Consider the following 55772-nt stretch of genomic DNA (forward strand, 5'->3'; position numbering starts at 1 on the left):
AGACAGACAGACGGACATGGCTAAATCGACTCCGCTATCTATAAGGATCCAGAATATATATACTTTATAGGGTCGGAAAATTATATTATAGAAATTACAAACGGAATGACAAACTTATATATACCCTTCTCACAAAGGTGAAGGGTATAAAAACGGAATTGAGGAAAACAAAATAAAGAGAAAGTTAGTTAATACCACGATTAATTGTTTTGTTTGGAACTTCAGCCAAGATGTAAATAAAATTGTTCAAATTATATGTCCGAAGTGTTTACCAAAGGCATGTAGAACTATTAAGCTGAGGCCCCACGTTGGGCGCCATTAAATTTATGTAACGATTCACGCGATGTGCCCTATCCTTTAGAAGACCTGCGCTACCTATTATTCCGACCGTGCTCAGGGTTTGAGGTGGTGTTCTTGTCTCCATCAGGATAGGCTAAGAACCGCACATTTATTTAAAAAGGTAGCTTTAAAATATTAACTAAATTAAACCAAAAAAATAAGGAAAGTTTGAATTTAAAGATCTCGAGAAGATGGTGGCATTTCTTCTCATTCTAGACCCTCCCAACCTTACTATCTTTAAAAAAATCAATCTGCAAGATAGCCCTATAATGATTCCCTATCTACATGTTTAACTAACCTTTCGTGGAATTAAAATTAATTTAGATTGTCATTATTTCAATACAATAATTAAACAAGTTTATTATAAAAATTATAAACTGAACCTATTTATAACATTTATATTTAACATTAATAAATATTATTAGTTAACTTTTGTAACTTTGGTTGTGCAGTGTAATTTGTATGTTTTATTTTTAAGTATTCTAAATTGAGATATTCAACAATAAAAAAATTTAAGTTTACTTTCAAATGTTGTTAACATAATAATTTAATGTTAACATAATTTAACATTAACAAAAAAATCCAATTCAATTTAGAACACTTATATTCATAGAGAATTTAAATGAATACTAAACACAATTTAAAACTTACCAAACATAATCCAACGATGACAACAGGCCTGATGTGATGCTGAATTAGGGTTTATTATTTAATTTTGAATTTTAAATTCTCATATTTTTATAGATTTTTAAGTGTATTTATGTATGTATGTTAGTGTATATGTGTGTAGGGTGTATAAAATGTTAGTGTATAAGTGTTATTACAAGTTTTAAGTTAATTTAAGTTATGATTAAGTTTAATTTTAGATAAAGTTAAGTTGAAATTAAGTTAAAATTAAGTTAGATTATTATCAAAAATTAGATAAAATTTAAGAAAATTTAAGTTTTTCGTTAAATTATATGTAATTAAGTTAGAAAAGTTTAAGTAATTTAAGATAAAATTAGGTTTAAGATAATTTAATTAGATTTTATGTTAAATTATATAAAATTTAAGATAGTTTTTTAGATAAAGATGATAGTTTTAGTAGCTTTAAGTTAAAATTAGCTTTAGTTTAGCGGTTTATTAAACCAAACTAGTTTTAGAGGCTTCTCAAAATTAGAATTAGATTTAATTTAAGTTTAGATTTAGCGCTTAAGTAACTTTAAGTAGGTTTTGGTGATTAAATTAGATTAGATTTTTAAGCTTAAGTAGGTTTTAAGTTAGATAATTAGTTGTAGGTTATTTTAAGTTTAATTATTGATGAATTTAGCAAGATGCTGAGGATTGGCGAGGATTTACAAAACTTCTTAAATTATCTTCAATTGATGGCAAAATTTAATTAAAATGTTTCTGATAATTCTTGAGGATTTATTATCTCGATTTGCTAATCTTTGTTTATTAATCTTGATGTTCAGTGACCAAAATGGCGTCCGTTATTTTGTAGAAAAATCTTCTCTTTCTATTAATTTTTTTTTTTCTCGATGCCGCTTATTTCCAAATAAGTTCAATTATAGTAATTAGCAAAATCTCTTATTTAATATAACGGAAATTGTTTGAAAAAATTTCGTTTCCGTTTTATATGTATGTATGTATAATATGAAAATTTTATTTTCAAATAAAAAAAAAATGAAGTACAAATTTTTCAATACATACAAAAGTTTGTATAAAATTGTTATTGGAAAATTTTTAAGTATTTGAAACCCAATAAACAATTTGAAAACCCATAGCCCTCACACCCTTTGCCAACAAACTCGACACGCTTGCGTGCTCACCCTTAAGTAAAAGTCTCCATCTAAACCGGCACTAAGATTTTTTTGTAGGGTGGGCAGCTCGTGACGAGTTTCACTAGTTTTAGATGGAGACTTTTATGTCTTTTGCTTACAAACTCGTCATGCTTGAGAACCACCATCAAAAAAAATAAGCTGCAAGTTAAATACCACGCTTCATTTTGATGTTATTTTTAATGTTTTTGAAGCATACTAATGTTTTAATGATCAACATTTTAGGTTTTTGTATTTTTTTATATATATTACTCTTTTATTGCTGGCTAAATATACTTCATTTCAATATATTTTTATTCTTCACAAGACGAAATGCAACACTGATAACTGCCGACGCGACTAAAGTTGCTGAACTTTTCGCGGCAGATGCGTTACAAACCGCATTGTGTAACTGATTTAAGCTTGTGTACATCCTCCTATCAACTTAACCTAAGCTGGAGGTCCGCACCACGCGTGCTACACTTTTTCGCATTCTACGCGGCTGTCAAAAAAGTAGAATCAATGTTGTTGTGTGCTACAAGTTACACGCACAAAGGCGTAAGATACATTGACACGTAGAATGCTTAAAGTAAAGCTACTTTCTACTTTTGTAAGCGTCATAAGCTGCACACGAATATGTCAGGTGATTTTGACAATTTATATTTTATTTTGAATGTGTATTTATCAATTTTAAATAAAAAGCGCGAAGTTCTTTATAAATAAAGCAAAAATTGACGCTTAAGGGGCGTAGCATGTAACTTGATGCGTAGGATGCAAAGAAGGTATGAAAAGCACGAAATGCTTTGCCGCGTAAGGTGGAAGTACAAAACATGCGTTATACGTGGCAACGCGTTATAGGCTTCTGTCAAAAAACTTTTTCCCCCTGGGCTTTTCTCAATTTTCTTTTAAACGCCCTTCGTAAAATCTTGAATGTTTACATTGAGACTTTTAAGGCATGCCTGCTTTTTGAAATTATGAGTGCAAGAGTTGCCATTTTTTATAATTCTTAATTTATTGTTTTAAATATTTTAGAAATGAATAAATCTATTTCTTTTATGTTAGTTATATAAAATATTGTTTTAATTATTTAAGTTAATATTTACATAAAAAAATTTATGAAAAAATACTAAAATACTATAAAATACATATTTTTGCTACTATTAGCTGTATGTTTTAGTTCTTCTTATAGTTATTTATTTTTTATTAAAGATATAATAACATTTTAATACTCATAACATTTGAAAAAAATAAATTATTTTTAAATTAATTGAAATATGTAAAAAATTAAATTATTGCAAATGGCAACACTAATTCATGTGTGAGAGTAGTCGCAGACGATTTTTACGCTGTGAGAGCAGAATAGAAATAAAGTAACTAGCAAAATCACGAACATGAAGGAAAAGCCAAGTCGAAAAAAACCCTCAAATTACGATTCGTGCGTGTCTTGCTACTTCCCTTTCTTCTTTCCCCTCTTTATCATACCCGTTAATAACCCCGTGTCTATATTAGACAAATATTTATTATGCTAAACGTCAAATTGTTATCATAATAAAAAATTAGCAGGTACAGACGGCATTTATTAGCGTTATAACGACGTTATGACAGTGTTGTCTAAACAATTGTTTAGACAACGTTGTCTTGAAAACAAACGTCATTTTATTGTAAAATTTGTTTAGAAATTTGTTTTTGCGCAATTAAAATTGATTTTTAACATAAGTTTTAGTGAAATTAGTGTTTATTTACAAAATTTGCATTTAATTTTAATTGTTTTTATAAAATATAGCATTATTTCCATAAAATTATCTGTGAGTTGTCGTGATAAAATCAGCGTTTTGTTACCCCTATGTATTAACATAAACAAAAAACTGACAATTTTTCTGCCGACGTTTTGTCAAGTGCCGTGATAAATATTTGTCTAATATAGACACGGGCTAAAACAACCTTTTGATAAAACAGCAAACCCTAACAGCTGTTTTTGATTGTTGTGTGGTGAGCAGAGATACAAGCCGATGGGAAATGAATGGCGGCGGCGGCGCAACCATTTTGGGTCGGCGGCGGCGGCTTATTACAGAAAATATCGGCGGCGGCTAAATTGTCGGCTTAATTTAATATTTTCTTTAGAAATTGACCTTATAAGGTTTATTATATTGGAAAATCTTTGTATAATAGTCTGTTACATAGAAACCTGTCTATATAAGTTTTTTTCTGCAAAAAATGGACATTTATAGTAGTTTTCACTATTTTAATATTAGCACAATATTGTGTGGCAACTCTTTTCAATTTGCCATAAGAATTTAAAATAGTGGCATCTCCATTCAATTTGGTGAAATTATGTTCTGAAATACATGTGTGATTCTAATCTTTATCAGCGGCTACGTTTAAGCCACCTTAGCTTTAGAGCCGAAAGAAGGCGGCGGCGGCGCGGCTTTCAAAATATTACCGGCGGCCGGCCACCGCCGATTTGAGCCGTCTCGGCTTGTATCTCTGCAAGCGGCTTGACAAACATACCAATATTTTACGTTTGTGCAATCCTGTTGTGTAGTGTATGAGTGTGTTTCGTGTTTGTACAAATGCTTGCTGTTTGTTTGTACAAAAATTAAAAAATTTTGAATTTTACACAAATATATTGAATTTGTGTCAAGCCATTTGTATGGTTTATACTCAATAATAAAAAATTTTTCAACAAATTTTCATTTCTAAGAAAAATTGACATCAGTATCTTTAAAAGTCCACAAAAAACGTGAAAAAATCGGTGTTTGTACGAGCAATGTTTGTGTAATGTGTGTGCGAATGAATAAAATATGTTTGATAAGCCGCTTGTCACAGGGTATAAAGAGGCGTCACGAGCAAAAAACTATTTCCCTCTCTTTCGCACAAAACGAATTCAATAATTTTTTTTAGCTGTATTTTATATACCTCTTCTCACCAAACAATTTCAAAATCAAACAAAAGCTGATTTTAGACTTTTTTAAATGTCAAAAGTGACACCTCTGTATACTTTGTGCGCTTGTGTAGTCTATTTGGGCCTTTAGTACCCCAACATTTTTTTCAGACCAAGTCGGCAACGGAATTTTGTCTCATTTTGGTGTTTGAAAACGTATTATAAAAATAATAGTGGGTTAACACTGGAAAACAATAATTTAAAAAACGGTAACGACTTGGCTTTGGTTCATTTCAATAGCGTTGTTTTAGCAGCAACGGTATCAGAGCTAAAAGGATATGGTGGCAGTAACGATAGCATATGTTTTATTTAAAAAATAAACACATGAGTATATTTACATAATGGTAAAATAATAATAATTTTAACTTTTTTAAAAGACCAAGCCGAAATTTAGCCGCCGCCGAATTTTTTTCGAATGAGCTATCGCCGCCGACTATAAATTGCCCATTAGCCGCCGCCGAAAATTTTGGCTCGGCTTGTTTCTCTGATTTGAAGCGGGAAATTTAATTTGCATTTTGACATTTTATAAAAGAAAGAAAACAATGTAAATTAATATAAATTTACTTTTGAAGAAAAGATATTCGTTGCACAAAATTTAATTCACAAATAAATAAAAATGATGAGCAAAACGCAGAGTAATAATGAAAATGGAATACAAAGTATGTATTGAACAGGAAAGTATCATACACACAATAAATAAATAAATAAATTTTTAGATATGAGACAACTAACTAATAAAAATGGCGACTCATGCAGGAAGCATCAGATAAAGAAGCAAGTTTTCGGTGAAATTAAAAATGTTATTCATAATCAGGGTAATGCTACGCCTTTAAAGCAAGATGCTCTAATAAATAAGTGCTCGTCCTCCAAGTATTTGGCCAATAACAATGTTCAAAGTAAACGGTACATCAAAAATGAATCTAAAAGCACAACTAACTATAAATATCAAAAGGCAAACTTTTTATGGAACAACGTACTTGACGAAAATTTTCTTGATTATTTTGATTTTAGAGGACAATGCTGTTCAAAACCTTATAAAAGTAAGTAACATGTACATTAGAGGATGTAAAAAATATAGATTTTGCTCAGATGGAAAATAAGATTTGGTCAGAATTTTAAGAATATACAATTTTAACGGCACAATTTCTTAAGAATTTAAAAAAAGTCCTATTATTTATCCAATTTTACACTTTAATCGAAATCCGGCACGGGTTCTCGTTATCAGGTTTGACTAAAATTTAACACCAGTTAAGACACTAATAATAAACTAATCTGGGAAAAATCTAAATTTTTTGTACAACTCTAATGTACATACATATGTATGTATGTATGTATGACAAAATTATCTGCATGGATTTGTATTTCTTTTGTTTTAAAATTGCGACAAGATTACACTATGTGACACTCTGAAACACTCATTACCAGTGAGTGGATCATTTTACCATTTTTAGAATATGATTTTTGATAAAGTCTGGGTCAAAAATTATCGTAAATCCTAAAAAAATTAAAAAAATATAAAAATTTGTATTTAGATCTAAATATTCTACACATTTCCGTAAAAAAGGAACAAAGGAAACTCTTTTCAAAACAGTTGAAAAATATTAAATCGGTTAAGAAAAAATTTGAGATATCATTTTTTTTTTGGTCAGTCTTGCCAACAAAAAGCGTTTTTTTTTAATATCTTCCGATTTTTAGGTTATATTGGAGATTCTAAAAATGGTACTGTAATCTACTCTACTAGACCTACCAACTTCACTAGGTGTCGCGATGAGTGTATTGATTTTTTTGTAATTTTGTCACACCGTGTTATTAATGATGAATTTTTCCACGTGATCTGAAAAATGTCACTAAAACCAAAGCAACTGATGTATTTACATAGAGCATTGGCACACGTTCAATATGTCCCAGCCAAAAAAGTGTAGAAAAAGATGTAGAATTTTCATCACAACTAGTAATCCGAAGTGCTTCAAATTCGGGTGTAAAACCTATGAATTTTGTGTCATTGGAGGGATGTTGTTCATTTTTGGCAACTTTGAACTACATCTGATCTTATTTTTAGAAGCAGTAAAAATCCGATATTTGGATGTCAAAAATAAAACACATTCTCTTAATGACACGCTTATGTAAATTTCACTACTCTTTCACCAAATCTTGATGTACTTCAAATATGTTATTTGTAATGACGTTTCCACATCTCTTTCCTCACTTTTAACTGGGGTTTCATTTGTAAGGAAATATTTGGTTTATAAAAGTGAAAAATATGTAATCGCATTTTAAGATGTGATTAAGATGTAGTTTGTAAAGTATGACATCAATTATTTTTTGCTGGGGTGTTAATCAATTTAGATCACGACACATTTTAATTGATTGATGAAAACTTCGGGTATGCTACACGTTCAATATTTATTATTTCAGTGTGGCCTCCGGTAGGTTAGTGGTTAGTGTTCTAGTCTGGTAGACCGGAGGTGGTGGGTTCGATTCCCACCTGAGGCACTGGTTAAGGAGCGCACAACAGGCCCTATAGAGGCCTAGGTGTATTTTTTCGGATCTGATGTATATACATCCTCCTTTCAAACTAACTAACTAACTATTACTTCAGTAGCCAGCCAAAAAAGTGTGGAAAATGATGTAGTATTTTCATCACAACTAGTAACCCGAAGTGCTTCAAATTCTGGTGAAAAACATATGCATTTTACAATAGCGTGTCATTGGAGGGATATTTCATAGAAGCAGTAAAAATCCGACATTGGGATGTCAAAAATAAACCACATTCTTTCAATGCCACTCTTATGTAAATTTCACTGGTTTTTCACCAAAACTTGATGTACTTCAAATATGTTTGTAATGTCTTTTCTACATCTATTTCCTCATTTTTAACTGGATTTTCATTTGTAAGGAAATATATGGTTTATAAAAGCGAGAAATATGTAATAGCATTTTTGGATGTGATTAAGATTTTGTTTGTAAAGTATGATCAATTATTTTTTGCTGGGAACTAGTAACCCGAAGTGCATCAAATTCTAGTGGAAAACCAATGAATTTTACATTAGAGTGTCATTGGAGGGATGTTTTTAATTTTTGACAAGTTTGTACTACACCTAATCTTATTTTTAGAAGCAGTAAAAATCCGATATTTCGATGTCAAAAATAAACCACATTCTCTCAATAATACCCTTATGTAAATTTCATTACATAAAAAAGTCTTATTTTTAGAGGCACTAAAAATCCGGCATTTAGATGTCAAAAATTAACCAAATTTTTCCACTTTTTAACATTGAAAAGCTCAAAAAGACTGAAAATATAATGAATAATATTCATTCTTCAAGATTTCTTTTTGATAATTGAATAACCACACAGTTTGAAGAAGTAGTTTAATAGGATTCCGTTTTAATATATATATAAAATAAAGAACACATTGGTCCCCAAAAAAACCAAATTACAAACAACAGTTTGACACATTTCTTCCAATTGTATTCAAGCGCAGCAAAAAAGTGTGGAAAAATATGTAGTATTTTCATCACAACTAGTAACCCGAGATGCTTCAAATTCGGGTGAAAAACTATGAATTTTACATTAGCGTGTCATTGGAGTGATGTTGTTCATTTTTGGACTACATCTAATCTTATTTTTAAAAGCAGTAAAAATCCAATATTTGGATGTCAAAAATAAACCGCACTCTTTTAATGACACGCTTATGTAAATTTCATTGGTTTTTAATCTGAATTTGATGTATTTCGAATATGTTATTTGTAGTGAATTTTCTATTACTCTTTCCTCACTTTTCATTTGTAACGAAATACTTGGTTTATAAAAGCGAAAAATATGTAATCGTATTTTTAGATGTGATTAAGATGTTGTTTGTAAAGTATGACATCAATTATTTTTTGCTGGGTGGCTTATAAACTGTCCAGTGTTGTCATAGAATTAAAAATTGTTACTAGTTTTTTAAACGACAAAAATGCTTTCGTTTCATGGTATCCAAAGTTATAGGTTGTATGTCCCGATTTAGAATTTATTGCTTATTGAATAAAAAACTGTAACATAGAATTTCATGTGATTAATATATTTTTGCCGTTTTCAAACTATATCAACGATTTATTTTCAAAATTGTGAAACAGGCATTAAAAATTAAAAATAAAATGTATGAAAAAAACTAAAAATAAAGTTTTGAAATAAAGTTTTAAACTCATCAAAATATGTACTAAAAGTGTAAAATGTGCTTTAAAAACTCGAATGAAAGCCTTAAGTATGCTATTAAAGTCAAATAATGCAAAATTATGATATTTATTTATTTATTTATTTATTCAAACAAAGTAATATAAAAGCCTTCATAGGCCAATTAAACTATATTACAGAGGCAAATCCTGAATAGCATACATATAAAAAAAAATGATAATACTATTTATAAATATATACATATGAATGATATTAAAAATATAAAATCAAAATCTTAAAAATAAAATAATATGCAAAGGTAACAATTACTTATTGAAGTGAAACAAATGGCTCCCCTGCCAATCTAAATAACAAAAATTATAAAAGCAAAGTAAATTTGCCTCCCATAAGTGGTAATGAGTCATAAAATTAAAAGTGTATTACTCAATATATGTAGATGCTAGGAAAGAGTAATCATTATCTGATTAAATGCTTATGATTAAGTTAATAGTTTTAGTACAGTGTACTAGTACCGTCCCTGAAATTGAATTATTAGTCATGTCAGTTTTTAAAATACTAATACGTACATATGTACATATGTCTTCACAAAAGAGTTAGGGGGTTATTTCGTAAATCCCCTGCGTTGAACGCATCACCTACACTTCACATTCAAAAGTGAACGCTTTATCAAAAAAAGGAAATTTTACAAATCACTTCGTTATTGCGTTGGGTTATCACCTTTAACGACTGAATTGTGTCTTGGATTTAAATTATTAATCGCATATACAAACCAATTATCATAATCACAAACCCTTATATAATATAAAAATATATTTTTGACATATATTTTAGTCCAAATGTACTGGAAAAAATGGTTAATTTGAACAAGACCAGTTTTTCCGCTATTTAAGCATTAAACTGTATTGAAACAAGTAAAATACATTGTGGTTGATGGTATTACTGTTAGACATATGATTTGACATAAAACATTTCTGAAGGAAGCTTTTTCTACATACGTAGCTACTCGATCGCGTATTAGGTGAAATCTGGATTCCAACTTTATTGATACGTTGGAGCACCGTCGCCGAGTTCTATCGATATTACAATGGAATGACTTTAGCTATGTATATATATGAAGATTGTGTAATGTGGTCCACTCGTCATTCAGCTACAAAATCTGGATAAAATTCGTATATGGATATAAGTGCTCTAATTTCAGAGAAGCGAGTTCCATTGTAATATCAATAGAAATACGTACCAATTTGCCTCCTTTCCCGTACGAGGTCGAGTAGCTCCAATACCACAACTTTTCCATAAAGATATCTGTTACATGTACATAAGAGTGTACATTTCCACTTAAAAAGTTTATTTTATTAATTTATTCAATAAAATTTTAAAGCGAACGCCTGAATAAATTAGGCGTTCGATTTGGAGTTTCAAGTGTGTATTTTTCAGGTGATGCGTTTTATAAAATATAATTTTCTATACATTTTTCACAAATAACGAAGCTTGTGCACGTGTTTTAACGCAAACAATCACTTGTCATAATGAAGTGTTTTACAAAATACAAATTTAAAAATTGATAGGTGAAGTGAGGCGTAGGGATTTACGAAATTAGGCCCTTATACTGCTACACCTACAAAAATAACAAAGAAGAACATTGGTCGCCATATTCAATTACAATACTTCAAATTTATTATACAACAAAAAATAAACCCTGACCACCATATTTAAATACATCAACCCGCATGTTTAGTGAAAAAAAGAATTTTATAGGAATAAATAATAGTGCTAAAATATACAATAATTATGGGTAAAATATACAAAAATATGCACTAACAAATCAATGCCAAAATTCTTAAATTGGTCTGAAACGTATAAATTTTCTTATGATCGATCAGGACTTTGTTAGACGGCGATATGGCTTTTGTCCTAGGGGACTTCAACGCCCATCATCAGCTCTGGCACTCTTGTTTAGGGGAAGCCCAGAGAGGTGCGCTGCTGGCGGAACAGATTGACGAGTTCACCTTCTGCATCCTGAATGATGATGCCCCCAAACGGATTATGGGTACCTGCACTAGCTCGCCCGACATCAACATAGCGAGTGTTGGTCTGATCAACTACGCAACATGGCGAGCCGTAGTTTCTCTGGGATCAGACCACTTACCCATAATCGTTTGTACCATTGCAATCACGCACAAATTGCGAAGTAGAAACAAGGTCCTAAAAGCGCTAGCAGGATCAGTCCTCGTATACGGCAGCTTTGAACGACATTCATTTGAACGACGCCATAAATTCGGCAGTCGCAGGATACCGCATGAATGTCGTACTTGGAGGTCGCCCACCGCCCATAGCAGACACGGAAGAAAACCTGCTGTGAAAAACAAGAGTAGTTCTGTCACAACTAAGATGGAGCAACAGGCTCAATGCCTACTGGTCACTTATAGACCGTGCCGTCCCCTACTAATGTCCTGCATGTGGTCAGGGTCCTCATGACAACCACCACATATTCAACTGCTCAGCCAACCCTACTTCACTCTGTCCAATGGATTTATTTACGCATCCAATTGAAGTAGCCCTATTTTTGGGCCTGGACATTGATGTAGAACCCCCAACTAGATATTTGTATAGTTTAATCTGTTGCAACAACTTAATTACTTTGGAACCCGTTGTCCGATTATAACAAAAGAGGTCTCGCTTTACAGGACTCCGATTACTCATTATTGGAATTTCAGAAAAAAATTTTAGGTCCTTCTCAAGGACCTTAAAAAGAAAAATGTCCTTTATCTTTGCATATCCCGAAATATTGTATTTTTTTTTTATTTTTTTTTATTAAAACAAGTAGAAAAGTATAGTCGGACATGGCCGACCATATGATACCCTACACCATTGAGTATGTTATAAATGTGGATTATTTTTAATAATAAGTTGTTTACCTTAATTCCGAAATATTTTAACAATTTGTTGAAAAAAGTGATTTTCTAAACGAGGGTTATATGGGTGCAAGGGTAAATATGGGCCTATCCTTATAAATTTTGGTACATGGCTTTACGTTTACATTAGAGTTATGTATGCTGGATTTCATCGTGATACTAGTGTTTATAACCAGTTTTCGAAAAGAAACAATACCTTATTCGTACGGTAATTTTAATGATCACATACTCTTCGTTTTTTTATACCCTTCACCTTTGTGAGAAGGGTATATATAAGTTTGTCATTCCGTTTGTAAATTCCAAAATATAATTTTCCGACCCTATAAAGTATATGAATCCTTATAGATGGCGGAGTCGATTAAGTCATGTCCGTCTATCTGTCTGTATGTCTGTTGAAATCAGTTTTCTGAAGACCCCAGATATCTTCGGGATCCAAATCTTCAATAATTCTATCAGACATGCTTTCGAGAAGTTTCCTATTTAAAGACAGCAAAATCCGTCCTTGGTGTATTCAGTTTCGTATGTTTGGATGGCTGTGTATTTCGTTGCCTTGTGTATATTGTTTTTGTTTCTTGTTGTATTCAGTTTAGTATGTTTGGATGTCTATTGGTTTCATTGCGTTGTGTATTTTGTTTTTGCTTTTTTGTGTATTTCGTTTCGTAGGTTTGGATGTCTGTTGGTTTTACTGCCTTGTGTATTTTATTTATTTGAGTGTTTATTGCGTTTAGCGTTGTTGTTGTTTATTTTGATTTGCTATTGATATAATAATGATATAAGGCCTAACTATAATATGCTTAAACAAACTGAAGTCAGCTTAAGCAACTGTGCGAACACATATAAAATGTATGTGACAAACTATAATGTACTTAAGAGAGTTTCGTCAAGTTTCGTCAAATTTTATTTGCTTAAGCAAAGAGCGATGCTGACAGCACATTACGTACGTAATCAATTGTTTGTTTATTATACACAAAGAAAATAAAGAAAAAAATGGAAAGCTACAAGAAAATGAATTTATTTCAATAAAATATTTTGAAATATGTATTTTTTATATTACGTGTGTCACATAAATGTGCAAATAGAGCTAAATTGTTTTGAATGCCCGTAGGTACATTATAGCCACCTAAAAGTTTCCTCGGATTTTCTTAAGCATTTGAGAGACTTTTCGTTCGATTTTGACATTACCTTAAGCAAGCTTATGCACATTATAGTTGGGCCTATAGTCGGGAAAATGAAAATAAATTTAAATTTTATAAAATTGATATTTTTTAAATACACTATGGTGAAGGGTATATAAGATTCGGCACAGCCGAATATAGCACTCTTGTTAGAGTATGTGGTCATGTACATCAACAATATACACTACCTATCGGTTTCGTGTTGCGTACACAAACAAAACGAATAAGGTTCGGCACTTCGTACACTAACTCTACTCGATTCGTTTGCCTAGTGTGCGCTATGTTTCCGGTATTTTTAGCGTGGGTTTTAGAGAATTTTTAGCGTACTTTTTAGTGCTCTTTTACCGTACACGTAGTGTACACTCTTTTACCGTTCACGTAGTGTACACTCTTTTACCGTACACGTAGAGGATATTTATAGAGATCATGTGCGTTATTATGTGGGAAATGTGTGAAGTATTTTTTTGTTTCGTACATTTATAGCCACGATCGGCAACTCCTATGCACTGTGTATTTTGACCGTTACTAAATTTACACAGATACTCACACGCATAGAAAACACAATTCAGTCTCATATGAGCTGTCATTGAAAGAGGTTCTGTTGTCGCTCGTTTCTTGCTTTTGCAATGAAAATGAACTAAAATATATTAATGCAGGGATGGATAATTCTAATTATTGTTGTACATTTTTAGCATCTACACTACATATTATGCAGTTTTTAGAATTATAAACTTTTTTAAATGTTTTTTCTTGCAACTAAAGTAGCAAATTACAATAATTTACGAATATATACATGTAATTATGTTAAATCTTTACCCTTAATAGGTATATATTTTATTAAAAACTTAGTTAAAAAGCTCATATTTCTATTTCACTACTACTCTTAAACTAATAAAAATATTAGTTTTGTTTTAGATTAATATTATTTGTAAATTTCAGTTTTCCAAGCATGCCTTGTTGTGAAGATGAGACTACAACTATTTCTCATTTCTTGTTTTTTTCGCTCTTACACTTATACAAGTGCAAAATGTGGTGTACTCATACAAACTGATTTAGTTTTATTTGCATGTTTAGAAATATGTATGTACATGTTCCTTTATTTGTTTTGATTAATATTTATCCATATATTTATTTTTATAATATTTGATTTTATTAAAAAGGTTGTATATTATCATTTTATTCAATATATGTTATAAAATATTATATTTTAATTTTTTTTTAAATTTATAAATATTTAATTATTCTGAAATATGCCGTTTCTTGAATTTATTTATTGATATAAATTGTATTACGGAAACATCTTCCTTCTGGGAAGGAAATAAAATTGAAGTAAATATCATAGGAATACGGCTATAAAACTATCACATGTCTAAATCTGCTTCATATTTAGAACAAAATAAGGTATATTTGAATCAGAACAGTAACTAACATATTACATTCAAAAAATTTATAACACGTGTCCTTTTATAAAAATAATAAATTCGTGGAAATAATTTTATTTTTAATATTTCTTGAAATAACTTTTTACACATTGTAAATTTTCAATTGGAAAATTTTATGCCCCTATTATGGTTTACAACTCAACTCTTCTTTAGTTGAAAATTTGCTCTTTGGTATTATCGATAACAACTTAAAATTTGCACTTCAAATTTATTACAAATTTTGGAAAAACTTACAACTTATCAAAAGCAGTTGTAACAAATTACAATTCAATTGTTTAGAATAAATTTTTAAAATAAAACAAAGTAAAGTTTTTTTTAAATTTTCTTAAATTTCATTAATTACTGATTTTAATCGAATTTACAATAAAAAGATGTTCAATACTTTTGTCATTTACGAAAACCACAAATTCATAAACTTTTCACTTAATTTTATGACAAAAAAGCACTTTTTAGGTTGGCAACATCAAAACAATTACAACTGAAATTGGTTGTAATTCATAATACCAAAAATAAGTTAAGTTGTTCTAAAATTAAGTTGTTTCAATTTTAAACCATAATAGGGGCATTAATTAACCTTCTACCTGTTTTTTTAAGAAAACTAATTCATAAAGAATACAGGTAGGATAATGTCCAACTTGAATGGAAATAATGATGTTTAAATTCATATTAAAAATATTTTTATCTTCCGAGAAAAATGTGTGTAAATGTTAAATGACTATTTCGCGAATTTTTGGATTTTCTTGGAAATTGTGTAAAATTTAGTCATAGAAGCTTCATATTTCGCTTTGGTACTTGTTGATGGCGATTCTTCATCTATCACACACTGGTTAACGACTTCTTTTCTATAAAAAAATATAGAAAAAGTTAACAGTAATTAACATATTTTCACAAAATTAATTAAGTTTGATTATGCATTTATCCATAAATAATAATTATTTTTAATTACTTACCTTTAATTGAATTTATTCTTTTATGTTTTCTTTGTGCTCTGAATCCAAGAAAATTTTAATTCGGGGATCCAGATATATAGCTGCATTAAATAGGTCAATGTCAAACAGTTTACTTTTTCTCTTATTTATAGAATTTATAAGTAATTCCGGCATTTGACCCGCTGGTAAATTTTCGAATTCGAATTCGAATAATATATCCATTATAATAATGTATACAACTGCACAGTTTGTAGTTTATTTGTAGAATTATAAATGGGTTGAAATACTTGTGTAAATTCTTTCGCAAGATTCCATTCATCAGGACTCAGATGTACACTCAAATTTTCAATGCTTGGTGGATCTATAACATCTTTTATTTCCAACAGCCTTTTAATCATACCAAATGTTGAATTCCATCTCGTTATGCAGTCTATCATTGGTTTTTTGCTGTTCATATTTTTTTTTAAATATTGGCATACGTTTGACTTCTCAATTTTTTTATTACAGATCTGCAGGTTTCCAGTTTTGTTTTAATCTCAGGTGTTTTTACGACATCTTGCACACAACGTTGGAGTGTATGTATGTGCTCCGCAGCGAATACAAGTTATATTGAAGGATGAAAACTGAAAAATTCCATTGTATCTTCATTACAGTGTTCTTCATTAATCTTTGTTCTTCATGATCAAACTAATCTTCCTCCTGGGAATATTGTAGTTCTGCATTTAAATCTTTCACTGTTTGATTCATATTCGCTCCATTATCGGTTGTTATTGTTAAAATTTGATTTATATCAATGTCATACTCTTTTAGGACATCGAGTATCACACATTTTAAATATTCACTAGTGTTACTTGCCTTCAGTTCTTTTACAGCCAAGGTTTTTATTTGAATGGCTTTAATATTAATGTATTGCACATTAATACCAAGAACACTTAAATCCTGTCTGGTTGCTGCACCGATTTGTTATGATAACAATTTTCCTTTTAAATCCTGGATAATTTCAGTTGTTAGCTTTTGTGAGAAAGCTATTATCCTTTCACCAAAATTATGCTCATTGAGGGTTATGTTCAAAGCGTCCAAAACAGGTTGCACCAGTATTTTAAAAGCTCGATCCTCTACCATACCTTATTACATACTATTTCTCCAGCACTATTTGTTTCAAACTATTTATGCAAAAAAATATTTTTTGGTCGCGGCATTTTATTTCTTATTCGATCGGATGTCAATTAAGTACTATTTCGGACGTATAAACATATATTTTACCTACCTGTTTTCCCGTTGAAAATAACTTCAATGAATTTTTATGGTACTAATAAAAACTTCGCCCATACATTTTTTAAAAATACAGGTAGTTTTTGATACCTGTGACTTTGTAATAATAAAAATCACATTTCCCTCATATTATTTTATATCCTTATTATAATCTTTTCTACATCGATGCTAAAAATGCATTCTATGAAATATTTCAAAAAATGACATCCAAACAGATTTTGAAAAAGGTCTAAAATGCTTAAAAAAGCAATTAAATTTTCTAACTTATATTTCATGTTCATTTGTCCATTCAAAAATAAAAAAGTGCACTAAAAGTACGCTAAAAATACCTTAAACTTTGTTCAGCTCCACCACAATTTCCCAAGATTTTATGAAAATAAAACAAAATATTTGCAAATTTAATGAGACGTAGATCTCTGTATTTATTTATTATTATTTTACCTCGTAGAAGCAATAACGCCAAGAGCACGTAGTGCTTATGTTGACGATCAGAAAAGAAGTGTTTTTTTTTTAATTTACAAAACGTAAATTGGTGGCAAACAATATTTAGAATTCGTTAGAATTTTCCAACAAAGTTGTAAATAAAGCGGAGCTTAATAAGATTCTAACGTTGCAAAAAATAGTATTTGCATATGTTATCAAAACAAGTGTAAACCATAAATCGAACTTGAACAAACTTAGTGTTCAGCTTCAACAAGATTCCCAAGATTTTTTTTATAAAAATAAAACAAAGAATATTTAAAATTTATTAGAGATGAAGATCTCTTTTTATTTCAACCAAAATATTACCTCGTAGAAGTAGATGGTTTTTATAAGTCATATTCACGTAGTGCTTATGTCGTAGACAAATCAAACGTGATTTATAATGTCAAAAACGAAACAAGCATAAATTTGGTGGCAAACAATATTTAAGCACCGTTAGCGGTTTACTCGTTAGAATCTTTTAACAAAGTTGCAAAAAAAAGAGGAGCTTTATAAAATTCTAACGTTGTTATAAAAAATATTACAAAAAAGTAGTTACATCAATTCTAACATAAACATTGCCGGCCACCTTGCAATACATAATGAATTGCAAACGATTAAATACGATGAAGATTTTTACGAAGTCTCTCGACTTTCCCCTCAGAACCTGAGTCCCGAAGGCATATTTTTACAAAGTCTCTCGACTTTCCCCACAGAACCTAAGTCCTGAAAGTGGATTTTTACGAAGTCTCTCGACTTTCCCTACAGAACCGAAGACCCGCAGGTGGAATTTTAAGAAGTCTCTCAACTTTCCCCACAGAACCGAAGTCCCGCAGGTGGATTTTTAAGAAGTCTCTCGACTTTCCCCACAGAACCGAAGTCCCGCAGGTGGATTTTTGGGAGGTCTCTCGACTTTTCCCACAGAACCGAAGTCCTGCAGGTGGATTATTATTTAATATAAGGACCTGTCAGTATCCAACCAAATATAGTTTTCTGTTCCAACAATGACCCTAATACGTTTTGTTGTATTTCCGGTAAAATAATGCGCGGATATAAATCTGCTCCGATAAGAATATACAATACAGGCCTACTAGTAAAAAGATTAGAATCAGCCAAACAAAGATTTGGCAATATTTTTTCAATATCGACATTTACAGAAGTCGAAGTCAAATTTAGAATTCGCAGAATGAGTGGAAAGTTTTAATCTTTTTCGTAAACCTTCAGAAATGAAAGAACATTCTGAACCCGAATCTATTAAAGCACGGACCTGATACTTATGTCTGTTATGAATTATGTTTACCATTGCAGTCCCTAACAAAACGGACTGATTATGTCTAGTATGAAATACTTGTGGATATAATGTAGCATTATTGGACGTATGCGACTGTCGAATGTGGGAGCTAGTGGGTCGTAAAACCTCACTGGAATTCTGTTCAGTATGTATGCTGCAGATGAAGCATAGAATGATGTCGATTATTGCAAATAAAACAGTTATTATTGATCATACAACTTCTGACTTTATGTGTCCTCGAAATGCAATTAGTACAGCAGTTATAATCATTCACAATATAAATTCTTTCAGTTACTGAAAGATTTTTAAATCGACGACAAATTCGCAAATAGTGAGACTGATTAGGGCATAAGATACATGGAAGTTTAGTAAAAGGAGAACTATTAGAGAGAACAGAAGAGACGTTAGTCGAGTTCGTTGCTTTAAGATCATGAAGACATTGCAATGTCTGAATTCTTTCTGACAGAAAGTAATCGAAATCTTTCCATGTGAACAAAACAGTTTTGTTCTTAAACGTTGAATACACATAAAAAATGATAATTGGGTCCCAATTATCAGTAGGCACTTTATATATAGAAAGGACCGTAAGACAACTATTAATTCCGCGTTGTAATGTTTTGAGTGCTGTTATCGATTCCTTGTCTAGGAAAGGAAGACCAAAAATATGTTTTAGCTGGTTATGTACCAACATACGAGGATTCACCTTTAAATCGTACCAACGTACGAGGATTCTCCTTTAAATCGCGCCAGGCTACCTCAAAACTTGCGTTAACAAGTGGATATTTAGAATCGATTTCTTTTGCTTCACCCTCGGTTTTTCGTATCAAATGGCAAAGGCGTTCTATATTGCTAAGCCGTGAGCTATTAATAAAAATTTCGGTAAATAAATCCCTAAAAGCGGGCCAAGAAACATAGTCACTTCCGAAAGGATCGATATCACAAGGTGGTAGAGTCAGACTATGCTCTGAATTACCGGAGTTCGGATTTACCGTTGGAGATTCACTACTTTTCGAAGCGGATTTGAATTTATCTATTTTTTCATATACCTCCACATTGGACATAAGCTGAGTAGATGGCTTGATATTTAGCACTCACTACTTCAAATTCACTAGTTTCTAAAGTGTTAAGACATACGTTGCACAGTGGTATAGGAAAAAAAAAAAGAAGGAAATAATTCGGTAACTTCTAAACGGTTAATCCGATGAATTTGGACCTTATAGGCCAACCAGGGGCCCGGCGGGGGTCCTCAAATTAGGACACCTCGGCTATGTTAAATTTTTAAAACGATCCTATTTCTTCATTTGAGTTCCGATTTAAAAAAAATTTTGTATATAGAATCTCCGCCGTAAATTATCTCTTATAGTTTAGGAGATATTCGCATTTGAAAATTAAAATTTTAAAATTTTTACCGTCCTTACTTTAGTTTTTTGATAATAGCGGGTCCAAATATTCCCGATTTTCGCCATTTTTTTATTCGCTTAACAACAAGTTTATATATCAAGCAGTGAAAGAATTATGTAAAAATCATGACTGAGTCCAAAGTTATAGGCATTTTAATTTAAAAAATTAGAAAAAGGCGATTTTTTGTCATTTTTTTGGGAAAAAAGTATCTTTTTCTTTTTAACTTATCTAAAAAGTTTCTAAGAAGATGTATATAAAATTTATACTTTTTGGAAAGCTGACTTTACATAAAATACGATAAATGAAACAAAACCTAAAAATTTTTGATACCGAGGGGACCAGGTCCACCCTATTTTTTATGGAAAATTCAATTTTGAGCAAAAATTCTCAAATCGCATAGTCGATATCAAATTATAGTGACCTGTTTTATATGACCCAATATGTTCTTAATCATTTTGTAACGGGTTTCGATAACCCCGCCCCTGGTATGGATATAATAGGCAAAAAACCAAAAAATCCCATTTTTGGGATTTTTTAAAACTTTTTTGGGAATTCCGGGATTTCTAATAAGAAAATTCGAAATTTTTATTTAATTTTGGATTTTGAGTAAAAAAATCTACCTAACTGTAAAATTTCATCAAAAAATATTCATAAATAAAATTTTTATTGCAATTTGAAAAATTTGTAGTTTCGCAAAAACTGAATAAAAAACATTTTTAATTTTTTTTAAAAAAAGTATTCCGCGAATTTTTTAATTTTCAAAAATTATATACAGTTTTGAAAAATAGACAAAATTACCTTTCCATTGATATATAACATGCCTACCTAATGTTTTTTAAGTGACAAATTAATTAGGGAAAACTCAACATCTTTTAGAAAATTTACCTAGCACTATTATTTTCATCCATATATGTAACAAATTTAAGAGTTAACCTTAACCTGTTGAGTTTTCCCTAATTAATTTGTCACTTAAAAAACATTAGGTAGGCATGTTATATATCAATGGAAAGGTAATTTTGTCTATTTTTCAAAACTGTATATAATTTTTGAAAATTAAAAAATTCGCGGAATACTTTTTTTAAAAAAAAATTAAAAAATGTTTTTTGCTCGATGAGGAGATTCTATATACGAATTTTTTTTAATCGGAACTCAAATGAAGAAATAGGATCGTTTAAAAAATTTAACATAGGCGAGGTGTCCTAATTTGAGGACCCCCGCCGGGCCCCTGGTTGGCCTATAAGGTCCAAATTCAAAACCTAAACTCGACAACACCTTTGTGCATGCCAAATTTCATTAAAATCGGATTAACCGTTTAGAAGTTACCGAATTATTTCCCTTTTTTTTCCTATACCACTGTGCGTTGTAAGTCGTCTTAACATTTTTCCAAAGTGTTTTTAACTCCTCACTCTGAATCTCTAAGGTATAAACCGTATGAATTTCTTCGCCAAAATTACTAAACATATCCCTAAATGCAATAAGAGCATCCGATGCTTTTATAAATGTGTTTAGTGAAGAAACCGACATTTTTTTAATATATGAAAAGTCAATAAAAATAAATAAATTAATAGCCCGATATCTATTTACTAATTGACTACACATTTTATATAAACAAACGTTATAATAGTCAAACTGACCGAGCGTAGGGTGACTAATATAAAATGTAGAAGAAGAATCAACCGTTTATGTATTTTATTGTTTTATTTTACAGGTGTAAATCTGTAAACAAATAACACCAAAGAAAATGTAAAAACCACTGCTTTTTTAATAAAATATTAACAAACTTTACTTTAGTTTATTGTCCGTAGAATCAAAAAGAAATACAAATATTTTAAACCGAGACAGAAAATAATTATCCATGAAATTTTTGCTTAAAGAAATCAGTATGAAAGAATCGTCCTAGCAATGTTTTGAATGTACCAAAATATTTCCCAGACCTTATTTAATCGATTTCCTCAATAAACTTTTTTTCTTGATTTTTATAATAAAAATTGAAAATAAAAATTATTTTTGATTATTATTATTCTATTTGTATAAATTAAATTAAAGTTCGAATTAGTGAAATGTATCCACAAATTTAAAAATAAAACAAAAATTCACAAAAAATGTGTGTGTGTGTGTTCGCGAAGAAAACAAACGAATTTTACTACTTGCTCACAATTGAAATATATTTACGTACCTTAAATCGTAGAAATAAATAAACGATAAATATATCTTCGGTGGACTGTATTAATGGAATGGAGTTGAAGGTGCCAAAAAAGATCCGGTACTGATATCAAGATCCAAAAAATTCGGTTCGCTAGGACCAAATGTTCAGCTCCAACAAGATTCCCAATTTTTTAAAAAAATAAAACAAAGAATATTTCAAATTTATTAGAGATGAAGATCTCTTTTTATTTCAACTAAAATATTACCTCGTAGAAGTAGATGGTTTTTGTAAGTAATATGCACGTAGTGCTTGTGTCGTAGACAAATCAGAAGTGATTTATAATTTCAAAAACGAAACAAGAATAAATTTGGTGGCAAACAATATTTAAGTACCGTAAGCGGTTTACTCGTTAGAATCATCCAACAAAGTTGCAATAAAGAGGAGCTTTATAAGATTCTAACGTTGTTATAAAAAGTATTACAAACAAGTAAGAGTGTTATATTCGGCTATGCCGAATCTTATATACCCACCATCACACCTCGTTTGACTCGGAAGAAACTTACTTATGTCGAATTTCATCTATATACTCGTATATTTAGGCCAGTTATAAGCGTTAAAGTAATTTTCTGAAGGGGACCTTATATAGGGGGTAGGGTCAATTATGGGTCGATCCTCATAAAATTTGGTAGACAGAATTTGGTTCGTATTAAATTTATTTGTGTCGAATTTCATCGCTACACTCGTATTTTTAAACCATTAATGAGCGTTGCAGTCATTTTCTGAAGGGGACTTTATATGGGTTGTAGGGTCAACCATGGACCGATCCTCAAAAATTTTTAGATAGATTTTGACTCATATGAAACTTATGCTGAATTTCATCTATATACTAGTATTTTTAAGCCAGTAATGAGCGTTAAAGTCATTTTCTGAAGGGGACCTTATATGGGGGGTAGGGTCAATTATGGACCGATCCTCATAAAATTTTGCATAGTGATTTTGGATCATAAGGAATTGACTTATGTCGAATTTCATCGCTATATTTGTATTTTTAAACAAGATATGGCTGTTAAAGCTGCTTTTCGAGAGGCACTTGTATGGGGGCTATCCGAAAACGTGGACCGATATTGCCCATTTTCAATACCAAACAAACCTTACCTATAAAAAATATTTATGTGAAATTTCAACCCTCTAGCTTTTTCCATTGGGACTCTATCGTGCTTTCAACAGACAGACAGACGGACAGACATGGCTAGATCGTCTTAGAATTGAATGAGGACCCAGAATATATATACTTTTGTGGGTCTATGACCAATATTTCGATGTGTTACAAATGGAATGACAAAATCAATATACCCCCCATCTTTTTTGATGGTGGGAATAAAAAGTAGTTACATCAATTCTAACTTGGCACACACGGAAAGTGTACTCTACCTTATTTTTAATGTTTGTGCACATCACAAAAAAATATAATGTACAGTATTCTGTTAGTGTACTCCGTACATTTTAGTGTATGTGTATAAAGCTGAGTAAGGAGAGCGTTCAAATTGATTTCTCTCTAGAGAGATATTAATTCGAGCGAAATAAATTATTTACTTTATTTGTGAATATATCTTTTTTCTCGTGAGTTGAAATACAAATCTCACGAGAAATATTTAAATTTATAGAGCGGAAAATACATGTCTCTTATGAAACGAGTACAAATGAATTTCTCGGGAGTTTTATAATATTGTATATAAAGTCAAAGACATATTTCTTCGCACAAGCATGCACACACACACACTCATCTTTTTTCGTTTTTTACGACCTCACACACATGCACATTTTTTATAATCTTTTTGTTTTTAACACCGCCGTAAAACCGGTTTTGCCACACATTTTTTGTATGTGAGTCATTTTGATATCTCTTGTGGGATGAATTAAAAAATCTAAATACACAGATATCGCTCATGAAGTGTACATAAAAAATTAAGAGTTGAAATAAAAATACTTCTCGCGAGTTTAAAAATAATTCTCGTCAAAATGATCTGTATAACGAGAGAAATAAATAACATAATATTCACGAGTGCAAAAATTACCTACTCTGGTATAAAGTATTTGTTCAAAGATGTACACTAAGATACTGTACATTAATGTTTGTTTTCGAACACTGTTTATAAGTGAATTATTGACCTTCAAGTCATTTTCTGAAGGGGACTTTGTATGGGGCTAGGGTCATACAAATAATTACAAAAATCGGTAGTATTATTAAGACGTATATAGAACTAAGTTTTGCCGATTTTTGTAGAGATATTACAATATTTAAAATAATTATGAACTTAAAAGCGCTTTTCGGGAGGTAGGGTTGTATGGGGGCTAGGTGAAATAATGAACCGATCTCAACCATTTTCATCGTTGGGCAGAAAATCAGGTATGGTCCAAATTTCATCAAAATATCTTGAAAATTGCCACCTGTACCTTGCGCACAAAGTTTACATGGATAGCCAGCCGGAAAGACGGACATGGCTTAATCGGTATACTTTAGGTGTAGGGTGTAGGACCAATATTTTTGTGCGTTACAAACATCAGCACAAACGTATAATACCCTCCCCACTATGGTGGTGTAGGGTATAAATAGACAAAAGAACTACTACACAGTGGGGCAGAATGGAAATTTTTTGGAAATAAATCTGGCATTTCTAAACGGCTGATCCGATCGGGATAAAATTTGGCGTGAGCGTAGCCATTCGAGTTTAAGTTTTGAAGATGAACCCTGCAGATGACCCAGGGACGGCGCTGTGTCGGCTCAAAGTAGGGTACCTACGACATGTAAAATTTTTAAACTCGTGCCATTTTTACTTCTTCTTTCTACTTATCTCTTATAATATCCGAGTTATAGGCATTTAAAAATTTAGTGATACAAAATTTACCATACCTCGGTCCGCCTTTTTTTGAATACCGGGCGTAATTTTGGACCAAATGGACTCAATTTTTTCTTGTTAGTTAGACAACAATTTCCAATAATATACAAAAAATTTCAGATCAATATCATTTACAGATCCAAAAATATACGTTTTTTAATTTAAAAATTCAAAAAATTTTAGATTTTTGCCATTTTTTTACCAAAAATGTGTCTTAACTCTTTTATTATTAAAATAAAATTTTCTTTAAGAACATATAACAGTTTTATAGTTTTCTAAAAGGTATCTTTACGCAGAACGCTTTGGCGTAAAAAACTTGTCCTATTTTTTTAAAATGTTGCCACTGCGTCCTTCCGAATATGACCTATTTTTTATCAAAACTTCAACTTTGGGCGACATGTTCTAAAATCCCAAAGCTGGGATCAGAAAACTGAAAGCAGTTTTGGAAACCTCAATATGTTTTCTATTTACTCCAAAAGTATTTTCCCAGCCCTGAAAGAAATGTGGACCCTATGGGCAAAAAAGTAAAAAATCCCATTTTTGGGATATTCATTCCTATTTTTGGGAATTGCGGGATGCCCTTTGACCCTTTCAATTTTTTTTTTTGCATTTTCTTATTTGAAATGACAAATTTAACAAGTGTTGAAAATTTCATTGAGTTTTGTTCATAAATAAAGATTTTGTCTTATATTACATATTTGTTTTATTTCTAAAACTATGATTTATATCAAAATTTTAATAGGGTCGCAGATAGCTACAACAATTTAGTCCATATTTATCTCTTAATATCATTTTTTAGTTAGATATGGAAATTCTCGATCCTTTACAAAAAATTTCAAGCCAATATCTCAATTACATTCAAAAATATGTTCATTTAAACCTGTGCCCTTTAATTTCATCTTTTTCATATTTTAGTATTAAGTATGACAGAACATACATTTGGTGTTGAATAAAATATTTGGACAATTTTTAAAAATTATTTAGTTAATTATTTTATTAAAGACTATAACATTGTATATACAATAAAAAAATTATAATTTTATTATGAGCCACGCACAACAACACCTAAATCACCCCACACAAACCACCTTTCCCGCCCACCGAAATATAAAACACAATTTAATACAATATCATCAGTTAGTATAATAGCTTTTTTTATTTGAACTGTTTATCTTAAACATAATACAATTAATTCTTACAACCTACTTATATAGTTAATTCCTAACACTACTTATTTTCTATAAAATAATCTGTCATATCGGTATACATATCCAGAAGGTAATATAAGTCCTTTAAATCTTCCTTGTTTTGAGATGATAGAGTTTCATAACAAATCCATCTTTTTCGCATAGTTGAAAGAACAGGATCAGAAGATAGAAGTAAACTATTAAAAATATCTTCATTCTGTGATTGCCTGGAGCATTTTCTTGAGCTGAATAGTTGAACATGCTTAAAATCTCGATTCCTCGCTTCCTGGGCTTCTTCTGTTAACTCTCCAAGTGGAAGAATATTCGATTCAATTATTATTTGACCATGACACAATACTTTGTGTACTGTTGGTGTTAGTTCCCTCCATGGATACAGAGATACAAGTAATTTAGAAATTTCAGATGTATATTCCCCAAATCGATTTCCATTAATTTTATGTTTACTATTCAGTGCCATTAAAATAGTGTTAACTCTTCGAAGCAACTCCTTGTCGATTCCAGTTATTTTTGAAGTAATTTCAAAATCACGAAAAAACCTTCTCGCCGTATTAGCGTCATTTGTACTACCGCAACTTGGAAGTGGTTTGTCGATGTTTAATCCCATCTGAACTTTAAATTCTTCTTGGATTCTGCTTTTTTCCGCAGCTCTCAGTTCTTTCAATTCTTCATTATTTTTTGTTGATTTAGTAAGATTCTCTGGCACACTTCTATATTTGAGGTCGTATGCTATGTGTAAAAAGTAAACCAAAAATCGTATTCTGGCATGAAGTGGTGAAATTCCGAAAGCCAGGACTTTTTCATTAATACTTCTGCTTTTGTTTATATTTGAGAATTGCGACTTTTTCTCATTACATATTGAGCATCTCCAGAAGGAAGAAGTTTCTGTTATTGCATTCCATCAATCATTGTTAAGCTTAGCTGATATGATACGTTAATAGAGAATTCCTTTATTTTTATGCAAATGGGCTCCAGTGCATTTATTTCATCTTTTAAATATTCCACTAAATCTTTTGTTGTTTTCTTTGACTCCTTTATATTTTCAAATCCAATGGGTCTTCAAAAATTTTTTGAACCCGGAGTTGTATTGATCCATATATCTTCAAATGAATTTCCGATGCTTGACGATGATGGATTAAGGGAATATGAACAAATTCGTAATGGCACTAATGATGACATAAATACACTTTTGTAGTCTGCTAATGTCCGACTTCCACAAGCTTGTTTGTATTCTGGAAGTGCTGATAAACCGTCACATCCCCACTTACACATTAAAACAACATCACAGTTATGAATTTTCCTAGTTGGTCTTCTGAAAAGTCTGACACAATTCTTGATGCTGTGTTTTCGAGCAAAGATGATATATCAATACAAGCTTCCACATCATTAACAGCAATAGGTGATGGTAGGATAGTTTGTTTTTTTCCTGGATCGCCTTGTATGATGGTAATATATTGTGTCCTTTTTCATGCAGAGCTTTCCTTAATATTTGGTACTTATTTCGACTGAGACCCAGTTCCAACATAAGCGCTATTGCTTCCTCTTCAGTAAAATTTGATTGTGATGTTGGAGTTGGTATACTTTCCACAATTCGCTTAAGTCGTTTTGGTGATGCATTAGGAAGAATAGTTGCAATATGTACGGCATCCATAGGTTGGTTTTCCTTTTTCAGCATTTCGTTAAATGTATCAGCAATTTCCTCATTTGAGATTGAAAAAAGTTTTTGTGTGACCCTCTTTTTTTTTGACCTTGAACATAAGTCTTTGTATGACTTGTAAGGCGCTCCTGTTGATGTGTTGTAAGTTGAGATTTCCGTAGTAGTTTCCATCCAACTACAAAATGTTAATCGAAATTTTTTTTGATTTCCATCCACAGACTTACTTTTTACATCAAAAAGTTTTAAATTTTTGATATGCCTGTTTTGTCTACTTTTCTACTATATGTAGTTTTTATATAATTTGAAATGTCTTCAATTCTTTCTGGCCCTTTTGAAGATACACTCCATAAAACGGAACACAACTCTTCGTACTTTAATGTAATCTTCATTGTAGATTTATTAAATATGGTACTTAAAATCTGAGAAGTTTACTTATATACCAATTCTTGTCATTTCCGATATAGGTATTCCAAAATAAAAAATAATAGGACCTTTCAATTATAAGGATAAGCAAACAAATAGAAAATAGATAAATATAAGATTGAAATATGTTCTGTCATATTTAATACTAAAATATGAAAAATATGAAATTAAAGGATACAGGTTTAAATGAACATATTTTTGAATGTAATTGAGATATTGGCTTGAAAATTTTTGTAAAGAATCGAGAATTTCCATATCTAACTAAAAAAAGATATTAAGGGATAAATATGGACTAAATTGTTGTAGCTATCTGCGACCCTATTAAAATTTTAATATAAATCATAGTTTTAGAAATTAAACAAATATGTAATATATGACAAAATCTATATTTATGAACAAAACTCAATGAAATTTTCAACGCTTGCTAAATTTGTCATTTCAAATAAGAAAATGCAAAAAAAATTGAAAAGGTCAAAGGGCATCCCGCAATTCCCAAAAATAGGAATGAAAATCCCAAAAATGGGATTTTTTACTTTTTTGCTCATAGGGTACACATTTCTTTCAGGGCTGGGAAAATACTTTTGGAGTAAATAGAAAACATATTGAGGTTTCCAAAACTGCTTTCAGTTTTCTGATCCCAGCTTTGGGATTTTAGAACATGCCGCCCAAAGTTGAAGTTTTGTTAAAAAATAGGTCATATTCGGAAGGACGCAGTGGCAACATTTTAAAAAAATAGGACAAGTTTTTTACGCTAAAGCGTTCTGCGTAAAGATACCTTTTAGAAAACTATAAAATTGTTATATGTTCTTAAAGAAAATTTTATTTTATTAATAAAAATATAATTTTATAAAATAATAAAAATAAAATTTTATTTTATTAATAATATATTTATTATAAGGTAGTGTTATCAGAACAGCTGATCGTTTTTTGCTACTATGTTCATTTTTCGCCGTGGTGTAGAATAAATGTCAAACTTTGTTTGCATTTTGTTAATGTCAAATATCCATTTAATATTTATAATTTTATTTAAATGACAATAATTGGTGGCAGTTTATTTGTAGATTTTTTTGCTGAAACATTTTGCTTTGTTTGTTTGCTTTCAAGGCTTTCTGAAAATGTTATTTAAAGGCACAGTTTTGCTGTTAAATTCGTGTATGTTTTAAAACCAATAATAATACTACACAAAATTAGTTTTATTTTTAAAAACATCATATTAAATTACAAACAGATTCAAATTTATAAAAATTTTCTGTTTAACAAAAATTCGCTTTGATTTATTTTCCTTGTCATATAAAAAATATAATTCGCTCGGTATTCTGAATTAGCCGATGACACTACCTTATAAAATTAATATACCTTGGGGATCTCAATGGGTTCAGAAGCAGGGTTTCAAAAAACTGCTAATTGCAGTCGCAAATTACTAAATATTTGACTAAATTTAGTACCATGCTTAAAAAATAGTAACTCGTTAAAATTTCCCCTTACAAGCTAACTGAAGTCAGTCAACTGTGTCAACACATTGCTGCAATAACTTGCAAGTGGTTTTGTTTTTCTTTAGCAGACACACACACAAGCAGCGGCCATGTTAAGTTTTTCAACTCAGCCGAACTGAACACAACGACTGAACAGTAAAAACAGTTTTGCGTGTGCTGCTTACGTATTGCTTAGTTTTTGGTTTCGTTTTCTTACTATGGGACGTAAAAAAAACTGATAGTTTGACTGGTTAGTACAAATCAAGCCGACTGAACAATAAAACTTGATGGGTTGTTTGTTCATTAAGACTTTGTTATTGTATGCAATTTGTTTTAGTATATTGTATGTTTTTGTGTTTAAATTTGACAAAAGTAAACAAAGTAATTGATAATTATTGCTAATAGAAATTGTTAATTAATTTAAAATTTATAAAATTATAAATTACTATACTTATAAATTTAGATATTTTCTTTAAATAAAAATTGATTTAAATTTAAACATTTTGATGATTTTTTAATGAGATTTTGTTATTGTATGTATGTATGTATATTAGGGTGGGTCGAAAATAGGCTTTTCGCTGGGATCAACATCTAATAGTGAAATTGTGTTGTATTTTAACGTCAAATGGAAGACTGTAAAATATTATTCAATTATTTTGAGGGTAAGAGCCCGCGCATCGCCGCCAAAGTTTGTAAATGCTTTTATATGGGAAAAATGGCACTTTTTGGAGTTTTTTCACAAAATGAGGCTTTCAGTATTAATTATTGCACCATTTTATAGCAAAATCGTAATGTCTACAAAATTGTCTTTCCAAAAAGATGGAAAAACTCAAAATTCGTTAAACAAATAATATAATTTTTACTTAATTATTGGCAAAAATTGCCTTTTTCCCGAAATCCTTCAAATTCACATCGCAGGTACGGTAAAACTATGAGAGGTATTAAGCTCATTCTTTCTGTGTTTAATTCTTATATATTCTTTATAATATCCAGCATAGAAAACTTTAATTTTTAATAATCCATTTAACAAAATTTTTTAAAGTTTGAAAATGGAGTTTTGGAGATGCTGTTAAATAATGGCCCTTTTTTGACCACAGACTAAACCGAGTAAGTGTTATCCAATTTGAACAAAAATTCGTACTAGCACATTTATGAACCTTATAAAGATAAACATAATATTTTTTTGTAAAATTTTTCAAAACTAACAAAAATATTCTTATATTTACTTTTATATGTCTTCAGAATCACAAAATTCTCGGGGGAAATTTTAATAACTCAAAATTTGTTTAACGAATTTTGAGTTTTTCCATCTTTTTGGAAAGACAATTTTGTAGACATTACGATTTTGCTAAAAAATGGTGCAATAATTAATACTGAAAGCCTCATTTTGTGAAAAAACTCCAAAAAGTGCCATTTTTCCCATATAAAAGCATTTACAAACTGCGCGGGCTCTTACCCTCAAAATAATTGAATAATATTTTACAGTCTTCCATTTGACGTTAAAATACAACACAATTTCACTATTAGATGTTGATCCGAGCGAAAAGCCTATTTTCGACCCACCCTAATATACATACATACATACAATAACAAAATCTCACTAAAAAATCATCAAAATGCTTAAATTTAAATCAATTTTTATTTAAAGAAAATATCTATCTAGTATAGTAATTTATAATTTTATAAATTTTAAATTAATTAACAATTTCTATTAGCAATAATTATCAATTACTTTATTTACTTTTGTCAACATTAAACACAAAAACATACAATATACTAAAACAAATTGCATACAATAACAAAGTCTTACTGAACAAACAACCCATCAAGTTTTATTGTTCAGTTGGCTTGATTTGTACTAACCAGTCAAACTATCAGTTTTTTTTACGTCCCTTAGTAAGAAAACGAAACCAAGAACTAAGCAATACGTAAGCAGCACACGCAAATCTGTTTTTACTGTTCAGTCGTTGTGTTCAGTTCGGCTGATTTGAAAAACTTAACATGGCCGCTGCTTGTGTGTTTGGCTGCTGAAGAAAAACAAAACCACTTGCAAGTTATTATATATCAGTTAGCTTGTGAGGGAAAAATAAATACTTGAACATTCTTCAGTTCAGTCGACATTTAAAAAAATAAAACTAAAAACTAAATATTAAACCCTGTTCAGAAGTTATGGCAGTTTTTATTTAGCTACATTTGAAATTTCCATAGGAAATTTTTGCTTTTTATACATTTTAATACATTTATAGTCCACTTTACTAAAGGTTGTAAAGCCGAAAATTTTAAAAAGTAACACAGGTCATCAACTTGATGTTATTATGGAAAAAATTGAGGTCAGAGGTCAAAATAATAGATTTTTTAGAAATATCTCCTTTCTTATGCACTCGACGAGGTTTTAGGATTCATAACAAAATTTGTTGAGAAACAAATTTATGACAATTTTAATTACGGATATTTTTTTGATTCTTCAGCAGTTTCTGAGTTATTGTCATTTTTTGTTAATTTGTGACGTATTTTTCTTACCTCCAATTGTTTAACACTACAAAGGTTTTTGTGATAATTTTCTCTTCCGCTATTAGTAATTAAGACCAGTGTCGCCAGATGTGGGGATTTTAACTTTTATTTGGGGAGATATTTTCTTGGGAAGGGATTTGGGGACTTTCGTAAAATTTGGGGATTTTTATAATTTTTGCGCTATTTTTAAGGATTTTTTTATAAATATTAACAATTATTTTCATTCTAGTATAGTTTTTTATATAAGGGCCTTACGCTCACCGATTTGGAGATATTTGGTACACATACTCTTCGAATAAATACAAAATTCAAAGTTTTAAAGAATTTTCAAAACCCGTTAATTTTTAGTTTACAACAAAATTTTTTCTCAAAGGCATGAAGTTTAATATCGTAAAATTTCTAAATAAATTGTTCAATTTTATTAATATCGGTCTCAAATTAATGGTTGACAAAGCTTGACAATTTTTTTTCAACAAGGATAATAAATTCAAAAACATATTTGAGTCAAGTATATCTCAAAAAAAGCTATCTTCGATTTTTCTTCTTTTTTTGTTCGAAATCTTTAATTCTTTTTGTTCATCAAAGATACAAATTTAACATTTATTTTCAAATTTTGAATTATTTGCAAAATTATTTACAAATTTATATCAGATGGAGATTTTTTTCTACGAACATTTTTCTACAACCTTCAGATAGAGAGTTTTTCATAGAAATAAAAACTTTTTATTTGATTTAATATCAATAAATACCAGAGGTTTTCACTCTTGGTAGTATACTTAATACTCTATTATATTTACACCGACTTTTTTATAGAAAGCGTGAGCACCCTTTTGTTGTTTATTGTATACTAGGTAAAACAGCTGAGTTTTGTTATTACGCAAAAATTAAATTTTAATTAATTTTAATTTTAAAGATTATCACCAAATCCATGATCCAAATCTTAACACGACTAGATTTTAGTAGTTATAAACATTCTTTATGTTACCACTAGATGTACCCAGTGTGATTTGCTACCCTGAAAGGAATATAAATAAAAAAAACACTTACACATGGGAGGTGACACGCAAATTATTGAAAGTCCGCCAATTTTTCCGAACGCTAATAAGGATTTTAATGTAAGCTATGAAAAATGAGAATAATATTGTATTGTATTTAATTAATCAATCCGCCCATTTTTCTCTAAATGTTCACATGATATACAATTTTTTCTATTTAATTCATAAGGGGGTTCCAAGCCATCCCCTGATGAAAGTCCGCTTTTTTTCCCCAAAATGTTCAGATGAATATGAAAGTCCTTAGTGCAAAATTTTAAGACTCTAGTTCTATTAGTTTCCAAGATAAAAGATTTTTTGTATTTAATTCATATGGGAGGTGCAACATCCCATTGGTATTGCATCTCCGCTGCGGGACGAACGGAAATATGCACGGCTAAATACTTGAACTCCAAATTTGTAATTTCCATGAAAAAAACTTCATTAGACTATCCCACGGTTATTGCCAAAGATTGTTTACATCAGTATCAACAAAAAAATATTTTCCTAAAATAAACAATAATCTCAGCTTTTTTGAGAAACTGCATCTTATTCTTGATTTGTTGATTCTGACTCTGGGGAGTTTTCCAGTTTTTCCTACCGAGCGCGTCCCCGGGTGGCGGATAGGGAGTGATGGACCATCTGTCTTCTCACATCTTTAGAGTCACATAGGCTGAGTGAGGGTAGATTGTCCACCACCTGGGAATATTATATTCCCCGCGGACCAAAAAAATGGAAAAAAACAAACATGGAAAATAAAAATATAAAAGTTACGGTGCAGGGCCTAAATAACCCAGTACCTTCGGCAAGTGCTGATCTACTCGCGAGTCACCTGTCGTCGTCATCCTGCAATCGTGGGCAAAATGCTACTACGGAGGTGGGTACCTTGCCCTCCGTGGCGTACAAAAAGGATGAAGTAGAGCAAATGGTGAAACAGGTGAGTGATAGCATAGCTAAACTACCTATTACTAAGAAAAGACTATCTGGAGCACAGAGGAGGAAGTTGAAAAAGATGCTTCAGGAAATCATTGTTAGTCAATCCAACGACACTCCAAAGGAAAAATCGGACTCACAAGATCTGAGGCAAAGAGGATCAGGTCTCCCGATGAGTTGACAACTGAGAATAAACCTAAGAAGCTTCCCCGCGAGTTCAGCATGGGCGTGAGGTTGATGAGGTTGGCATCTCACCAATGTGTTAGCACCCTAAAGAACTTGGTAGAAAGTATCCCTTCTCCCTGGGACGGCGCTAAGCTGGGACTGGCAAAGAAGAGCTAGCTTCCGCTGCTCTTAAAGTTCACTGGCTACATAAAAGGATGGGGCAGTAAACTTGGTAATGAACGTATACTGGAAATAATTGGTGGTCAAAATGCTGAGCTGGCCGTGGAAAATGGGACCAATGCCATCAATAGTACCCACTGCATCAATAGCCACTTCAGGTTACCCGGAGAAGTCAAATCCAACGAGCGGGGATGTGATGTATCTTATGTCACAAGAACTTATGTTAACTGCTCTCAACAGGATTATCCACATCGGATGCAACGGTGCTGAAGCAAGGTCGTGGCAACATATACCTTGCATCTGTTTACCTGCCTTTCGATTCTCCGACACTACCACCAACGTCAGAGCTGATGAAACTGGTCGAAGAGGCACAAAGGAAAAATGAGAAAATTGTAATAGGTTGGGGTAGTACAAACACCAATCGCAGAGGGCAAGTCCTCATGGATTTCCTTAATACTAAAGACTTGAAACTATTTAACCGGGCACGGCGTAAAAAGACCCCAGTATAGAAGATAAAAAAAATCCTATCCAAAACTCATGTCAAACCGGAATCTATGGTCGATGATACGGGCAGGAGGCTGGAGGATATGGAGGAGACAATGAAACTCCTAATGCCCTCTCATTTTCCACCCGGTATATTGAATAACCGATATTGGAGGAAGGGGAGGCAAACACGGAAATTGTAATTACATCTGATATGGTTAAAGGGGCAATAAAGAGCTTCGCTCCCTATAAAGCTGCAGGGCCGGATGGCATTTTCCCGGCACTCAGATGGAGGCGGGACTGGTTTCCGCATATATACCCTCATTAAATGGCAGGATGCAAGGGTAATATTTATACCTAAACCAGGGAAACCTAGCTATGCGACACCTAAGTCTACTTAAAACGTTGGAACGGTTAGTCGATAGTATGGTTAAAAGCAGTATACCCGACAAAGACCTAAAATTTAAGCAGCATGCTTATGTAAAGGAACGATCGGTGGAAACCGCTTTAAACGAAGTTGTCCACTACATAGGGGAATCCTTCGATAGCAAAGTGTACACACTGGCGGTATGCATTGACATCGAAGGCGCCTTCAATAACGTGCACACTAATACCCTTATCCAATCCCCAGACCAGTTTTATGTTGACTGGGTGCTCCGTAACTGGATCAACTACATGCTACGGACCGATGGATAAGCTGCCAGATGTACGATATAGGTTAGTTTAGGTTGATAGGAGGATGTATAGTACATCAAATCCGAAGAAATACATCTAGGCCACTTTGGGGCCTGTTGTGCGCTCCTTTTCATGAAAAAAAATTTTTTCACTGAGTATATTATTTTTCAGAAACTGTTCAGAAACTTAGTTTCCTGGACGTAATTCCTTAGAATTTTCAATCAGTGTTAGTCTGGAATGTTATTTCCGGAATAACATCACTTCCAAGATACTTGGATCTAACTTCGAAGAATGCTTGACAGTGGCAAAGAAAGTGCTCCAGAGTTTCACTGTCCTTTCCACATGCTCTACATTTGTCTGAATCCGCAAGGCCAATTTTGTATAGATGTGCTCGTAATCCTGTGTGTCCACTCAGAATGCGTACCATCATACTAACTTCAGACTTGCTCAATTTGAGGAAATTTCTCGTCTTGTTCTCATCAGGGTCACTCCCTAGGATCTTTGTGGTTCTACCCACAGTTTCATTATTTCAAGAGGCCTTATGGGATTCTTTCACCCATATTTTTAATTCAGCTTTTATTGCGTCGAATAGTTTAAGATATGAGGCGGCGCTTACAGTCGAACGTCTCTTTGCTTTAGGCGAACTGGCCAAAAGCGTCATCAATGTGTACTGGAAAATCGAATAGAAAATATATTTTGTTTTTACACTATCTGATTTTAAATAAAATGAAACTTCAATTTGAAAATATTGAAAGAAAAATCATAAATTTTCAGTTTGCTTCTGTTTTTATTTGGAATTTGTTTCTATTTTTATTTTTTTCTTTGTTTAAATAAAACTCAAATAAAACGAAAAAAAAAAAATTTAATCATACGATTTTCAATTTCCCATCCGTATTTTCAGTAAGTTTTATTACATTTTCTATCTACACTATAATATTTTTAATTTTATTTGAAAATTTTGACGTGTCGTTTTACTGAATATTATGGTGTATAGCCAGCTTTGTGAATATTTTTTAACGAAATTTTACATTTATATAGACTTTCTCATTGAGAATGCAAAACTGAAAAGAAATTATAAAATGTATTATCACAAATCATTCAATTCCCAAAAAGTTTTGAAAAATCCCAAAAATAGGATTTTTTAGTTTTTTGGCTATACTATCCACATCAGGAATCTTTGGCCTAAAATTACTTAAACGATCATTACTGGCTTAAGCTCCTTGCGAACCAAAATCTCTTAACCAAATTTTATGTGGATCGGTCCTTACCCCCCTATAATATCCCCTTCAGATAATTAATTTAATGCTCATTACTGCCTTAAAAGTACGAGTATAGAGATGAAATTCGACATAAGTAAGTTTCTTACGAGCCAGAACCTCTCTGCTGACTTTTATGAGAATCTGCATATGATTGACCCCCATATAAGCTCCCCTTCAGAAAATGACTTTAAAGCTCATTACTGGCTTAAAAATACCAGAAAAGCGCTGAAATTCGACACACATATGTTTTATACGAAGATCGGTCCATAAGAAAATTACTTTAACGATCATTGCTGACTTAAAAATACGTGAACAGTTATGAAATTTGATATAAGAAACATTTATAGGAACGTAAATCTTCCTACCGAATTTCATGCGGAAAGTGTCTGAAAGTGATATTCGATGTAAAGATGTTTTATATGAACCAAAATTGGTCTAAACAAATCTATGAAAACGGTCAATATTTTACCCTATCTCTCATACAAAAGAAAATTGGGTAAAATCGGGAAATATTTGGACCCACAGATAACAAAAAACTGGAGAAGGGTGGGTAAAAAAGTTGAAAATTTAATTTTAAAATGTGAATATCTCCTAAGCAATAAGAGATAATTTGTAGATTCGACGAGATTTTGTATAGTACTCATCGATCAGATTTCATATACATATGTATGTATAATAATTCTTTTGAAATCGGACCAAAAACGAAGAAATAGGATCTTTTTAAAAATTATACATACCATGACCATTCCCCCGGAAAGCCCATGAGTTCCAAGTTCAGAGCTTAAACTCGACAACACCTCCTCTCTCCACATGTAAAATTTCATTCAAATCGGACTAACGGTTTAAAAAGTTACAGAATTATTTCCTCTATTTTTTTCTATACCACTGTGTGTCGGCCAGAGAGGTAGGCCCATAGTGCGATGTTTTGAAATTTAAATTTTAAAATGAATTTGGAGGCTGCAAAAATGAATCAAAATAAATAACATTTCGTACGCAAAACTCTATAAGTCAAAGGATTAACATAGGCGATTCTGCATGTAATATGCAATATTTTACACTGCAATATACGTCGATTTTCTCTCGAATTTTCAAAATGGTATTACATACATATGTCGATTTTCTTCAGAAATATGACTAAGTAAAAATCTATTACTAAAAATGGTATTGTGTATGTCGTATTTTAATGGAAAATTCGACAGAAAGTGTCGTCTATTTTACTGGTGACAAAAACTTTCATAGTTATTGGCATCAGTTCCCGTGGCTCAAATTTGCTGAAATTTGGAAGTTGTGAGTACATCAGAGGAACATATATACTGTTCGAATATTCGAAGTTAAGTTCAAAAATTCGAAATAAAGTTCGAAATTTTTGTATGGTTTTAAAATACTCTCTGAATCATAAAAACCTAAATAAGAAAATCTAAATATTCGAATTATGATTACTTTGGTGGCAATACAGTATAGTGTTCGAAAATTTAATATGTCCTCCTATGAGACTCTTTACCACAAAATTCTTCAGAATATTTGGATCATCGAAGCATCATTAAATTTTGAATAAACATGTAAAATAATAGAGAAACATTTGAAATAAATAGAGAAATTTGTTCAGTCAAGTGGTGTTAAAGTATTTTGATTTTCAGAGCTTTTTCTATCGATAAAAAACAGACAGTAACTGTTATAAGTTTTATTATAAAACTTAAAATTTAATAATTCTTTTTCAATCGAAATTTTCCTCAATACTAAAACTTAATGTTGAGTTTTATTTTTGTTGTTCAAAAATAAAACCTATTTCTTGATTTTTATATATTGTTCAAGAAATAATTATTATTTTTGAGTTTTATTTTTTTTTTTTTTTTTTCATTGAAAAATAAAAATCATTTTTAAGTTTTATATTTTTGCTTGAAAAATAAAAATTATTCTTGAGTTTTATATTATTTTCTTCGAAAATAAAACTTAATATGAAAATATATTCTTACAAATACAAATTAAATTTTTAATAAAATGTGAATATAACAAAGAGATGATTTTGTGTTATATTCGGGCATGCCGAATCTTATATACAATAGAACCTTGATTATCCGTTATTCGATTATCCGGCAACATCAATTATCCGGGATGGAAAAATAATTTTTTTTGCATCGACTTAATTTTATTTTGAATTGACTTAAATTTTTCTGCATCGTTTAACCATGATTACCTTTATTATCCGTGATTATAAGAAAAATTCCATTATTTTTTAACAACCATGCACAATTAGAACAAATCGAAAGGGGGAATTCCCTTGAAACGAAAATACAAACATGATTATTTTAAGAAATTACATAACATAAAATCCTTATCCACTGTTTACTGTTTTCTGACAAAATTATAATTTTTTATCTTTCCCCCGTTTCCCATTTGCACAATATAGTGCTTCCAACAGACAGACGTTCGTATGTGAATAGGTTAGGTTGATAGGACGATGTATATTACATCAAATCGGAAAAAATACACCTAGGCCACCATCGGGCCTGTTGTGCGCTCCTTTTCATGAAAAAATTGTTCACTGAATGTACAATGTTCAGAAACTCAGTTTCCTGGACGTAATTCCTAAGAATCTTCCAATCAGTGTTAGTCAGGAATGTTATTTCCGGAATAACATCACTTCCAAGATACTTGGATCTAACTTCGACGAATGCCTGACAGTGGCAAAGAAAGTGCCGATGATTGTGTATAACTTTCCAATGTGACCAGTATACATTGATGGCTTGTCCTATAACCGCTGTTGGTCAGTTCACCTAAAGTAAAGAGCCGTTAGGCTGTAAGCGCCGCCTAATATCTTAAATATGTTTCAATGGGTGGAATTCTTGCAACGTTTCCAGAGCCTTGGTTGAAGTAGTACACATGGCACCACTTATACTCTAGCAACATTTACGCAGAACTCCTGGTAGTAGTTTGATATTACACTTTTTGTCCAAAGCAGTCCACCAGATTATTGAAGCATAAGCTAGAATTGGTCTAATTACACTTTTATAAAGCCAATTTGTCATAGTAGGACTAAGACCCCATTTCATGCCTTTAGTTCTCCTACATATCGCCCAGCATCGATTTCCGGTCAAGGATTACACCTTAGTACTTAACTTTGTCTATCACCGGTATCTTCTTGCCCAGGAAGCAAGGTTCAGTATACGTAGAAATTTTTGTCTTTCAATGTAAAATAAAAAAATCAAAAATAATCGTTATGATTTTAACAAAAAATTAAAACTTAAAAAATAATGATTATTTTGCGAGTAATATATAAAACTCAAAGAATAATAATTAAAATTAAGTTTTTTTAAATAAAACTTAAAAAATAAAAATCATTGATTTTACCGATAATGCGTCTTTAGAGTCAAAAAATTTTATGTTCAATTAAATTTTCCTCTTAATCCTTGTATTTGATTTCTTTGTTTTAAATTTTAAGAATAATCATTATTTTCTGTCCCTGATAAAAAAACATATATTTTCATGTCAGAATGCTTATATATTAGGCTATGCCGAATTTTGCAAGCTATTTTTTATTAGTTAGTTAGTTTGAAAGGAGGATGTATATACATCAAATCGGAAGAAATACACCTAGGCCTCTATCGGGCCTGTTGTGCGCTCCTCAACCAGTGCCTGAGGTGGGAATCGAACCCACCACCTCCGGTCTACCAGACTAGAACACTAACCACTAACCTACCGGAGGCCACCATTTTTTATTAAAACCCAATATATGTTACAAAAGGTTGAAGTTTTAGGGCCGGATTTATAGTTTATACTTAGGAAAGAAATTTTACTTAAGTATGTACTTGAGTACATAAGTACTCTATTTCCCTTATGGAGAACTTTGTTTCCGTAATTAAGATACTATTTATCATTTAGTAACTTCTTTATGCATATATATATGTAACTAATTTTGATTAGGTCCAGAAACATTTGTATTTAGTGATTTTCAGATACCGACTGATTATTCTATGGCCTATTATGTGCCGATCCTGCCGATACTAAAAAATTTAGTAGAACTAACTTATATGGGAACTATGACCAATAATGATTTATCTATACACAGAACGTACTCACGTCGAGTTTAATAATGAATTATGTGGTATTAAGTGATTTTCAGAAGTGAACCTTATATGGGAGCTAATTATGGGCCGATACTGAAAAAATTCCATATAATGATTTATATATACAAAAAACACATTAATGTCGAATTTTATTTCGATAACTTTGATTGTCTATGAAATTTTGCTTATAAGTAATTTTCGGAAGGGGCCTTATATGGGAGCTATAACTAATTATGGACCGATGTTGAAAATTTTCACTGAATGATTTATATACATACAGCTGTGGTCAGCTAATTGGAAACGCTCTCTTTATATTACTGCTTGATGTGATTTCTATAAAATTATGGAAATATTACGTTAGATTTTCTGTTCCAAACACTTGTATTTTATGAATTAATGTTGTTAAAATAAAATGGAATGCATTTTGTTGTGGAACATTTCTTATTTCCGTTTCCATTTAGAATTTAGTGAAAATCTTCAAAGATAAATCTAAGAAGATGCGACTGTTGAAGTTATGTTTTTAATAATTGTCTTATAGTTGTTTAAACAAAACTTATGCATCAAATAGTATTTTGTATTATGATATTTTGTAAATCAAATATTTTTCACTTCAATAAAAATTCTGCTTACAATAGGTTATGTGCCCAGAAGTCATAGAAATTTAAATTAGAAAATTTAATAAAAAAAGGAAAATTAAAAGAATTTTTTTGCTAAGAAATAGTTTGTGTGAATAATTAGAGATTATTCAAGATTTCAATTATTCAAGACTCAAGATTACTCAAGGTAATGCAAGAGACGAGATAACTCAAGATTCGAGATGGAATTCTGCAAAAATATTAAACAATAATCTGGTGAGTCCGACTGGCCTATATAGAAAAGGAAGGTTAGAGACCATTTTAAATTTTATGAGGGTGCTCTGGATGTAATTGAGAATAAGCTAATAAAGCCGCAGCCTCTTTAAAGCCTGTCTACCGAATCTCAACAAAGAGAACACAAAATGCAATGTGAGTTATACAGAAAAGCTAATTGCTATGCAAAAAGCATCATCACAAGCACAATTAGTGATGAAATCTATCAAAAAATAATGGACAAGGAATGTGCTTTTGAAATGTGGGAAGCATTGAAACAGCAATACGAAGCAACATCGAAAGACCAAAAACTTTTTTCATTCCAATGGAATAATAAAGAAGAAGTTTCAACACATATTTCAAAATTGAAGAATTTGTTTAATGAAATAAATAATGGTTTAAGATTGAAAAATGAACATGCATTACCGGATTTATTATTAGTGTGCAAAATTTTGTATGTTTTACCCAGTTCATTTGAGATGTTCAAATCAAGTTGATGATTACCCGAGAAGACACTTGATGAATTAATTATGCAGTTGTGTTTATTTAAAAGAAATTTAAACAAGACTGAAACTAGCTGTGATAATGAAGAAGCTTTGATGGTAAATCAAAAGAAAGACCACAATCGAAAAAATAATTTCAAAACAAATAATAAGAAAGAAGATATTTGTCATTATTGCAAAAAGAAGGGACACTGGTTGAAAGATTGCCGCAAATGGATTTCTGATGGAAAACCAAGTAAGTTTAAGAAGGAACATTCCAACGTTGCACTTCAAACACTGTCAGCAGAAGCGAATGTTGTGATTTCAAAAATGGATTGGTGGTTCATATTCAGTAAAAAATTCCGATGAATATGAACCACATTAAATTCAAGCTGCTGGTAAAGAGACACTTCAGGCTGTAGGAAAAGGAACTATAGAGTTTTTATCAAAAATAAACGAAAATAAAGAAATTACTATTAAATTAGAAGATGTTTGGTATGTTCCGGGAATTACAAGAAACCTCTTTTCGGTTTTAGCAGCTCATGATAAAAGTCCTTCGAGTGAATTTAAATCGTTTCCGAAAAATTGTTACTTTAAAGTAAATGGTGAAGTAGTTTTAACTGGAAATCGTGAAGTTGGCGGATCACTGTACAAAACAAGTATTCTTCCAATAACAATAAATGAAGTAAACATAGCTGTTGATAAAAGTTCGCTCTTACAACTATACCATGAAAGATGGGAACATCAGAATAAACAACATGCGATGAATAAACTACAAAAAGAGTTTGGTATTAAAGTAGGGGTACTGTATAAAATATATTTTCCCAGGGATGTATTTGATAAAATTAATTCAGAATAAGAATTAATTCACAGTAATACAAAAATCCCTTTTTTGACACTAACCAACTTGTTGTTTCTTAAGAAATATAAATTTATACTTCGCAAACACACACACACAAGTACATATGTACATATATGTGTATAATTAGTTTTGTCACTTTATATTTTTAAACAAAAACTACCACTTTTAATGCCAAATTCATTAACCTTATTTTTTTCCAATTGATGTTAATTCCAATTTAAAGGGCTTTGTATTTCCTTGTCAAGGAGACTTCCTTTGTAAATGGATATATTTTCCTTGTGTTTAATCCGGTCCCAAGGAACAATGTTTCGGCGTATATCCGATTCGGTTCAAAATGGACAAACCAAATAAGTTTCCCAAAGAAAAAAAGTAAAACACAAGAAAATTAATTAAACTTCAAAATCAGAGAATAAATCTCCTTCTTTATTATTTACCTTTGTAAATGTAAGTTTCAAAAAACTCTTTGCACAAGTGCAGTAAATGGCTTCACTTTGGCTAATAACCAAATCAAACTTATAATTAACTTATGGAGGCAAACAATATTTAAACACCGTTAGCGGTTTACTCGTTAGTTTTATTATAGTTTTCCATCAAAGATGTAAACTAATGGTAGTAAATCATTAAGATTTACACTTAGAGAAAAATACCGCAAATAATCGATTTGTACTTAAACAGTGGTATATAAAGGCGATTGTACAAAATACAGGTATGGATATATTATAAGAAATAAATCAAATGTGAAGATACCCTATTAGAAATGCTAGCTAATGCAAAGAGTCAGGGACACAATATTAAAACAGTTCTTAGTGATAGTGGTGGAGAGTTCATTAGTAATGATATGAAGAAGATATTCAAAGCTAATGGTATTATACAAAAATTAACTACTCCTCAACAGAATGGTAAGGCTGAGAGAGAAAACAGAACAATAGTAGAGATGGCGCGAACTTTCAAATATTCAAACAAAGATATTAAGTTTCCTGATGCATTATGGGCTGAGTATGTCAAGTCAAAGATGTAAGTCCTTTCGAACTTTGGCATGGAAAGAAACCTAGAATCAGTCATCTTAGAATTATTGGATCATCATGTTTCATTCATGTACCGAGTCGAAAGCGAAATAAACTAGATCAGAAAGCAATTAAAGGATTTCTTGTTGGTTATGATGGAGATGAGAGATACCGAGTGTACATAAAAGATAAAAACAGTGTTGAATTGTCGAGAGATGTCAAATTCTTGGAATCCGTTACTAATTGTAGTAAATATGACGATGATAGTGAAAATAAAACAGAAACAAATAAAAATAAATGTATAAAAATTAAAATAAAAGAAATAAAAGAAGACAAAGAAGATGAGTTTTACAACAGTGAAAGTGATTGTGAAGATTTCGAAGGCTTTGAGGATGCGCAGCAAAATGCCGAAGCGCAAAGTGAACCAACTGAAGATGATACATTAAGTATGGATAGTAGTTCTGATTATGCGGTGCAAGATGCCGAACCGCGTAACAATAAAGGTTACGGGAAGATTCCGCCAATGATGAACCCAATACAAAACGCTTGCGAAATCGTACAGTTATCATTGATAATATAAATGATGATTTTGTACATACGTCTATGGAATATGTAAACAAAATGAAAACCCCAAGTACCTACAAAGAAGCTGTTGAAAGTGATGAAAAAGAAAATTGGAGAAAAGCAATGATTGCTGAAATGAATTCGCTAAAGGAAAACCATACTTGGGAACTGACAGAATTACCAAATAATTACAAAGCTCTTCCTGGAAAGTGGGTGTACAAAATTAAAACAAAAGCAGATGGCACAATAGATAAGTACAAAGCAAGACTGGTAATAAAAGGTTTTAAACAAAAGAAAGATATCGACTATGATCAAACATTTAGCCCAGTGGCAAAGATGTCGACTATTCGATCTATTTTAAGTATTGCCGCAACTGAGGGTTTACACTTGGTCCAATTTGACGTGTCTACAGCTTTCTTGTATGGTGAGTTAGATGAAAATATATATATGAAGCAGCCAGAAGGTTTTGATGATGGAACAAATCGAGTATGCCACTTAAAAAGAAGTTTATACGGCCTAAAACAAGCTCCAAGGTGCTGGAACAAACGAATAGGAAATTATATTAAACAACTTGGATTTAAAAATAGTTCAGCTGACACCTGTTTGAACGTGAGAGAGAAGAATGGAAATAAAGTAATTCTTGCCTTTATATATGTGGATGATGGTTTGATAGCAGCTTCTAATATCAATTAATTAAATGATGTTATTAAAGAAATGCAAAAGGAATTCAAAATTGTTCACAAAGATGCTTCATATTTTCTTGGATTAGAAATAGAAAAGAAGGAGGAATATATTAAGATTCATCAGAAAGCATATGCCAAGAAAATATTAAGTAAATTTAATTTTTTTTCGTCCTGTTGTTACATCAATGGAGAAAATAACTTTTACAAATGACAAAGAAAAGGCCAGACCTGGCATATAGTGTTGGTTATTTGTCAATTGATCCAACTAAAGAAGATGTACAACGTATAAAGCGAGTATTTAGATACATTGCTGGTACCTTAGACGTTGACATTATTTATAATAAAAAAGGACCTAAGTCACTAAAACAGCGTTGCGCGTTCATATTGTTCAAATTACGAAGATTTTCGGCAATTCACACGTACACTACCCGATCGAAAACAAAACTCACAGCAAGAGCGTAAAAATACAAAAAATTATCTTCAGTTGCCTAACAGCATTCAACAATGTAGGTTGACGTCGCTTTGTTTCAAAAATTGCAAAAACAATTTGTAAAAACAACAACACATTTTGTAAACAAGAGAATTACTTGCAAAAACTCGTACACTCCAAAAAATTTCACTAATGCATAAGTATGAAAACACATAAAAACAGTATTTTAAATACTTTTTTTACACATTTTAAATAAAAAACTTTATCTTTGTGAAGAGATATACATTTTTCTTTTCTTTGAATATGTTTTATCTGTAAAATTTACCATTCTACTTGTTATGAAATTTGATCATAACAAGCGTAATTAGGCAATATTTTTTCTAAGTGTTTTTTAGTATTTTCTCACCACTACAATAACAGTTTCTTAGCATCTCTCTTTCTGCGCGTGGCTGCACTAGAATGCTTCAGTGATGCTGATTTTGGCGGATGCATTACTACTGGTCGATCAACATCAGGTGTTGTGGTGACGTATGCTGGTGGTGCGATATCATGGTTAAGTCAGAGACAAGCAATGGTATCAACATCCACTACCGAAGCTGAAATTGTTGCTGCTAACGAAGCTGCAAAGGAACTAGTTTGGTTGTCAAGACTTTTTAAAGAAATAATAAACTTCAATCAAATACCATGTATTCAAATAGATAATACTGTAGCAATTCCCTTGGCTCAAAATCCTGAATTTCATAAGAGGACAAAACACATTGCAATTAAACATTTCTTTATTCGTGAGATGGTTACTGATGGCTATTTGTCGGTGCAGCAAGTATCAACAGAAGATCAAGCAGCCGATATGTTGACCAAGCCGTTATCAAAAATCCGTTTGAAACTCTTATGTGATCGTTTAAACATTAAGAGCGGGTTTTTGAAATGATAATCAAATGCCAATTAATAATCAGATTAGTTAATCTAAAAATAAATTAAATATTATGTTAATCCCCTTTGATGTTTTTGAGTACAAGATTAAACTTCGCAGTGTTGCCATATAAAACAACAGAAAACTTCACTGTTTGTTATCAAAACAATGCATATTTTATAAAAAAGAAGAAGACAATTGTAAATTTAATATGAAAATTAATGAAAACTTAAATTAAAAACAAAAAAATGTATTTTGAAGTGTCTATAATTTATACTAATCAAAAAATAGAACATTTTAATGTTTATATTTATAAAAATTGTATTATTTTTTTTGCATCGGCTGTTTACACTTTTGCATTTCGTGCTTAAGATTAAACCACCTCCATTGGGCGCTTAAACTTGCAAACAAAATTAACTAATTGAGTACTCAAAAACATCTTTCGAGGATTAATTTTAATTTAATCGCTAATCTTTCACCTAAATATTGGCCCTCAATAATTATTTAAAACAGTGGGAAGTGTTGAAGTTATGTTTTTAATAATTGTCTTATACTTGTTTAAACGAAACTTATGTATCAAATAGTATTTTGTATTATGATATTTTGTAAATCAAATATTTTTCACTTCAATAAAAACTCTGATTACAATAGCAACACCTAATTGGAAACGGCCATTTTTTATTAAAAATTTTTTAAGTCAAATCTAATTTTGATAAAAACTGTAATTGTATTTTGGTAAATATTATTTTTAATTTAATGTATAAGAAATTTTACGTCATTATTTTTAGGACTAATAATGGGAATAGGCCAAAGATATACTCCTGCCCAAGGTAGATCCATATTTAAACTTCATAAAGACTGTAAATCGTAAAAGGATATGGGAGAACAGCTCAATTGTTCCAAAAAAAATATTTTTGATCGTTTATAGCATATTAAGAAATATGACACTGATACTAACGCTCCACGTCGAAAAATTTCCAGAAAAACATCAGCCCAACTCAAACCGGATGATAAGACGAATCTCTAAACCTAATCCAAAGAAATCATCCACGGGCATCCAGCGGTAAATTTGAGAAAAATTGGATATAATGTTATGTAAGCCAACTATTTCGCAATGTTTGGTGGAATCGAGGCATCTTGGGAAAGAATCGCGCAAGAAACCTTTTCCAACTAAAATTTAAAGAATTTGCAATATCTCTTGTAAATGAAACATCGGGTTGAATTTACCTGACCTTATCAGGCGGTTAATCAGTGGAATTATTTACCTTGGAGTTTTGAAACAGAGATTAATCGCATTAAACCTCAATATACAATGTACAATAAATGGTAAAAGGTGTGGTAGAAGTTCGAATGATATATGGCAAATTCTTTGAACTTTAGTTAATAAAGATTTATTTCGTGATTCTCTTCCATGATGCCCCGATTCCACCAAACATCGCGAATTATTTGGCTTAGATAACGTTATATCCAATTTTTCTAAAATTTACCGCTGGATGCCCGTGGATGATTTCTTTGGGTCAGCTTCAGAGATTCGTCTTATCATCCGGTTTGGGGTGGGCTGATGTTTTTCTGGAAAATTTTCGACAAAGAGCGTTAGTATCAGTGTCATATTTCTTAATATGCTATAAACGATTAAAAATATATTTTTTTTTGAAGTATTGAGCTGTTCTCCTATATCCGTTAGTGATTTACAAGCTTTATGAAGTTCAAAAATGGATCTACCCTGGGCAGGAGTATATTTTTGGAATATTCTTATTATTATTCCTAAAAATAATGACGTAAAATTTCTTTGCATTAAATTAAAACCAAAATACAATTAAAGTTTTTATCAAAATTAGATTTGACTTAAAAAATTTTTAATAAAAAATGGCCGTTTCCAATTAGATGTCGCAATTTCTTAGATTTAGCTTTGGGCGATTTTCACCAAATTTAAAATTGAAAAGGAAATAAGAGATGTTCCACAACGAAATTCATTCCATGTTATTATAACAAGTGTTATAAGTGTTTGGAACTGAAAATCTAACGTAATATTTCCATAATTTTATAAAAATCACATCAAGCAGTAATATTAAGAGAGCGTTTCAAATTAGCTGACCACAGCTGTATATACATTATAGTTTTACCCTTATAGCTTTATTTATCAATGAATTATGCGCATTTAAGTGATTTTCAGATGTGGGCCTTATATGGGAGCTATGACCAATTATGGACCGAAAAAAAATCGTAAAGTAATTCATATATACACAAAACATATTCATGTCGACTTTTATCCCGTTAGCTTTATTTATCAATGAATTAAGCTCGTTTAAGTGATTTTCTGATGTGGACCTTATATGGGAGCTATGACCAATTATGGACCGATCGGGAAAAAATTTCGTAGAGTGATTTATATATACACAAAACATACTAATGTCGAATTTTATCCCGGTAGCTTAATTTATCAATGAAATATGTTCATTTAAGTGATTTTCGAAAGCGGAGCTATGACCAACAGGACTGATACAGATCTAAGTCGGTAGTATTCATATTCACCCCTATTCTGCATTTCGATTACGTTTATGCATTCAGTTACGCAAGTATCGAAAAAAGGTATTCCAACAAAAAACTGAATCGTAAGAAAAAGAAGAAGCAATTCCATTTCGTTTCAATGCTTTACGAATATGTGTATTCTGCGTTACGATCTTACCTATGTACGTTTTTGTAAGTTGTTGTTTATGTGGAGGAGAGTCGAATCGAATTGCAGAATACCAAAGTTGCCAAACGGAGAAAATTTCGATTACAATTGAAATGCATAATAGGGGCCATTATGTCAGTATGTACAAAATTTTGTGTTGATACCGATATATTTGAGAAAGTTATTAAAGGTAAGTTAATTTCCGGTAATATGTATCTTTGTATGGGGACTATGGGAAATTTTAGATCGATTGTTACAATTTTAAACATAATTAATCTCTAGATGAAAAAAATGACTTGTGACAAAATTCATCGAATTATCTTCGGTAGTTTCTGAGAAAACTACTCAATAATTAGGAAAAAACCTTAATTTTGTTCGAGGTGGTCTGAAATTGTTACTCGTAACTTTTAAAGTTATGAACCGATTTTTCTGATTTTCAGTACCAAACTGCTTAGGAAAACAATTTAACCCGACAGACAGACGGCCGGACAGGCGGACATAGCTAAATCATAAGGACCCAGAATAAATATACTTTGTTGGGTTTCAGATGAATATTTCTTGGTGTTACACACGGAATGACAAACTTATATCAAAACTCTATCACCACTGATGGTGGTGGAGGGTATAATAAACTAATGTAAAATTTTGGGTGTTCGTATCATAGCTGCCAAATGATTGGGTGTAAAATCGTCAAATTTCGAGGAAAAAATCGTCAAAGCTTTTCCGTTTATATAATATACATGTTTGATGGTATTTTTTCGATTTTATAGTAATTATTTTAACTATAGACAAATAGATTTTAGTTTTGTTTGTTTGTACTTTAAGTTTGCTTAGCTGCATCTGCAGCTAAGACATCTTGGCCGCATCGAAAGATTATAACGTCAACACCAATTATTCCAGTACAACTGGACAGAATATCAAATTGAGTTTTTTTGGTTAAGTTAACACGAATACATATGGTCAACATGCACTTCAAAAAACCGTAACTCGGTACAGTTATTCCACGTCACACATTTGATCAATGCGGTTTGAAACGTAAAACTCTCGAAGGCAGAGCAAAAAGAACGTCCTGATTCCCCTTAAGCGATAATGGCAACGACGCACGACGATCTTCCTCCACCAGTGTGACCATTTTGGCATTTTTGCAGCTAGATTTAGCATTTTTTATTTTGATTTAGCTGTAAAATTTTAATTTAGCATTTGCCATTTTATTTAGCATTTTTATAAAATATTTTTAGCATTTTTAGTTTTTTTTTGCAATTTTAGTATATAAACAAAAAAAAAGACAAATTTTTGCAAAAAAAGATTTATATTGGAAATAGGTTTAACCGGAAAAAATTAGAATTAAATGTCTACCCAAACACAAGCAACAAGAAATATGAGAAATGTAATAATTTACACTGTAATTCAAAATAATGCAAAAAGATTCATGAAGATAAATAACCTAAAATTACGTGAATACAAGTGAATACTTTAAAATGTTGTATTCTAAAATATTTTTCTGAAACCCAATGCTTTTTAAATTCGAGGTGATAGAAATAATTCAAGAGATTTCATATATTTTTACAAATACGTTCAGTACGCTATTTTACAAACTAATACGTTTTGTTTGCTCATGGAATAAAACATATAATTTTGGAAAAGGCTATGTATGACGGTTAATTAACAAATTTTATTTTTTCCTATACGAAATAAAGAGGTTTTAATTTTTATCATCCTTCAGGAGTTCTTGTTAATTTATTGAAAATAAGTATTGAACAAAATCAATAATATATAATTAAGACTTTCTCAACCTACTTTCTGTTCTTTTTATTTTTACCAAATTTTTAGTAATTTTGTTGTCACGTTTTTTTTTTTAATTAAAAAAAAAAATACATAATTTTCGAAAATATTATTGACAATTTATTCCAGAATTACGGATTTGAATATATCTCTCAATTCATTTCATACATTCTCATATATATTTTTCCGAAAAAAATCTTGGAAGTATGAGTTATAAACCTGACATCTATTCACCGAGATTTAAAATTATTTCAACGGAATTTTCAATATTTTTGTGACATGAAAACCATTTTTAAAGTGTTTTGAGGAAGACAAATAAAATTGTTTATATAAAAAAGAGTAAAGCTAGAAATATTATACTTTTCCTTCCGAAAACACATATAGGTTTTATACCATGAGCAACGAGTGTAATTAATAGAGTTTTAATGTAATTTTTGCATTCAGAAATATTTTAAAGTTAGAGACATTACATATTGCTAAATTTACAAAAATTTTGAAATAATTTTTAGCATTTCTGTTTATCTTAATACCACGGAACTTAGTTTTTTACCCTACTCCACTATACTACGTTTGAGTATACTAATCGGTTAAGAATCATTTTCTGAATCGATTAAGCCATGTAAGTCTGACCGTTTGGTAGAGGTTGAAATTTTCAAAACAATAAGCACGTATGCTTTTTGATCCAATGACAAAACCTTTTAAAAATGGTTAAAGTCCGTCCTTTATTTTACCTAGCCCCCATACATATACAAATGTATAAAGTCTTTCTCAGAAAATTAGTTTAAATATATCGGAACCAAGGTTCAATTCAACATAAATGCTTTATTACGAAAAATAAATCAAATTTTATACTCATATGGTCAACCACGGCAGAATATACTTTCTTACTTGTTATAAATTACAATGAATTTCGGTTACAAATTAATATGAATTGTTCATAAAAACACTATAAAAATTTTAGCATTTTTTTTGACATTTTAAAATCAATTTAGCATTTTTTCTAGCATTATTTTGGATGGGATTTAGCCGCAACATTTTTTGAGACCTGGTCACACTGTCCTCCACCCAAAACTGAATTACGAATGCATTTGTTTATTATCTGTTTAATTTGGCAAATATGATTTAAAATACTTTACATTGAGTTCTTGCAAACTAACTTGGTATGATCTCTAGTAAATGTATGTATGTATATTAGCTGCATTATTCAAAAACATTAATCAAAGGTTTATAGAACAACTTTTGTATGAAAATTTGATTTATAAACCTTTGATAAAAGTTTATGAATAAGGGTGTAGATGTTTCAATTATTCGTATGCAAAACAAATTTCCTCTTTTAAATCAAATGTCCAAAAACACTACTTCCTCTATCCTTCTTCCCACTACCAATTATTCTAGATCCAATAACCCCTAAGTGCTGGCCCAAAAAAAGAGAAATTCTCAAACATTTTAGAGTTCGTTATTACGTAATTCATTCGATCAATGGACATTTTCTAAAACATTATAATGTTTCATTTTATTAACATTTTCATTGGATATTCTAAATACATCGATATTCTTAAAAACAAGTATGAAATTATAGTCGGGCGAGGCCGACCATATAATACCCTACACCTGTTACAAAAAAATGTGATTTAGTTTTCATAATAAAGCATTTAAGTTGAATTGTACCTTGCCTCAGATATACTTAGGCCATTTATTGTTGAATAAAATTATGGACATTTAAGTCGAATTTTTAAGGAAGCTATGGTCAAATAAGACCCTATAATTAAAAAATTCATGAGGCTCATCAAGGCTAATATAAAACTTGGTTTTGAAGCTTTTTGTCGAGATTCGAACTTAAAAGCCCTATTAGCCCGGTTCAGTTGTATGGGGGCTAGGTGAAATAATGGACCGATGTTAACCATTTTCAACAGGCTTCGTTTCCGGTAGCAGTTACAAAAAAATGTGATTTAGTTTTCATAATAAAGCATTTAAGTTGAATTGTACCTTGCCTCAGATATACTTAAGCCATTTATTGTTGAATAAAATTGTGGACATTTAAGTCGAATTTTGAAGGGGGCTTTGAATAGGGGCTATGGTCAAATGAGACCCTATAATTAAAAAATGCAGGAGGATCATCAAGGCAAGTATAAAACTTGGTTTTGCAGCTTTTTGTCGAGATACGAACTTAAAAGCCCTATTAGTCCGGTTCAGTTGTATAGGGGCTAGGTGAAATAAGGGACCGATGTTAACCATTTTCAACAGGCTTCGTCTCCGGTGCCATAAAAGATCGTGTGCCAAATTTCATTGAATTATCTTCAAAATTGAGAGCTGTAGTTTGATTACAAAGTTTACAAGCCCTGTTCGGGGGTTCAGTTGTATGGGGGCTAGGTGAAATAATGGACCGATCGTAACCAATTTCAATAGGCTTCGTCCCTAGGATAATAGAAGATCATGTACCAAACTTCATTGAATTATAATCAAAATTGCGACCTGTAGTTTGATTACAAGGTTTACATAGACGGACGGACAGACGGACGGACATAGTTAAATCGACTCAGAAAATGATTCTAAGCCGATTGGTATACTTTACCCCACTAAAGTGGTGTAGGGTATAATTATAAAGGATAAAATGTATTAAAATAAGTACAAAAATAATATTTTAATATTATCCAGTGTTCACTCTATCCCGTGCAAACATCAACACAACCCAAACATATATCCATAATGATAATCAAGTCGACCTAGAAAATAATAAACAAATTGTTGACAATTAATTTTAACTAAAAATTTTAATTTATTTTTAGGTGATCAACAAATTTGGTCTGAAATGAATTTATATGACGATTCCTTTTTGAATAAACTAATTGATAACGATCAACGGCTGCCCCAAGAAGAAGATCTTATTTCTGAAGTTTCTAATAATAGCGTAAAAGACAGTGATCAAGAGTTTCATGATGAATTAAATAATGAATTTAATCAGAACTATTGGCCCGATAAAAATGATTTTAAAGGACAATGTGATATTCATTTATATTTAGAAAAACCACTTCTAGTTGGTGATTTTACATTTTAAATTAGTAATTAATAGTTTGCATTTTATATTATTATTAAAAATTAAAATTATTAAAAAATATAGAAAAACCTAACAAAATGTGCATTCATTAAATTAATCTCTATCATTTGTTTATGTATATTTTGATTTTTTTATTATTTCAAGCTTACAAAATAAAATTACAAATTTATGAATAAGTTTGTCGTTCTTAAATATAAATTAATTAATTAAATTTATTAAATATTTTTCTACAATTTAATGTAAAAAGGCTTTATAATTAATTTTCCTTTTTATTTGTGTTAACCATTATACTATTGCGTTAAAATTCCTCCGTGAGGAAATATTAAATCCGGCAATTATTTAGTACATACAGAATTTCACATAACTGATGCTAGACTAATTTTTGCCAATGGAAAGATACACTCCCGCTCACTTAAATAGGTTCACTCTTTTGTTTACAATAAAATTCATTTTTTGCTAAAAATAATGCACTAATTATTTATATTTAAATTTTGAAGAATAATATCTTATATACTACTTAATAGCCGATTTTTGATATTTTTTATTCAATAACACTACGTTTTATCCATCATTAATTGACGAAAACAACAACAAAATGTATTTTTCATTAAACATTTCTTTTTATAAACATTTTTACAAGGTTTTAGAAAATATTTAGTAATGAGTAGGGTATTTAAACGATTAATCGTCGATCGGTTAATCGATGAATTTTTGTCGATTAATCGCTCAAATAAATTAAAGATGCCAAATTTCGAATAACGAATAAATCGAATAATTTTTATCAATTAACCGCTTAATAAAACTCATTTCTTAACAGTAAATATTTCATATAAAATTCAATATCTTTATAATAAATTTTCCTTTAATTTAGTTAATTTACAATACAGAAGAAAATTTATTTGATAATTTTTATATCAATTCTTCAGAAACATTTTAAGAGTTTGTTCTGATTTACGTACTTCTAGAATGGGTTCATACGGAAATACTTCAGATTTTAAAAACAGCAAACTTAAAAATAATTATTTTGTCTTTACTTCTGTAGTGAATTTAATATGAAATACTTTTATATAATAATATTTAATTTTAATCTAATTAGTTTTGTTTTTTATATATTCAAAAATTTTGAAATATTATAATTACAATTATAAATAACCCTGTTATGAAGAACTAAACAAAATTATCGGTCTCGGAATTAAAATTATTTTCGCAGTCTTTGAACAAAATAAAAGTTAAAAAAG

The 55772-nt window shown here is 30.8% G+C and overlaps 1 protein-coding gene across 1 annotated transcript; it reads left to right on the top strand.

Annotated features, from left to right (window-relative positions):
• Positions 1-5535: 5535 nt before the first annotated feature.
• On the top strand, positions 5536-54574 carry LOC119610044. Its single transcript, XM_037965124.1, has 3 exons — positions 5536-5738; positions 5796-6119; positions 54266-54574. Exons 1-3 carry the CDS (start codon positions 5696-5698, stop codon positions 54532-54534), a joined length of 636 nt encoding a protein of 211 aa, XP_037821052.1. The 5' UTR covers positions 5536-5695; the 3' UTR covers positions 54535-54574.
• The last annotated feature ends 1198 nt before the right edge of the window (positions 54575-55772 follow it).

Source organism: Lucilia sericata, unplaced genomic scaffold (genome assembly GCF_015586225.1).
Source record: "Lucilia sericata isolate MDLA Ls3-8-SP2 unplaced genomic scaffold, ASM1558622v1 Contig000026F_arrow, whole genome shotgun sequence".
Taxonomy (NCBI): domain Eukaryota; kingdom Metazoa; phylum Arthropoda; class Insecta; order Diptera; family Calliphoridae; genus Lucilia; species Lucilia sericata.

What these genes read in the sequence shown, in the direction of transcription:
- LOC119610044 (XM_037965124.1), top strand. Translation starts at nt 5,696, where the DNA reads ATGATGAGCAAAACGCAGAGTAATAATGAAAATGGAATACAAA. An exon ending in TAATGAAAATGGAATACAAA is followed by an intron (nt 5,739 to 5,795) that starts GTATGTATTGAA and finishes ATAAATTTTTAG; the next exon opens with ATATGAGACAACTAACTAAT. An exon ending in CTGTTCAAAACCTTATAAAA is followed by an intron (nt 6,120 to 54,265) that starts GTAAGTAACATG and finishes ATTTATTTTTAG; the next exon opens with GTGATCAACAAATTTGGTCT.